At 44.6% G+C, this 71,192-nt stretch overlaps 2 protein-coding genes across 3 annotated transcripts; one reads left to right on the top strand and one right to left on the bottom strand.

The window, feature by feature from the left end:
• The first annotated feature begins 11,356 nt into the window (after positions 1–11,356).
• Positions 11,357–23,329, top strand: Cnih1 (cornichon family member 1). Its single transcript, XM_006987515.3, has 5 exons — positions 11,357–11,698; positions 15,513–15,581; positions 19,309–19,421; positions 20,792–20,935; positions 22,467–23,329. The coding sequence occupies exons 1-5, from the start codon at positions 11,618–11,620 to the stop codon at positions 22,492–22,494; spliced, it is 435 nt and encodes a 144-aa protein (XP_006987577.1). The 5' UTR covers positions 11,357–11,617; the 3' UTR covers positions 22,495–23,329.
• Positions 23,330–27,748: 4,419 nt separating this feature from the next.
• On the bottom strand, positions 27,749–39,962 carry Cdkn3 (cyclin dependent kinase inhibitor 3). 2 transcript variants are annotated; one of them, XM_006987517.4, is made up of 8 exons: positions 39,813–39,962; positions 37,671–37,753; positions 36,660–36,715; positions 36,192–36,236; positions 32,491–32,713; positions 30,913–30,944; positions 29,433–29,533; positions 27,749–27,956 (listed from the first exon to the last, which is right to left on the bottom strand). In XM_006987517.4, exons 1-8 carry the CDS (start codon positions 39,915–39,917, stop codon positions 27,870–27,872), a joined length of 732 nt encoding a protein of 243 aa, XP_006987579.2. In that variant the 5' UTR covers positions 39,918–39,962; the 3' UTR covers positions 27,749–27,869. The 2 variants fall into 2 exon arrangements, with proteins under 2 accessions (XP_006987579.2, XP_006987578.2); XM_006987516.4 differs by having other exon boundaries at positions 29,433–29,536; positions 39,813–39,960.
• Positions 39,963–71,192: the final 31,230 nt, after the last annotated feature.

Here is a 71,192-nt window from a genome sequence, read left to right as displayed (position 1 = left end):
CTTCCCTCCTTCCTTCCTTCCTTCCTTCCTTCCTTCCTTTCTCTCTCTCTCTCTCTCTCTCTCTCTCTCTCTCTCTCTCTCTCTTTCTTTTTGACAGTCTTTCTAAGTTGTCCAGGCTAACTTCAAACTTGAATCTTCTTCATCATCTTTCTGAGAAACTGGAATTAGTGGATATAGCACCATGCCCAGGTCTCTTTTTTTAGAATTATAAATTTAAGCTCACAGTGATTTTTAAATATAAACAGTGAAGTAAAGGACAAGAAAATTAGTAATTATTTTAAAGTGTGTGTGTGTGTGTGTGTGTGTGTGTGTGTGTGTGTGTGTGTGTGTGTTTCTGCATTTGGGTATGTGCACATGAGTGCACTTGTCTCTGGAGGCCAGAAGAGGGCACTGGTTCCTCCTGGAACGGAGTTTCAAGTGATTGTGAGCTGCACGATGTTGGTGCTGGGAAGTGAACTAGGGTCCTCTGGAAAAGTAGATACACTGAACCACTGAGTCAGCTCTCCAACCCCTCAAAATATTTTTTAATAATAAAAGTATATAAAAAATTTAATTTTAAAAGTGTACAGCTTACACATTAACCACACCAAACTATAAAATTTAAAGATTAACAAGTAATAAACACAGATACTTTTGCACTCATTTTCTAATCTGATTACCATATTCGGAGGCACAGAGAACGGTTTTTAAATAAATTAACTAAAAAAAAAGATTTGTGACCTAGGAGCATGTGAGACCTCATCAGTGCCACAGCTTTGACAGCAGCAGAGTCCAAGGTCACCTCTTAAGGGCCTGTCAGAACTCCTAATCCCAACAGGCATCTTGACACATATTGGGAGACTCGTGGCCATAAACTGTGCAGTATTTCCTATATTTACCTAATTTACTGGCAGCCAGCCCCATACATAGGATCGATGTAAAGATTTCTAAAGCATTGACTCAAAATAGTGGATATGGCACCATATCCACTCTGTCTTCAAAAAGACTCTGAATTTTTTAACTAAGCAAAACCTTAAAAATGCCAACTAATGAATAAGAGAGATTCCTAACACTTAAGAAAATTGCAGCCCGGTAAGGGACAAGCTTACGTAAGACTTTCTGGCAGGTACTTTCCACTGTATCCTTTGGTAAACAATGAGTTGGTGGCACCTGGTCAGGACTCTGCTTCTTACAACCCTAGTGAGCCTGACTAACCCACTCTTAGATCAGACTGGTTGTGGTCAAGTAGACATAAAACTACCCAGCACACTCTGGCTCTGGCCCTTGACTGGCCCTTGCCAAGTGTGCTCCTAGACAAGGACACAGAACTAACGTTCCCTTTGTCCTTTCATTATCAGGGCCTCTGAGAAGTCTTGGTTCAGTCTGGCTCCCAAACACTTGCCCAAGTTGCTTTTGGCCAGTGGTGTTTTATCATCACAGCAATAGAAACTCGAACTAAGACATTGGTAAAAGAGCAGAATGTTCCCTAACCGCTGTCCAGTCTCCTTCCTAGATTTAGTTCAATAAAGAGGACATTGAATGTATAACTTAAGAATCAAACCTATAAAATAATCATAAAGAGAATTAAGCAAATTAACCATGTTCTTATGGGTAGGTAATTCTCAAACCAGTTATTGATGCTGTCTTTCTAATCCCACCCCCCTTATAACCAGCAAGGAAGCCGGCCCTTTAGACCACCTAGTCTTGGGACGTTTTTGAGGTAGGCTTGAAAGAAGTGGCTACCTGAAGGCCACAAACTTTCTTTCCTTTTTCAAAATCCTTCTTTGCACAAGAGACACTTCCAGGGATCCTGCCGGGAAAGGAATAGGAGTTGGAAGCAGGGAGTGAAAACGTGTGGGGAGTACAGAGGGTCCAGAAGGACATACAGAGGGATGCACAGGAGTGGGTACGGAGGGACTTGGAGATTTGTGGTCTTTCTGGTTTGAGGTGAGTGGAGAGATTTTCTTACTGGTTCCTCAGCCAAAAGGAAGGTCAGCTGGTTGCTTCTCGGCCCCTCTGAGCTAGCAGGTTTTCACCCCAACATCTGACTCCCAAGTCCTTATTGGCAGATAGAACTAGAACGATAGACACTCAGTTAAAAACTTTATTTGGTTGAAGAGATATCTCAGAGGTTAAGAGCACTGGCTCTTCTTCCAGAGGTCCTGAGTTCAATTCCCAACAACCACAGCCAGGCGGGGGTGGCGCATGTCTTTAATCCCAGCACGTGGGAGGCAGAGGCAGGTGGATCTCTGTGAGTTCAAGGCCAGCTTAGTCTACAGAGTGAGTTTCAGGACAGCCGAGGCTATACAGAGAAACCCTGTCTTGAAAAACCAGAAAAACAAAAGCAAAAAACAAAAACAAAAACAAAAAACAAACAAACAAAAAAAAAAAAACCCCTTCATTTGGCAGCAGTGACAGAGCCAGTGCCAGCAGGACCAGCAATCCCACCAGGAGCGCTGACTGCAGGGCAGTGGGGCAGCAGGGCCGCAGACAGTAGTTAAAATACAAGTAGATTCAGGTGCAGCTGCTAAGCCAAAGGAAAAACAGCAGAGAAGCAACCAATAGTCCTACCCAGCCATGATGCACGTGAACCACAATGACCAGTACGGCACAGTAACCCTAAGGGTGCAATATAGTGCCACATATACCTTGGTAGTAACCAATAACTCTGTAATTGGACTTGGGACCTGCTGAACAAGAGAGAAATCATACCTGGTACTGGAAACCTAGCCAGCTACGTAAGGCTAGTGAGGGCATGAATCTTGGAGAACCTACAACTATCACTTTGCTAATCCCAGTATAATCCCTAGCTATCCTCTAAATGTGTGTCCTTACACTCATAGATAAGTGTAATTCTCACCCCTCATCCAGGAAACCTCCCTTTGGAACAGACAGAAACCATCACAGAATAATGGAAGCATCTACAATACAACTCCCACCCCTAAGGCTCAGGGATCATTGAAGAGGGGATAAAAAGGTGTAAGAACCAGAGGATCAGGGAATTTGCTGTGAAATTGTGTTTCCTTTGAATGTGAGAAGCTACATCTATAAAGTCTCAGTGACATGTTATAGAATACTATTTTAAGGTGTGTTACTTTTGTTTATGTTGCATTTGTTTAACTCTGTGAAGCTGTGCTACTTTGCCTATCTAAAACACCTGATGGTCTAATAAAGAACTGAATGGACAATAGCAAGGCAGGAGAAAGGATAGGCAAGGCCAGCAGGCAGAGAGAATATATAGAAGGAGAAATCTGGAAGAAGAGAAGTAGCCAGAGAAGGAGGAGGACTCCAGGGGCCAGCCACCCAACTGTGCAGCCAGTTGCAGAGTAAGAGTAAGATTTACTGAAGTAAGAGAATGGGAAAACCCCAGAAGCAAAAAGCAGACAGGATAATTTAAGATAAGGAAAGCTGGCAAGAAACAAGCCAAGCTAAAACCGGTCGTTTATAAGTAAGAATAAGCCTCTGTGATTTATTTGGGAGTTGGTTGGAGGGCCCCCCAAAAGAGCCAAAAAGCAACTAACAACAGAAATGATTTCCTAAACACGAGCTGAACAACATTATATCACTATAGCCTCAGCCCTACAGACCAGAGCACATCTCTACTACCTGGAAAACTCATGGGTCTTTCTGAGCATGGGAGATGGAGGCAGAGGCAGTCTGACCTCTGTGAGTTTGAGGTCAGCCTGGTCTACATAGTAAGTTGCAGACTAACCATAGCTATATGTTTTGACCCTTTGTCAAAACAAACAAACAAACAAATAAAATAAAAATCCCACAGGTCTTTTTGATTCCTTTCTGGTTCAAGATTCTGGATTGATTGGGAAAGAGCTCAGCCCATTGTGGGTGGGGGGGGGCACCTCTGGGCTCATGGTTCTGTTAAAAGAGCTGGCTGAGAAAACCAGTAAGCAGCACTTCTCCATGGCTTCTGCATCAGCTTCTACCTCCAGGTTCCAGTCTTGACTTCCTTCAGTGATGAACAGCAATGTGGAAGTGTAAACCAAATCAACCCTTTCCCCCCCAACATGCCTTTTGGTCATGGAGTTTCATTGCAGCAATAGAAACCCTAATTAAGACAAGGAAAAAAGAGATACGGTTTTGCACATATGAGATTGTTGGCTGAGTCATGTTTGTAAGTTTGTACACTTATTGCTTTCATAATGGTTGTGTAATAGGCAGGCACTCCTCGAGCAAAGGCCAGAATGTATGACACGGCTATCTGATATTGAGAAATCACATCCTGCTGGGTAGTTCAATGCTTTCTCTTTGAACACAGCCTTGGCCTTATGTTTTAGTGAGGTATATTGTACTGGCTGGTTTTGTGTGTCTACTGGGCACAAGCTAGAGTCATCAGAGAGAAATGAGCCTCAGCTGAGGAAATGCCTCTATGAGATCCAGCTGTAAGGCATTTTTCTCAATTAATGATCAACTGGGGAGGGCCCAGCCCACTGTGGGTGGTGCCATCTCTGGGCTGGTGGTCCTGGGTTTTATAAGAAAGAAGGCTGAGCAAGCCATGGGGAACAAGCCAGTAAGCAGCACCCCTCCATGGTCTCTGCATCAGCTCCTGCCTCCAGGGTCCTGCCCTGTTTGAGTTCCTGTCCTTGAGTTCCTTCAGAGAGGAACAGCAATATGGAAGTGTAAGCCAAATAAACTCTTTCCTCCTCAACTTGCTTTCTGGCCATGCTGTTTTGTTGTAGTAATAGAAACCCTAACTAAGATCTATATGAACAAAAATGTATTGGGTTTCTATTGTGATAAAACCAAAAGCAAGCTGAGAATATATTTGGTTTACATGGTTTAATCCCAGTCCATCACTGAGGGAAGTCAGGACAGGAACTCAAGCAGGACAGGAGCCTGGAGTCAGGAACTGACTCCTTTTTAATATACCCTGGGACCGACCATGTGTTCAGGTGTGGCCCTTTCACATCCATCATCAATCATGAAAGTGCCCCCCGTACCCCAGGATTGCCTACAGGCCAGTGTGATGTGGATATGTTCTATATATTCTCACCTGAGGTTCCTCTTCCCAGGTAACTCTAGCTTGTGTCTAGTTGACAGTAAATAAAATAAAATAAAAAATAGCATGAACAACCAGTTGTGAGCTCTTGCTCAGTGGGTGAGGCCATGGCCCTCATGGCAGGCAGCAGAGCAGCAGCAGGCAGGCAATGGCACCAGAGCAGTTGCTGAATGCTTACATCCCTATCAGCAAGTGGGAGGCAGAGGGAGCTACCTGGGAGTGGCTTGACTGTTGAAACCTCAAAGCCCACCCCAAGTGACACACCTCCTCCAAGAAGGCCACACCTTCTAATCCCTTATAAACAGTTCTACCAATGAAGACCAAGCATTCCAAATATCTAACATCCTCATTCAAACCACCACAGAGTGCAATTGAAAGTCATTCATCACTCTCAAGAAATGAAAGCTACCTTTTCCCAAGACTTTGGGCTGGGAAAGGTTCCTCCTCTGAGCAACAGCAAAAGGGCCATAAACCCTTGAGCAAACTCTGAGGTCTGCCAATGAGAAAGAAGTGGGCATATTTGTTACACTTATGATGCTGTGACAATCTGTGACAAACACCTGAGCCCAGCAACTTTAAGGAGGGGAGACTTATCTGGGTTCCTAATTTCAGAAGTTACAGTCTGCATTTTGCTGTGCTAGTGCCATTGTTTCTAGAAGAACATCATGACAGAACAAGGATGTAGACTAGACTTGTTCACCACTGGCAGCAGAGAGGAACAGGCTAGGGGCATGGTTATCTTTCCAAGATGCATCCTGTCCTAGCCATTGTTCTCTTGCTGTGAGGGGATATCATAAACAAGGCAGCTTATAAAAGAAACCATTTAGTTGGGGGCTTACTTACAGTTTCAGAGGGTTAGTCGGTTATCATCATGGCTTGGGGTGGAGTGTGGCAGCAGGCAGGCACGGCACTGGAATGTAGCTGAGAGCTCACATCTGATCTGCAAGCAGGCAAAGAGAGACTGGGCTTGGCCTGGGCTTTTGAAACTTCAAAACCCACCCTCAGTGACAGACCTCCTGCAACAAGGCCGTGCCTTCTAATCCTTCCCAAACAGTTTCATTCTAGGGACCAATCATTCAAATATATGAGTTATGGGAGCCATTCTCGTTCAAACCACTATATACCATTTGTGATCTACATCTAATCAAGTACCACTTCCTGCTTACTGCTACCTCCCAACAATGTCATCTCACTACGAATCCATCAAGGAATCCATTGATGTATCATTTCCCCAAAGTCCTACTGTAGGTGAAAGTTTTCATTCACCAGTTCCCAAATAACCAACACAGAGGCTTAAGATTAAGTATAAATGCTCTGCCAATAGCCAACTAGCTCTTACATTTTAAATTAACCCATATTCCTTATTTATACTCTGCCATGTGATGGTACCTTTATTAGCATGATGCATTCCTCTCCTTCTCCCTCTGCAGTGATATATATTCATACAGTGTAAAGGAATATTTCACTGCAGATAGATATCACCTGTCAAGATTCAGGAGGTCACCCTTGATCAAACCTGATCCATATTAACCTGGAACAAACCCACAGCCTCTTGTTTCCTGTGGAAACAAAAGCAAAACCTCTTCCCCAAAGCATTTTTGACTTCCATTTGACAAATGCATTTTTTTGTTTAACTTCTATTTTAAAGTTAAGATAGCTCTAAAGTATCTAAGTTACTTCAATTTTGCAGTCCTGTTCACAATTCCATGTCTCCTAGAAGCTGTCTTTTACTCACCAATATTCAAAGAATTCAAAATCAACACAATAATATATAGGATCCAGACTCCTGTGTATTTCCTATATCTATGTGGCTTATTTTTTATAATTTTATTTCTCTCTTTAAAAACTTTATTATTTTTAAACTATTTTTTTCTGTGACTGTCTATGCCCCTTTTCTCTCTTTCTTATGCCTACATACATTGTAAAACACACTGGAACCTGTTTAGAGGTGTTTTGTTTTTGTTTTTGTTTTTTTCTAAATCTGGACCTCTTTTACTGTGTGTGTGTTTTTTTTTTTTTTTTTTTTTTTTTTTTTTTTTTTTTTTTATAGTGTGAGCAAACTTTAAACTGCTAAGCTACACCTGAGTCCTCCTCACGGTTCTCAGCTGTCTTGGCTCATTTCTCAGGTCGTGTGAGCCAAGCCTAAAGCTCATGGCCTGGTCGGAGGTCGGTGAGCAAGAACTGCATTCAGCTTTCCTAGATCTTTAGAATGCTGGTGCTTGCACTGCAGCAGGCATTTTTATTTAGGTTTTTGTTTCTATTTAGTGTGAAAGGGGCTGTTTAAGCATTCTGCTGTCGGCAGAGCTTCTTAAAGAAGCCGTGTCTTCTTTTTTCCCCCCAGCTTCCTCAGGCTCTAGATGGATATTCAGGACTCACATTGGTACACCAAAATGTAATTATTGTTGTTTTCTTACTCTTTTGGCCCTTTGGGGGGCCTGCCACCCAGCTCCCAAATAAATCACACAGGGAGGCTTATTCTTTCTTATGAATGCTTAACCTTAGCTTGGCATATTTCTAGCCAGCTTTTCTTAACTTAAATTATCCCATCTACCCTTTGCCTCTGGGCTTTTTCCTTTTCTTACTTCTGTATATCTTACTTTCACTCTTAACTCCATGGCTGGCTGTGTGGCTGGGTGGCTGGCCCCTAGTATCATCCTCTCCTCCTTTTCTTATTCTTTCTTCTCCTTCTCCCAGATTTCTCCTATTTGTTCTCTCTGCCTGCCAGCCCTGCCTATCCTTTCTCTTGCCTCGCTATTGGCCGTTCAGCTCTTTATTAGACCAATCAGATGTTTTAGACAGGCACAGTAACACAGCTTCACAGAATTAAACAAATGCAACATAAAAGAATGCAACTCATCTTTGCATCATTAAAACAAACATTTCATAGCATAAACAAATATAATACATCTTAAAATAATATTCTGCAACATCCCACCTCTGAACATTGCTAGGTCAGGAATCAAACCTTTAACACAGAAATCTTTTCAGGGGACACCTAATGTCTAAACCATGACATTAGATTAGGGGCAACCCATACTTCCTGTTACCCTTCTTGTTTTCCCCAATTTCATAGCTATTCTCTCCAAGGTTTATGTCTTGGGCACATGTGTAGATTCCTGTGTTACCCACAGCCACTTGTAATTTTCAGATAAGATTACTATTTCTCCAAATGCACAAACCTCTTATGGCAGATTGGGAACTGTTGTCCTACAATATTCTTTGTGCTTGGTGAATCCTTACTCAAGGAGCGGTTCTCTATCCTCCTGTGGTGGTTTGAAAGAAAATGAACACCATAGACCCATAGGGAGTGGCACTATAAGGAGGTGTGGCCTTGGAGTAGGTGTGGCTTTGTTGGAGGTGGTGCATGACTAAGGGGGTGGGCTTTGAGGTCTCAAAAACTCAAGCCAGTTCACAATCTGCTGCCTGCTGATCCAGATGTAGACGTCTCAGCTCCTTCTCCAGCACCCAATCTGCCTGCACACTGCCATGCTTTCCGCCATGATGATAATGGACCAAACCTGAAACTATAAGCCAGATCCAATTAAATGTTTTCCTTTCTAAGAGTTGTGGTCATGGCGTCTCTTCACAGCAATGGAAACCCTAACTGAGACACCTCCCAAAGCACTATGTAACTTGAGATGACATGCCCACCCCCATTGCTCTACCTTTATGAGAGTCCTGGAGTTGAAGGAAGGTAGATTCAGATCAGTTCAAGATTTTCCCTTTTCTGTTACCACCCAATTCTGTCTCTCCCGGCAGTGGCCAAGGGACTTCAGAGCCTCCTGAGCCAAAGAAGGATTGTCTCCTTGGTGTGGACTGGACTTGGTGCTGACCAGAAGGCTAAGCTGGTCTCCCACCTGGAAGAACAATGGGCAAAGTGTATCCTGTTGTCAATTGGAAGCATCCACCATGAACAGGTGATAAGGGAAAAACAAATGAAAGAAAAACCAAGTTGGGCTGCTAAGAGACTCCCTAGATTTTGGCAAGATGGTGCTGGTTCCTGCTGAGATCTTGTACAGCCCTTTAAGATGGCTTAGTGCCTCCCCTTCCTCCTATAACACCAGCATTACCTAGTCTGGGGCACAGACATTTCTCAGGTGTGCATCTGAACTGCTCCCGGTCTTTTTCTGAGACTAGATGCTTTGTAGGATTTATCTTCTAGGTCATCAATGCCTGACTGGCAGTGTCTAGTTATATGAGTTCGAGGGCCTGATCAATAGGGGATTTGGAGGCAAACTAATGGAAAGAAAATTTGAGCCAGGGAGGAAGAGAGACCGGAAAGACAGATGGAAAGAAAATGCATAGATCAGTAAGCATTCAGCTCCATCTCTATATACACTAGAAGCAGGAACTTAATGTATACTACAAACACTCCTGTGTTTTGAGAGTTAATGTAAATCCCGGGTAATACTAAGAGCTGTTTGGACGAGGGGCACAGATTGTTCACTGTTTGTAATGGCCCTTCAAAACGTCAGGTAGACTGATTAGTTCCCTTACCTACTGACTTGTATGGTTGGTTGATTTAATTAGCTCTTTGCCCTCATTAAAGTGGGTGTTTTCTCCAGCAATTAACAGCTGCGAGATATTCTACAGTTTATGCAGTATAATTTTTGTGTGTGTGTGTGTGTGACGGTAGACGTATCCTGTATGCACAGTAACAGCCTTACGAGTCACATGAGGACACTGAGTGCTAGCGATATGACTAGAGTGGCTGAGGAACTACTTCTAAAGGTTTGTTTTTATGTGTATGGGTGTTTTGCCTCCATGTACTATGTGTGTGCAGTGCCTGTGGAGGCCAGAAGAGGGCATCAGATTCCCCAGAACTGGAGTGGGCCTCTCTGTCTATCGGAAAACTGCATTTTTCACATGCCATACAGACCTTCACTGTCCAGTACCTTAGCTACATGTAGCTATTTGAAGTTCAGCTGAGGGCTGGTGAGTTGGTGAGTGGGTAAAGGCATTTGGCTAAGCTTGACTACCCGAGTTCCGTCCCTGGGAGCCACATGGTAGAACTGATTCCTGACCTATGCCTTGTCGTTGCATGGTCTCCAGGAATGGACCTGATTGGGGTGTTGAGTGAATGACTAAAAGCCAGATACACAGAGAGGAACAGCTGGGGTCAGGAGGACTGGGCTCTTGGATGGAGAAAGCACAGTATCCTTGAAGCTTACTACGTAGTATTTACTACGTAGTGAACAGCAAGAAGGGATTAGTGCATACAGCTGAACAAGGAGGCAGGGTTAGTAAATCTCAGTAGGAGCACATCCACACACAGACCACAGAAAGGTTTTGCCATTTCCCTGAGCCTGGGGGTAAAGGGGGATTTGCCATTTTCCTGTGGATCTGAGGCTTTGGGGTTCATATCAATAGCACACATTCACCCAGGGCTTCCTCCACTCACCACAAACCAGTGGGTGTGCACTCACACAATAAATAAATAAATAACTTTAAAATAAATTTTAATTGATTAAAGTGATGCAAAAGTTCAATGCCTTATCCCTCTTAGCCACTTTGTATCCACAAGTAGCCAGTGGCTGATGTATTGGATGGATTCCAGTAGAGCAAATGTCTGCCACTGCAGAAAGTCTCTCAGGCAGACTGGATATACCTTCTAAACCATTCTATACAATTTGCTAGTGTCAGCAAGTTTCAATGCAAATATAGCACATCTTTCTTGCTTAAAAGCCTTGAATAATGTTCACTTCCATCAGCAGCAGCTAGTAGGTGGTGAATCGCTTTTGTGGGTTGCAGCCACCATTAAACAGTGAAACAAGTGCTGTTCTGTAGAAATTTTATTTAGGTTTTGTTTCTTTTTCTCCACCACTGGCTTTCTAATCTGTGGTCTTTATGATGTCACAGGGTTGCAATGAGAAAAACAAAATCTTTGAAATTCTATGATAGGCAAAAAAGTTGAAAAAAAAAAAAAAAAACCTCAAAAAATCTGGGGGGGGGGGGTGTCTGGGTGTAAACCTGAGCTCCTGAACTGAACACAGTGTGCTGTCTATGAATTGACCTCTCAGTGCTATTTCACGTAAGTTCCACTAACAGATCCATTGCTAGTTGCACCCAAGCTTTTCTTTTCTTTTCCCATCTCTGCCTTTGCTCATTCGAACTATTTCCCCGTATTACCAGTGCTCCCTTCTCTGTGCCCGGATTTATCGTCATGTAAGCCTCAGATTAGCTCCGAGGAGGGCTAGGTGCTCAGAGGAGGGTATGGATACCCTTCTTCGACCTTTCATAGCACGCACCGGGTACCTGTTTACAGGTTATAACACTATTATTGAGTCGCTCGTTTCTGGCAGGAGATTAAATCCTTTCGATACAGGCCCTCTTTAAGTTTTATGTTTGCATCTCAAGCAGAGGAACAGTCTGTGGAACAAACTAGGCATTCATTCAACAAGGACGATTCAAATAAACCAGATCAACTGTGCTGACAACCGACGTGCTACGCAGACTCCGGCCATCAGGGGGCGCTCCCGCGGGAGACCCTGTGCGCAGGCGCGCCGGGAGGTGGCCGCGGTGGCGGTGGAGGCTGAGGCCCGGGGAAGTGAATGGTTTTACCCAGAGGGCCGTGCGCCGCCTTTCTCCGCTGGCCCCGGCGCGCCCGGCAGCTCCTCCCCGGCCATGGCGTTCACGTTCGCGGCCTTCTGCTATATGCTGGCGCTGCTGCTCACCGCCGCGCTCATCTTCTTCGCCATCTGGCACGTGAGTAGCCGGGCAGGCGGGGGAAGGAGGGCGAGCGGCGGCGCAGCCTCTTGCACTCCGGGCCCGCGGCTGAGCGGGGAGGGGGGGGCCCGGCGGCCGGCGCGCGCCAGGACGTGGCCGGGCTGCAGGGGCCGTGGACGCGGGGCTGCGCGCTCCCGGGCCAGGGGTCCGTCCGGAGGGCCGGGCGTGCGGGGATCCCGGTGTCCGCGCCGCCGCGCGCGGGCCCAGGCCGCTCTCCGCTATCCGCCAGCAGGGCTGGGCGGGGCGGACGGGCGGCGCCGTGTGTGCGCCGGGCTGCCCGCGTCCTCCATCGGGGAGGATGCCCAGTGCGCACCGAGCGGCCACTCGTCGGCGTGAAGTTTTCCGAATTTTTATCCTCCAATTACAGTTTGCCTTTTAAGGCTTCCTCGGAACCCGGCCAAAATCAGACAGTTAGGAGCTACTTGAGCTGCATTTCCAACTCTGCTTTGCAGCACGACTTGGTGGGCGCTTTTCTGGTAGAACGCCGTGGTTCGGATACTGGTTCCTGGTGAACTTTGACGCAGCCTGGATTGATTACTAAGTTGGCCACATCACCGAGTTTTTCCCTTAAGTCATACTTGGATCGCGGGAGCTTTTCAGGAGACAGCCTTCTAAGCCACCTCTGTGGTCAGGGCTGCTTGATTTAGTAGAGGGTGTTTTAATTTTATTTTGAAAAATCTTCTGAAACCTTCACCTCCTCATATCGTTGTAGGGTGGACGTACGTTCTTACCGTGCCCGGCCCTGGTGACAGTTCTCTTTGAGATTGAAAATTATGAGTTTCTCTGCCTTAGTACTGAGAGCTCTCTGGAGATCAGCAATCCTCAAAAGTTGATCTCATTTGTTTCTACCCTTCCAATACCTTCTGGAATAATGGTTGAGTGAAGGAGCGGGTTCAGCCTCATGTAAATTTTAAGTCAGGTTTCATCACCATCGTGTGCATGACTAAATGGCCAGCAGTAACATGTTACAGAAGTCTCAGAAGTCGAGGGAAACCGCAGGTCCCTTTCCTTTTGCTAAGCCTGTGTAGAGCCTGTTTGCTTGTGGAGCAGGGAATGCTGGTGTAGGCTGTTTACCGAGTCAGAAATAACTACTACTTCAAAACTCTCCTTAAAGGATCTAAAAACTGTTGGAGCATCTTCTGCCCTTTGGTGGAAGAACAGTAGGATAACTTAGGAATGTGAGCTGACCCCACCGTGGCTTCCGATGAAGCTAAGTCTGGTTCCTTCCCATCTGTAGATGTGGCTTTAAGTCATTTGCTTTTTTTTTTTTAAACAAAAACAAAAACAAATGTCCTCTGGGATGGTGGCGATTCATAGAAGAGAGTTGTGCTGGGTACTTTCCCCACATTTCCCACATTCTATGCTTTAGTTTAAGAAACTCCTGAACTGCACTTGTAAAAAATGGGTAATTTCATTAAAAAGGGTGGTGTCTTAAGTCAAGTGGATAATTTTAAGTACTGTTACAGACTTAAGAAAAAAAAATTGTGCCACAAATCAGTGGAGAGCTAACTTTTAGGCTCAGGGATTCCTTAGTGCAGGTTAATTACTGTACTTTTTTGGAAATAATTTCAAGTTTATGTCTGGTGTACGTTACTCTGTTAGAGACCCATTCAGCAATTTACCAAAAGATCCCTAGAAAACAACTGAAAGAAACTGTCTGATCAAAAAAAAAGTTAGTTTTGACAGGGATGACAGGGATGTCAAAACTCAGTAGCTCAGTTGACCAAGTCCTTGCCTAATATACATCGAACCCCGCACATCTCAGTTCTGCATACATCCCACATGACCTGGGCAGGGGGCCGTGTACCTGGGATCCCAGCGCTGGGAGGTGGTAGCAGCATGACCAGAAGCCCCCAGTTCCTTCTTGGCTGCATTGGATGCTGAATTACATGAAGTCCTGCCTCCAGAAATGGTTTACGTTAATTTGCTATTACCTTGAGTCTTGGTAAATGCAAGTAATCCTATTATTGCGGTTGCGGTCCTTGTCTTAAATTTCTGTTACTAAAGTAGATTGGGAATGTATCCCCAGATAATGTGATGTAGCTGACTGTTAATATTCATAACTGATCAAGCTTATTTCCTTCAAACTGCACATTTATGCTTTTAACATTTATTGTGTTAGAAATCATTGACAAAGGAAATCCCTTTTGTTGAGTTCTCTACATTTAAAATTTTTAGTCTAGTAGGTTTTTTTCCCCCTACTTTTTATGGCTCCCTTCCATTCAGTAATGTGTTGCACATTAATTAATATTTTAGACCCTGGGCCATAGTAATGCACACAATGAAAACTTTGCTGCCCTGAATATTACATTTTTTAAAAAAAATTTTTTTGAACTTGAGATGATTTTATTTTTGTAATCCTAGGACTTTAGAAGGGTGTTCTTTGAAAGTTACATGAAAACCAGGAGTTTTATTGTGGCTTGGTATCATTCTCTGCTTCTCTCTCCACTCTGTGTGAGCTGTAAACGTCTGTAAGGTTCATTTTCAGGCTAGTGAAAAGGTGACATGTAGATTCTCTTGCTGACTCCACACCTGGTTTGAGGCCCCATTTCTGCTGTTGATAAAATCTCCGGGGTTTTCCTGCAGGTCCCCAGCTGGCCCCAGATGCTGGAGTTCTGGAGGCCCGTGTAGCCTCTGCTTGAGCAGGAGGTCTCCACCCAACAGTCATCTATTTTCTTAATTTTAGTTTTTTAAGTAATTATTTTTTCACATTTTAAAATGAAAATGGAATTATATCATTTCCCTCCATTTCTTTTTCTTCCTCCAGCTCCTCCCACGCCCCTCCTCCTCTAAAACTTCTGGCTTCCTTGGATATTACATTTTAATATTTCAGTGATTTTTTTCCCCTCCTGTTCCTGTTTAGTTAGGGTTTTGATTACGGAAGGTTAGGGTGTTTTATACACGTCTAGAGATTAAGAAAAACCTGTGCGCTTTTGAAACTAAGACCTCTAACTGAAAAGTGAGCACAGTGGAAGCTAGAAATATGTAGCCATTGATCACGGGTGATAGCGAGTGGTCCCGTGCACAGCTAAAGACCAGAGAGGCAGCTAGGACCCGTGGCTCCAACAAAACAGCTCCGTCCGACACCCGAGTTAATGCCACAAAGTGGTACGTACGTATCCCCAGCTTTGAGTCTTGGCGTAAGAATATTAAGACACTTAGGTTTAAAGCTGCGTTCTTTTAGAAGCGTGGGCAAAAATAACCTTAGCAGTGTGTGTGATTGGGAATAAATTGAATTGCTTGAGTCCATCCTGGAGTCCCAGCGCACTGTGCCGAGGGAGAGAGTTGCACAGATAATTAAAAATGGTCTTCCTCCCCGAGGCCCACACGGTCCACTGGGGCAGACACACCTGCATGCAAACACAGGAGTCCAGAGTGAGAGACGCTGCTGCCCGGGCAAGGTTACAAAGGGAGAGGGGCTGACAAGGATGCAGGAACTCCTCCCCAGATAAGTCGGGGCACAGCTACGGGAGGAGGGGTCTTCAGCCTGAGGGAGACTTTGCGTAAGTAGCCGTATAGGTAGGGAAAGCTCATTGCATAGAGAAAACAACCTGACTGGAAGCGTCGTCGGGGGAACTGAAATTTAAGGTCACAGTGGGCTCAGATCATTGTCGTCATAGTGACATGTTTTCAGGTCTTTAATTCCTGTGCTTTTTCCTACACTCAGTTTTGTGTAAATTGGTGCTGAAATGTTACACTTCTGTTTTATTCCTTGATGTTCTGATGGTTGGGGCAGGCTTGTTGTTATTTTATATTAAAGTGAGTGGTCCTAACTGTTCTAATTTTATTTTAGATCATAGCATTTGATGAGCTGAAGACTGACTACAAGAATCCTATAGACCAGTGTAATACCCTGAATCCTGTAAGTTATGACCTGACACTTATCTTTAGACTTTAAAAACTGACTTGCTTTTAACGTGCTGTAACTGGGAGTTGGCCAGTGTTCTCGGTAGCATGCTATCTCCGAATGTCTCCGAAGTAGGCAGAATAAAAGTATTCTTTCTGTCACACTCAACTGTTGTTATTAATCTGCTGGTGAACTTGTCGGCTGCCATACTAACATTCTTCCAATCTGCTTTTTACATTGTCGGCCAAAGACAGTTGACAAGGTCAAAAAGATAAAAAGAGTCAAAATTGCACTAAAGGTGTGTACTGCTTTTTATAAAAGTTGAATGTTTTGATGCCACATCATCTCGTGGGGAGGGCTAGGGCGTTTGTACCTGTATTGTTCCGCTCAGTGTGCTTGTTCATACGCCTGTCGAGGGTTATGATTTCACGAAACTCCATATTTTATGCAAATGTTTGCTTGCTGGCCCAGTCAAGTAGGGAAAGCTGTTAAATGCGTATGCATTTTTTATCTTATAGCCATAGGCACATCTATATTAAATTATTTAGCGCAGTGTTTGGAAGGTGGCCAATATAAATGACATTAGTCGTGGGGAAGTTATTCTCAGGCTGTGACTTGGACACATGGACTCCAGTGTGGGCTTAGCTGTGGGATCTAGTTTCATCTCTGGTTCTGTGTCTGGTAGAATAAATGGGTTCATGCAGTGGCTGTTTCAGCTCTGTGCTTGGATCACAGAATCTTGTTTGTGGCCTCAAGATGCCAGAATTTTGTAGCTGGTAGTTTGTATACAGATGTCTATGTGGTTATTCCTAATCTGTTGTATCAGCCTCAGATTTCTAAAACAGTCTCCTGGTACATAGATTTATTGATAATGTGGCGCTGTGGTGTTTTGGGTTGAGTCTAGATGCATACTGGGCATCTGCAGGAAGATTCTTCTCTAGACTGTAGGTTGGATTTGGCCTCATTGGTCAGAAACTAAAGAGTTGCTGTGTTAAGGCCACAGACGAACAGTAGAAAGCTGGGCTACCCCTCAAAGCTCCTTCAGGATAGTGAGGAGACCAATGCAGTTGCGTTCCCAGGCTCTTACCTGGAATTTTGAGTGAGTGGCGTAGGTCTCTAGTTTGTCCATAGAGAACCTTTACAGTAAGGCTCCGGGTAGGTACAATCCCAAGTTTTAATTCACTGTCTCCTTTGCTTGTAGGAAGTAAAATGTGAGAGGATGCCTTTTTTGGTCGGAAAGTAACAGGTGTTGCTTTCTAAGTAACGTAGAACATCTTTGCCTTGGTCGTTAAAACCAGCTGTCAGGAAGCTGGAATCTTTTGTTAGCATTTTGTGTTCTTCGGCAGTTTATTATTTCAGATACTCAAATGAAGAGGGTACTAGCTAGAATCCAGTGACCACTTCCTGGGTGTCAGGCTCTGCACAGAAGTATTTTCCCTGGAGTTTTTCCTTCAGGTAGGTGAGTAGTTTCTCTCAGGAGTAGGACAGTTGGTTGAGTTGCTTTATGAGGTCTGGGTGCGCTGACCAAGGCTAAGGTCAGAGGTTAAGGCAGAGACCACAGTTACAAGCTAGACAGCCTGATTTTTGAAGCTCAAACTGTGTTTTCTTAATTTATTGTAGCTTTAAGAGGGACAGATTTCATCATCGAATATAGGTGTGGTTTCTGGCTTTTCTCAATGGAAAGAAATTCATACTGAGAAAAGACAACGTGCTTGGATGCCCGCAGCTCCAGGAGGGCAAGGCCATTGTCCTAGTCCCGAGCTGCGTTTTGGATAGGGTGCCGAGAATTGGCTGAACAGCAGTGCATCTGACAGTTTTCCCTATTGAAATTTGTTTTGACAGTTCTGCCAAAGTATGGGGGAAGACAAGTATTACATTAAAAATGTAAACTTAACAAGAGCATATATAGTTCCACATGTTTCAGTCCTATTCATTTCAGCCATGTTTGCATGAGGTGTTGTTTTCTGGATACTAGTCTTAATATGAGCTTTGGGTGGAACATAGAATGAGTTTAGTGGTAATGGAATGATTGGAAAGCTCTGATTTTGGTGAGAAGTACATAATTCACGTTTCTGGACATTTTTGAGGCTCGACAGTACAGGCTGCGAGCACAGTGCTAGCACTCTCTCTGAGGATGCCTGAGAGCGACGGGCATGCGATGCCGGCCCCTCTCTGCTCGCCTCAGTCTCAGTGTAGTTGACAGTAAATAACTTTGTTAGGTCACAGTGGCTTCAGGCTGAAGTAGGCTTGTCAGAGTTTAAAGCAGCATCCTGTCTTTTAAACTGGTGTTGGGAAAGCAGTTCCAGGGGCGCTGGTAGTGCATGCTTTCTTGGTCTGTTCTGGGTGTGGTTAGTGAGTTTCAGAGATGTCCTCCGGACATTAGCTTGTTTATAGTAATTTGACCTTAAATCAAGATATATAAAATATTTGCATATGCATGCATGTGTGGAGCATATATTAGTTACTTATCATATTGCTTAAATATGCAGAAAACATCTGGTTAGTGACTTAGATTAGTTGGCTCTACTAGGATTTTATTTAAAATAATGTTCATTAAAAATCTGATGCTGGGTCTGGGTATCTAGCTCAGTGGAGTAGTGTCACTCAGTATGTGGCCCTGGATTTGAGTTCCAGCACTGGGGAAAGTTAGTTCACCATCTGGCTTTGAGCTGGAAAAAGTAATGTGGGAGTACTAAAGATGGGCTTGAGTACACAGGGTGGTTTACTATGACAGCCATGGCTTACACAGGAAGACCTGACTCGAACACAGTCTTTACCTGGTGGAAAACTAGTTGGTAACTTAGGCTTTGCGGCTGTGACCTAGGGGTTTGGGCTAGAATTGGCCTCAGATAGTTTTGATAGTTTATTTAATAATTCATTAGATTAGACTGAACCATTTAGAATAAAAAAGGATTTAAAACATATCATTAAGTCTTGGTCATTTTATAAATTCATGTTGTTTGAATTAATTTTTCCTCATTACTACTTATCAGAAGTCTTATTTTCTTTTTGAGGGCTGAGGTTCTACGGGTCTTCTGCCATGTAGCATTTTGTTGATAGGTAGGCACAAGGGAACACAAAGGCTAATGGGAGCTCTGGAACCTGGCAATTTCTTTGATGGTTAAGAATCGCGTCTTTTCCCTCCTACATTGCAGAAAGTGTGTCTCTTGCATTGTGTGCCTCAGTGTTCTCCCCAGCTGTGCTGAGATGTTGGCTGGTTGGCTTTCCATTGAACAACTTGTGGGAAAGTGATGTGACCTGCTAAATATTGTACCTGTAACATTCTTGGTTTTGTTAAACGCTTAAAAACACTAACATAAACTTACAAATAGGAGTTTGTTTTATAGATTTTTTTAAATCATGTTGCATGTGCTCATGTGAAAATTATTTCATTTTTTTGTATTTTTATTGCTGAATGATGGAAATAAAAGCATTCTACTTGATTCACAAGTAATCGAACAATTTGGGTGGTAATTGCAATTTAACTTGCTGCTCTAAGAATTTGAGTTTTAAATTTCTCGTCTTACTGTTGAAGTGAAAGCTTTGTAGCCTTTGGCCAGTTTGCTTATAATCATACTTTTGGTAAAAAGTCAAATATGGAGATAGTACTCAGTAGCATCTTTGATTTCCAATTCTAAGAAAACAGTGGTTTTTAAGTGGAAACTTGGTTGCCACTTGCTTTCCAGATAAGCAGCGACAAGGCCCGCCCTGTGCTAGCTAACGGCTTCTGTTTTTCTTCCAGCTTGTCCTTCCAGAGTACCTCATCCACGCTTTCTTCTGTGTCATGTTTCTTTGTGCAGCAGAGTGGCTCACGCTGGGTCTCAATATGCCCCTTTTGGCATATCATATTTGGAGGTAATGCTTAAATACACTTCAAATGTTTCCGTAATTAAAGTTGAAATTTGCTGTGGTTGATCAGTCATCATTGATACTGTATGTCTGCATGAAGATTTGGTTAGCACTGACTCAGCTCAGGACAGGTCATCTCTGATACTGTCTGTCTACATGACCATACAGTTAGCTGGCATTTGCTCAGCTCAGGACAGGTCATCTCTGATACTGTATGTCTACATGACCATATAGTTAGCTGGCATTGGCTCAGCTCAGGACACTGCACTCACAGTACTTGCATCTCTAGCCCTCAGAGGAGCTTCGACACAGCACACACAAGTCTGACGTGGACAATAAGTGAATTGTCATGCACATATGTACATGTGAACTCACATAGATGAGGATACAGCACTTCTGGCCCTCAGAAGACTTTCTGAGCCGAATCAAGTTGTCTCTCCCAGACCTTCAACCTTTATCAGCTGAGATTAGTTTTGCCCATTTTAAATGTCATATGAACCAAAATGTACAACATTTGTCTGTTTTATACTATAATTTTTCATTTCTTATTTTATAATTTTTAAAATATGAACAGCAGATTGCATAAGCTTATATAGTTAATGCCTGACCTGAATAGTGTTTTTTCCCCCTCCCTCCCTGCAAGTTGAAAGCTTTGTTTTAAATGGGCATGTCAGAATCTCTTATCTCTCGCTTTTAGCAAACATGTTTAGGAATGTTGGTGTAAAGTGCTTTTATGGCTATAACTGAGTGAAATTTTTCAGAAAAACTACTCATGGTTCCAGGTAGAAAGAGAAGGGATGCAGAGCAAGGGTGGACAGTGTAACACTCGGAGACTCGGGGAAAAGGGCCCTGCTCCTTCTGGGAGTGTAAAATTGTGTTGAGATAAAAAGTTAAAAGGAACACAACACTGGGAGCCTAAAGAGGTGGTTCAGTATTAAGAACACCAGCTGTTCTTCCAGAAGACCTGGGTTCGGTTCCCATCACTACGTGGTGGCTCATAACTGTCATAACTCTAGTTCCAGAGGATCTGACGCCCTCTTCTGGCCTCTGTGGGCACTGCACACACATGCACATGCTGCACATACAAACGTGCAGGCAAATCACTCATATCCATAAAATAAAAAGAAATCTTAGAAGAAGAAAGCAAACACTTAACTTTCTCTTTTACAATCACTCCTGTTTTTCTTGGGTTTCTGAAATCCAAGAGACCAGATGTAGCTGTCCATTCTTGTTATTTGGGGTCTATAGTTTTAAGATTTAGATGGTAAAAGTAAGGAATGGGGCCTACAAGCAAAGGTGTCTGGAGCGCCACTCCGTGTAGCCAGTGCTGGAAAGAAAAAAGCCCTCCCCACCTGTAATGACTGTGTTTATTTCAGGTATATGAGTAGACCAGTGATGAGTGGCCCTGGACTCTACGACCCGACGACCATCATGAACGCAGACATTCTGGCCTACTGTCAGAAGGAAGGATGGTGCAAACTAGCTTTTTACCTTCTAGCCTTTTTTTACTACCTATACGGGTAAGTTTGAAACCACACAAAGTTAGTTCATAATTGTAACTCAAGTTTCAGGGGGTTCAACACCTTCATCTGGCCTCTGAGGGTACTGCACACATGTGATGCACAAACAGACACGCAGGCGAAACTCCCACATATATAAAATAATGAAAATATTAAAACTGAGCTGTTGTAGGTTGAAATAATTAAGCATCTGTTAATTTACATTTATTTTCTGTAAGCTTCTATTCACATTTCTTTCTATGGCCTGTGAGTTTCCATTATAGACAAGGGCGAGCGAAGTGTTAGGTTGTGTTGCGAGGCTGTCGTGCATGCACCTGGAGACGTGGCCCAGATGAAGTACAGTGAGTGGTTCAGTCTCTGGTTGTGACCCTCGCTTTACTGCTGCACCATCTCCAGCTATGACTGGGTCCTGAATGGTGAAATTCCATCTGTTTTCCAGTTTCTTGCTGATTTTCACCTTTTTTTTTTTTTTTTTTTTTTGAGATAAGATTGCTCTGTGTATCCCTGGCTGTCCTGGAACTCACTCTGTAGACAGGCTGGTCTCAAACTCAGAGATTCCCCTGTCTCTGCCTCCCGAGTGCTGGGATAAAGGCGTGCGCCACCACATTGTGTTCTTAGAGTTTTTTAATTGATGTCTGGATATTGCTGGACTGTAGTAGGCATTTAAAATACACTTGATGAAAGAGGAAACATGAGTAAATAGTTGCATTGGAGATGCACAGTTGTAGGGAATACTCACCAGGACATGTTTTGTTTTAAAATTATCCATGTGTGCTCAGCTCCTAGCTTTGTTTGGGGATAAGAATGTGCATTCTGCACCATCCCCGTGCCTGCCTCCCTCCCTCCCTCCCTCCCTTCCTCCCTCCCTCCCTCCCTCCCTTCCTCCCTTCCTCCCTCCCTCCCTCCCTCCCTTCTTTTCTCTTTCTCTTTCTTTTTCTAACGTTTTTATTTATTTCCTAAGACTTACATGCACTGTGTTTTCCCCTGTCCCCTGGCTCCTCCCAGTGCCGTTCTGTTGTCACTGTTGATGTAGGGTTGCCCTTGGCACTTTGTGAGCCTGGATCACACATTTACTGCTCCTTGCCCCCGGTTGTATGCCTTTTTACTGTCCCCACCGTTCCCTTGCGGGAAATGGGACCAGTCACAGCACCAGCCTCCCGAGCGTGCTTGGAGGGCTGACGAGGTCACGCCTGCGGAGGAGTAAGAGCTGCAGCCCTGAGCCAGCCCTCCAGAGATGCTCCTCCTGTGATGCTGCTCCAGACAGTGCTGTTTGGACTGCTTCTCTCAGCTCTGGTCCTCGTTGAGTGTTCAATCGCACTGTTCTGCTTGCTAAAATTGGAAAGGAAATAGGGGACAATAGGCAAAAGTCCATAAATGCAACTTAAAATCACACTCTGAACTTGGCAGTGGTCTTTTCCATGATATATGATGCCTTGTATGAGCAGGCTGTATAAAGCAGGCTCAGCTCTGTTGTGCTCTTGGTTTTTGTGATTAGGAGTGCTTGAATTAACAGCTTCTCTCTTCCTTTCAGCATGATCTATGTTTTGGTGAGCTCATAGAACAACACAGAAGAATCGGTCCAGTTAAGTGCATGCAAAACGCCACTAATGAAGGGATTCTATCAGCAAGGTCCTGTTTCCAAGAGTAGCCTATGGAATCTGATCAGTTACTTTAAAAAAATGACTCCTTATTTTTTAAATGTTCCACATTTTTTGCTTGTGGAAAGACTGTTTTCATATGTTATACTTGGATAAAGACTTTAAATGGAATTACGTATAAATTAATATAAAATGATTACCTCTGGTGTTGACAGGTTGAACTTGCACTCTTAAGGAACAGCCATAACCCTCCGAGTGATTGCATTAATTACTGACTGCCCTGAGTCCATTGGGAGCTTTGTTTAGAGGGCTTGATGGGCTCGAATATAAATTAGTTGTAGATACGAGGTGCTTCTGGTGAACTGAAAATGTATATCTGACTTGTGGGAAACATGGTAGGTTTCCTCAGTTATCACTGTAGATGATTATGTATGGACCCGACAGTAAGAAGAGTGGGATTTCTTTCCCTGTCGACTTGAATATTATCCCTATATACTGCATGAGAGAGGGAGTTCCCTCATTTCCATCAGAGTAATACACTTGCTTTAATTCTTAAGCATAAGTGATATGAACATATGCTGAATTACCTGTAAAGAATGCATTTAAAGCTATTTTAAATGTGTTTTTATTTGTAAGACATTATTTACTAAGAAATTGGTTATATTATGCTTACTGTTCTAATCCAGTGGTCAAGGTATTAAGAATTTGCAAGTACTTTAGATTTCCAAAAGTGAACGGGAGAACTGTAACTACCCTGCTGTTCCTTCAGTGCAACACAATAAAACTCTGAAATGAAGATGCTGTTCGGTGCCTTGTTTTCAAGATTACAAACGGCCATTCCTCATCCTCACTCAGCCCATCATAATAAAAGACATAATGTGTCATTTTAAAAAGTAAGTCATTATATTGTGTCTTTTCTTATCGCACTTCTGGATCCAAAGACTGAAGAGTTTTGAAGGGACAGCCATCACCGTTACTATTTAGGAAGAGTCTTACCTGCTGCAGGCACACACAGCACCATCGTTCTCACTGATTCTCAAGTTAGTGGGGTGTGGGAAGTCTTGAATGTCTGACTTTCCATAAGCATTCTTAGAATGAGGGGGAAGTAGTTTAGAAGTTTCTTCAGCAGTTGATCAGAGACTTTGTAGGGATTCCCTAATGATCAGGGCAGTGTGTGGATGTGTGCTGCGGTTTACTCCAAGGAGTTCTTGTAGTGTTCTGTGCTTTAGTGCAGTAACTCTTCCCAAGCCTGGGGAGGACGCTGCCGCGGGGGTGGAGTGGGGTGGGGGGTGGTGTGGGGTGATAGGGTGGAGATGTGGAAGAAGGGCAGTATGTGAAGAACCAGGATGGGGAGGGCCAGGCCGTTTACAAAGAAAGCCTTGCAGACTAACCAGTCTGCCGGGCACCTGCTGGGGACTCCCTCCTCTCCAGTTGGTGCGGGAATTACTGAGGACTCCTGGACCCCGAGGACTTAGAGGATGGCACCGTCAGTCATTTTGTCTCTAAAACTCGCCAATTACGTCACAGCTGCTCCGCATTTTCCTTTCTTGTTCACAAGGACTATTGGCCATGCGAGACCTGGCTGAGGTTAAAATGCTGACAGACGTGGCTTTATAATGTTTAAGAAACTTCCTCTTCTTTCCCATCTTCTTTAGGATTCGTTGAGATTTTATTGGTTTTCTTCCAAAATCAGATACAGTTTCCAGCTGATTCTTCAGAGAGCAGTGAGGTTCACTGTGTCACTCATGGACTTGAGCGTCCAGACGTGGTTGTGACCAGAAGGGTCAGTGCTCGGGTCCAGACTCACTTGCCTTTTCAGTGTTTTCCTTTTCAGTCGATTCTCCCAGGGAGAAAGCAGAAGACAGATCCCACGGGCCGTTTTCTTTGTTCTGATTTGTTCTGAAGGTTTATCCGTTGGGAGTGGTGCTGGCCTCGCCTCTGCCATCCTGGGCTCAGCCGAGGCAGTTAGCGTGACTGGTAATCTGCGGTTGATGGCGAGTGCTCACATGGTGCTTTCTTGTGGTGCACCCGTTTCATCCCTGACCTGCCGAAGCCATTTCCCCCAGGTGTGCCTGTTTTAGTGCATCTCGTAGAGCCCTTAGACACATCTGCAGCAGCAGCTGTTGGTCGCTGTAGATTGCTCTGAGCTAGAACTTAGCAGTGACTGTTGACCAGTGCTGCAGCATGCCAGCAGGCCTCGGGAGGTTGATTTTTAAAGGGAGAGTGATAGGAAATGGCCTGAAAAGCCACTTTTAATGTGTGTTTGAGCGCTAGTAACTGAAGTTTCACTTACGAGACGAATTGTCTGGCCTTTCCTTCAGGTTTCTGTGTTGAGTAACAATCTCACCCGGAACCAGATGGGTCATTGGCAAGATGTGCCGCCTCCTCAGACTAGGAGCTGGCACGGAGCTCACCTCTGCCCCCCATATTGTGAAGATATATCTAATGCATAGAAAGGACATAAAGTTGTGTCTGCTTTTTTTTTTTTTTTTTTTAAATTATAGTTTCTAGATAGTATTACTGGAGAGTAACTAGTGATTTCTGTGTATCTCTCTCCCTGCAGGGTAAGCTCTCATTGTGTGACTATAAAACTTGATCCAGCCTGTTCAAATGGTCTATATTAAAAAGTATTTATGTCCAACCATTTGTCACTTAATATCCATAGGTGTGCAGCTCAGTAATCACTTGCAAGTCAGAAATTTGCACAAGAAAAACTATTTTAGAGGGGGAAGAAAACTTGCTGCGTCGCCCAGCCTTGTTGACGAGTTCGTCCTTGCTGGAAGGGACTGATAACGGTAGTTCCTAGCGACTCGACACTCTTTTACCCAGACCGATTGATTTGTGACCAGAGAGCAGTTAAAAAGTATCTGATATTGGCAGTGTAACCTAGGAGATGGTTCTGAACGAATCTTCCAAAGCGAAGCCTAGAGAAAAAGGTCTTCTGTTACTGGGTTTGTTGACTGGACTTCTTAGAGCCTTTCACTGAGACTGAAATTCAGAAATCTCCAGCTAGTGTCTGAAAGGAGTGTGTAACAGCTGCTTGTTCGTTTACTTTGGAAAGTAATATTAGCCACAAGGCACTGAGTCTGAGGTGGAGCGAGGGTTTTGCTCTGTGTTCATTTTCTTGATACACACTGTGGACGACATGAGCATCTGGACATGCACAGTGCTATCTCCCAGATGTCAGTGTTACCATACAGTGCTTTTTCTAAATACTTGGTTTGGTTATGCTTATGCATCCTGGGGAATGAGAGTTTCTTAAATGGATTGATGGCTGAGTAGATCCTAAAACTAAGAAAACCATGAAGTCATGAAATGTGGTTAGCCATGTAGTTCATGGTTTGTTAAAACCTAAGCTGGATGGTGGTGTGCCCCTGTCCAAAGAAAACTCTGCACGCAGCCCTCCCTTACTCCTTAGAGCTTGCTCACTTTGCTTCTGTATATTTAATACAAAACTGCTCAGATACTCCTTATGTAGTTGGGGGGCAGTGGTTGAGTTCCTGTAATCTGTGGGCTGGTTTCAGATGCAGCTAGCTTTGGTATGCACAAGGCCAGGACCCTAGATTGTCTGCTCTTGTGCCCCCAGTGCTTTTAGATAGATCATATACTTTGGGCAGAGAAAATACTCTCCTGAGAATGTTGGCATTGTACTTTTTTGTTTGTTTTTCAAAACAGGGGTTCTCTGTGTAACAGCCTTGGCTGTCCTGGAACTCACTTTGTAGACCAGGCTGGCCTCAAACTCACAAAGATCTGCCTACCTTTGCTTTCTGAGTGCTGGAATTAAAGACTTGTACCACCACTACTTAGCTAGCATTACACGTTTTAAAACTTCACTACATAAGTATATTTCAAGACCAATACCCATGTTTCCCTGTTGTGAATACTTAAAAGTTTTCTTGGTGTTAAAATAGTCTAGTCAAGCATTTTGAATGTAGAAGTTTGACAGACACTTACAATGGGAACCGAGAGGTTCCTCCAGTTTCCCCAGGTTTCCTCCACTGAGTACTCAGGAACAAGCTTTTTGTTGGAAAGGAGTGACTGTGGGAATTGCCAGTGTCGGGCTGGGGAGCTGGTCCTGTCGATAGAGTGCTGCCCTGCGAGCCTGGGAACCTGTGTTTGGTCCTCGATACCCACCGAAGAATCCCGTGTCTACTTGTAATCCCAGTGCTGGGAAGATGGAGACCGGAAGAGTCCAGGGCTCACTAACAGTCTAGCCTACTTGGCAAGGTCTAGAAAATAGAGACCCTGTCTCAAAAAGCACAGTCTCCACACATACCTACACAAAGAGATTTGCTAATGTCAATTTCAGCGACTGTCTAAAACTTTCTGGTGCTGTGATTTATTGGGTGTAATAACAGAGTTAGTTGTAATTGCAGCCTGTACTAAAAAAAAAAAAAAAAGTCCCTGGATTAAACATTTGATACTAGTGGTGTATGATTCTCCCATCTTTCTCAGTATTTTTATAAGAATCTTAAATTCTAGAAGCTGGTTAGTTGTGGTGGCGCACGCCGTTAATCCTAGCACTTGGGAGGCAGAGGCAGGTAGATCTCTGAGTTCGAGACCAGCCTGGTCTACATAGTAAGAGCCTGTCTCAAAAAATTAAAAGAAAAATCTTAGTTGTGTATAGAAGCACTAGGTTGTCCCCTTGTTGGTGGGGTGCGCTTGTGCTCTGGGAGGGAGTTGACAGAGTCCCTTATAATTCTATAAGCAGTGAGGTAGAAAAAAAAGGGGGGGCAGTAAAAAGTTTGGGGTGTGCTTGTGCTCTGGGAGGGAGTTGACAGAGTCCCTTATAATTCTATAAGCAGTGAGGGTGGGGGGCAGTAAAAAGTTTTTTTAAAGTATATTGTATGAGAGATGGCTCAGCGAATAAAAGCACTGGCCACCAATCCTGATGGTTGAGTTTGATCCTGGCACCCATGTGAAGGCAGAGAACTGACCCCTGCACACTGTCCTCTGACCTCCACATGCACACTGTCATGATTGTGCCCCACACATACACACGTTAAAGTTAAGTATAGGTGTGCATACAAACACTTCATTCTCAGTGACGGTCAGATGAGGCCCAAGTGTGTTAAGCAGCGATCCCCAGTGTCTCTCCCTTCCCTGGCGTCCTCTCTAGGTAAGCTAGGACAGCCAGTGCGTTTCTAGAAAGACAACTGTATGCCAACTCTGCTGCCCTCTGCTGTGCTGAAACGGCGAATTCACGACTCGGAGCTTTCGGAGTATCCGCACATAACATTTGTATTCAGGATGGTAGCACTAGTAGTTTGGTTTCAGTACAAATTATGCTGGAGAACTTGGAAACGTCACACGTAGTCATGTATTCGAAATCTTCATTATCTTGACACAGATCTTGATAGTGAATCTCTTGATGATAGATATGCAGCTAATTTGTCCCGGAACTCATGAAGATAATTATATTGCTGAAAAAAAGGGGAGAGATGTTGAAATACACTGTAGAAAACTAGGACCGGAGTAGACCCCGTACTTGCTAAGAACGGGAGGAGGAGGTGCTGGCGAGGCCTGGTGGGAGGGGCAGGGTCAGAGGTGAGGCTAAGGCAGCTGCCCTTGACAGAAGGCAGCGTGGAATTCACAAGAGGGTTCTTTAAGTCTGTAGACTGTTTCCTTTGCCGCTGGGACTAATATTCAAAGACTCTGGCCAGTGTGGAAGGGCCTGCTTTTTGCTCGTGTTTTTTTCCCTACTGAATATGGAAGAAGGCTTTGTAGCAGTAGTGACGTAGTATAACAGATGTACCTGTTAGTAGAAGCCCAGGCTCCTGGTGCTTTTGATGACAGTCTATTTGGAATAATTTTCATAAATAAATTTAAAAACCAAACATCATACAGATAAGCAAGTGCTTTGGGCGACTTACTAAGGTTTAAATGTCTTCCCAAAAGACAGCTCTGCGGCCACCATTCCCAATAGTGGAACCCTGATCGTGTTGGCTTTCCTCAGGAGAGGTGGGAGGGCCCATTAGCTACAGAACGTCCAGGTGATGAGCTGACAGCCACCTTAGTGTGGGCTTCATTCTCGGTGACACAGAAGACACAACACACGTATAATGCATACATATCAGACCATGGCTTTGTTTGAAAGAGGAGAGGTGAACTGCCTAAATTTGAAGTGTTTGATGCTAACAGAATAAAGGGAGTTCTATTTTCAGCACTTGTATAGAAAAGTAGATCCAGTAAGGTTTATTTTATGAATGGCTGTATTTAAACCTTGAGAAGCAGGTTGCTTGATCTGATGAGTTAGTATAGTAAGTCACGGTACTTGATGCTGAGTCTGGGAAGGCAGACTGAGACCACAGGCAGCCTAAGGGTGAGGATTCATAAGTACCCACACTGCTGACAGCCTAACGCTGAGACAGAGTACCACAGGAAGGCAAGTGAACTTCAGAGATGTGCACAAACAGCGCCATCTGTGATCTGTCACACCTGAGTGTGGCTGCTGCCTTGTTTTGAAGTGTTCGGGAGAATGGAAGGCATCTGGTCTCCATGGCAACAGGCAATAATATAAGCACCGCTGCACAGTTTTGATACCATTCATCAACATTTCACTGGCACAGTAGGATCTCAGGATTGCTTGGGCTGCAAGTCTACCCAAGAAAATGAATGTTTACAGTAGCCATTTCCTGACCGAGTGTGAGCATCAGCCCCAGAGCTGACTGGGACAGAGCTCACAGAGAGTGAAACACAAACTTTAACATCATTATTTTGTTCAAAATTCAGTGGCTTGTGCAGATACCTGGGCTGCATTTAAATGTAAATATAAAAGAGAAACCCATATATGTGCATCACGGCTTTGGCATTTCAGCTTCAAGGCCCTCTTGCACTCATTTTTATTACATTGTATTTGAAGAGACCACTGCAGCAGAATAGAACAGTCCCATTCTTACCTTGATGGTCTGTATCGCCCCGGATCCCCTGAGATCTCGAAGGCTGTCTATGGCTTGCTGTGGTGATACTGAGTTGGACAAGTATAGGAGAAGGCAAGCAGCTACTGAGAACATAACAGAAAAATAATGGATTATTAAGAAACTGGTTTGGGTTTGTGGAAAAGAGACTGGCTAGCCAATCAGATGTCTGCTGTCACAGCAAACTGGTCAGTGTGATTGCTGCACGGGACTAAAAGACCCTTTATCCTGCACTCCTGAGAGTCAGCCTGATCTTAAGTTTAACATGGTTCATACTAACTGCTTTGCTGCTACAAACATTGGCTTACACGTTTCTGTGTGAACGTGGGTTCCATGTCTCACATACAGGGCTAGGAGTAGAGTTTTGAGTCATGGTAACGCTGAGAAAGAGAATAATTTCAAAGAGCAGCTGCACTGTCTACATCCCCAACAGTAGTGCAGAGTTCCTGATTCTCACCAGTTCTTTCCATTTTTTCACATCACAGCATGGCTGGCTGACACTGCTGGGCAGCGTTCTCATGTGCTTTTCGGGGAGACATTCACTCAGATCCTTTGCTCACTGGTTGCCATGGTGGTCTGTCCATATGGAGTACTCTATATATTCTAGATGTACTCCCTTACCAAATACGTGCCGTGCCGTCGCCCCCTCCCCTTTCTATGGACAGTCTTTTCATTTGACACTATCCTTTCATCTACAAAGGCTGTTAATTTCGATCTTGTTTATCCTGTTTTACAATAAAAATAACCTACTACAGTGAGGCATTTCTAGAATTTTTCTTTTGGTAGCACACTTTAAAATTAATACACAGGGGCTGGAGAGATGGCTCAGGGGTGAAGAGCACCGGCTTCTCTTCCAGAGGACCGGAGTTCAATTCCCAGCAACCACATGGTGGCTCACAACCATCTGTAATGAGATCTGATGCCCTCTTCTGGCATAAAGGCGTACATGCAGATAGAGCACTCATACACAAAATAAGTCAATTAAAAAAATTAATACACAGTAAGTAACTATATTTTGTTGCTGTTGTTTCATATTTGTTTGGAGTTTGAGCAAGGGTCTCACTGTACACCAGCTTGACCTTGAACTTGCCATATAGCCAAGGATGGCCTTGAACTCCTGATCCTCTTACCTCTACGGAGTGCTATGATTTTTATACTTAGGTCACTCAGATATTATTTAGCATTTTCTGTCAGTATCATAACACTTCCATGGAAAGAACATTAGAAAAAAACAAGACACCAGTGCTAAGACTTGCAAGTGACCCTCCCGAGCCAGCCGAGGAAGGCCGGCAAGCCCACCCAGGCTTCCCAGGAAAAACCAAGTTGAAGGCTTTGCTCCATCCCCGAGTCTTGGTAAACTTAGATCGTGCTTTCTTTCCTTTAAACATAAAGTGAGATAAGGTCTCCAAAAAGGAGTTTGCCTACTTTGAAGTTAAACAGTCAATGAAAATAGATTTCTTACCAAGACAAGATCTTCCAAGTCCTCCGTAACAGCTGAAAGGGAAAGAGAGTTTTAAAGTGTGTCCATTTTCACTCTATCCCAAGTTACAGCTAAGACCTACCCTCCCTCTGCCTACTGTTACCTCCCCGACACCCAGCACAGCACCTTGCACACACAGAGTAGCATTGCTGAGTTAATCACCCCAAAGCAGTGTGTGCTCACTCAGGTGGGGAGGTATTCTGAATACCTGTAAGGGCCAAAGAAGGCTGCAGTAGTGACTCTGAACCCCATGACCTACGTCTGAGTAATGGAGCACTAAACAAACACGAATCAAGGCTTTGTTTTTTTGTTTTGTTTTTCGAGACAGGGTTTCTCTGTGTAGTTTTGGTGCCTGTCCTGGCTCTCTGCCCGGCCGGAATCAAGGCTTTTATCTTTTAGGTAAAATCTGAGTGGTCCTGGACCAGGTGCCAACCACACAATGATCCTTCATCTATTTCAAGCACAGAGGTCTCAGATCACAGAGGGTTAGAGAGGGGCTGGAATCCTGAGTCTGGCCAAGGTCTTTGGGCTTGTTTTTTTTTTTTTAATCTTTTACCTGTGAAATGTATTAATAATAGAACCTGTATCAGACTGAGGGCTGCATGAGGCAGTGTTTATGACGCAGGCTGGCAGAGAGTAAGAAGCCAGTGAATGCTAGTGGAAATGACCTGGCACTGGGAAAATGCCAACAGTTCTAAAAAACTACACTTTCCAGGAAAACAACGGTCAACCATCAAAGCTGGACACCATTGGCTTTCATCAACTTCAGAGATTCTAAAAATTGTATTGCAGGGAAATAGGGAAAAGCCCAGCCACCGGATACTTTTATCTTATGGGAGCCTGAAGCATTCTCCCAATGCAGGACCATCCACCCACCCATCTACTTTGATCTCCACAAAATAGAGGTTGCTTTAAAACTTGAGAAAAAGATTTAGGATCTGTTGGAAAAATGGGCCTAAACATCACGTTTTAGTAGCTGCACAGATGCTATTTTGCATATACTTACAAAGAAATTAGACACAGTTGTGTACTCTGAAATTTTGCCTTTGCATTACCCCGAGATGGTCTGCTGTTTTATAGGAGATTCCGCCATGCCAGGCTTTTTACTCGGGTGCTGGGGATCAAACTCAGGCCCTCCCACCTGAGTGGCAAGTACTTTATCAACTGGTCTACCTCCTTAGCTCAAATCATATTTTAAAAGATGGCTTACTGTAGGGATTTTTTTTTCTGTGAATTTTGAAAGACAAGTGATGTCATTGCTATGAAAACAACTGATAGGCTGAGGTGATAAATAAGTGAGATGGGACAGTGCAATAATGGCCCACGTTTTTGGTGGCGGCGGAAGGGAAATGCTTCTGCTCTTCCTCCACAAACGCTCAGATCCACTCACTGAGGCAATGGAAGTATGCCAGGGCTTCCCTCCCCCAGGGCCTGTGCTGGCACTCTTCAGGGATTAGCTCTCTAGTCCTGACAGCAGGAGGGCGGCCGTGGCTGGCCAGTGGGAGGGGTCATTTTGACTGGCATGTTGCGGGTGTGGTGTCCAGGGGAAGAAGCACATACTGTATCAGGGTTTTCCGGTTGCTCTTCAGGCAGGTGGCCAGCTCCTCCATGATTTCCCAGCAGCTGCCTATGTCAGGAGTCCCTCCATCTGGGATTGGGTGGTGATGGGTGACAATTCCAGACTGTTGGTACAGGTCCAGAAGGTTTGGGACTCTATATTTTGACAGCTCCCCTCTGGTGCAGAAAACAAATACATCTTGGATCCCGTAGCTCTTTAGTTCCTCTGCCAACAGACCAAGGCACACACAGACGCACACAGAAAACAGGGCGTGTTTAAATACCGTCAAGAGAGAACATGGAGTAACGTTCTTCAACCAAAGTAATTAACATGTGAGGATTTGTAAATCTTAAATATCGGATGGAAATACCCGAACCAAAAGCCGATTAGAATTAGACCAGATGGACTTATAAATAAAATGCTTCTGAATGAATTTCAAGACAGGCTGATGGTATCGATATAGCACAAAACTTGTTCTTTTCTTTGCAACAAATACTGCCTTTAATAATTAGTACTTAAACTCTTGAGAAGGAATGATGACACTGTTTTTAGGTTGTTGTTTCCATGAAATCAGCCGTGTTCACTCTCACGCTGCCCTTCACTTTGGGGGCAAGCATTGTCAATTATCTCCAGCGGGATCTCCTGTGTTCTTTCCCTGGATCTGCACTGTACCACACCAATGTGCGGTTCCTTTATAGACCAGGTCTTGAGAAAATAAGGTCATTAACTGCACTAACCTTACATGGTTTAGCTCTTTTAATAGTGTCAACCAAGAAATATTTCTCTAGGATTTTTTTTACACTGGAACTTAAAAAAAAAAAAAAATTTCCTTTTTAAACTCTGTGTATGTCTCCGTGGGGTCTGTGCACATGCGTATAGACGCCTGTGGAGGCCAGAAGAGGGCACTGGGGTTACAGGTGGGTAAAGCCCCCCATGTGGGCTGTGGGAACTGAACTCTGGTCCCCTGCAAGGGCAGCACCCACTCTTGACTACTGAGCCGTCTCACCAGCTCCTGGACCTTCTTTATGGCAACATTCATTCTGGATCACTTAGTTCACAATAAATAGTTCCGAGCCCCCACCTGCGGATATTTATCTATCCAAGTACGAAGCCTTTGCAGTTAAGATGTAAAACATAGACCTTATTTTAAAGACAAAGAGAATAAAGATAGAATGATCATCTTACTAATAATATGCTTGATGGCATATTTCCTTTCATGTGGAGATAATAAATGTGTATATATTTATTAATATATAAATTATATAAAAAGAGTATATATGCTCTTCCTAGTATATATAACATAGGGATATGTAAAATAGGAAAGTAGGACAGAGATTATGTGGAGAAGGAAGGATCTAAAGGGAGACTGAGGAGGGAAGAAAAAGATGACATGTTTTGTCTCACATGAGCAACGTATATTTTAAACATACACATACTTAATCAGACATGACATCAGAGGGGGACTGCCTGGGGGGAGGAAGGAGGAAGGTAGATGGTGAGGAGAACATGAGCAAATATAATAAAGTTGTAATAAATCCCATTATTTTGTATACTAAAAAAGCAAGATAAAAATGATAATTTGCTTTCTGCTTAAAGGCTGATTCTTTAATAATGATGATGCTTAGGATCTATTAGATAAATTATTAAAATTGATTTTGCATGTTTTAACTTTTTTGTTTTGTTTTTAGAGATAGGGTTTCTCTGTCTAGCAGCCCTGGCTGTCCTGAAACTCCCTTTGTAGCCCAGGCTAGCCTTGAACTCGGCGATCTGCCTACCTCTGCATTCCCCCTCCCAGTGCTGGGACTAAAGGCGTGCCCCGCCACGGCCGGTGGTTATGTTTTCACTTTTTAGTGTGGCAGCTAGAAGGTGTCATCACATACACCGCTTCCATTTGTGGCTGTGATAACACTCCTCTCAGACAGCAGTTGTTTTTGTTCTTTAAGCCAGGGTCTTGTTGTATAATCGAAGGGGGCCTGGAACTTGATATCCTCCTGCCTCAGTTCCCCAAGTGCTAGGATCATAGACATGTACCATCAAGGCCCGCTGAGTCTGATCTTCATAAAACTATTATATTTTTACAACTGTAAAATAATCTTAATATACTTAACAAAGCCTTCAAAAGGGGATAATTTTCTATTTGTCTTCCATACACACTGGACAGAGTCTAAAATACGGTGACTTTCAGATTTTCCCAGAGGAAGTTCTAGGTCTCCTAACAAGAGTTTCGATCTGTTCTATATAATGAATTCTATGTGTGATTTCATTGTTAATAATAATATAAAAAAACAAAAAAACAAAAAAACAAAACTAGGATCTTGGGGGCTGGAGAGATGGCTCAGAGGTTAAGAGCACTGACTGCTCTTCCAGAAGTTCTGAGTTCAATTCCCAGCACCCACATGGTAGCTCACAACCATCTGTAATGAGATTTGGTGCCCTCTTCTGGCCTGCAGGCATACATGCTGTATACAAAATAAATAAATAAATCTTAAAAACAACAACAAAAACTAGGATCTTCCTGTTATAAAATCCACTAAATAAATAGGAAACCCCAAAGTGTTTAAGATTAGCTTTGAACCAGTGATTTAAATAGTATTTGCTTATGTCCTCCAAACGGAACACACAAGTTATTTCCTACCATCGTACGTATACCTAAAGCATAACATGTTTATAGATACCACAAGGGTCAATTCAACTATTAGTCTCTTTTTTGTCCTTTTTGTTTTTGAGACAGGGTCTCACTGTGTCTCTCTGGCTGGCCTGGAGCTTGCTATGTAGACTAGGGTGGCCTTGAACACACAGAGATCTGCCTGCCTCTGCTGGGATTAAAGGTGTGTGCCACCACTGCTGACTTGCTTCTCATCCTTTTTTTTTTTTTTTTTTTGGTTTTTCCAGGCTGGCCTCGAACTCACAGAGATCCGCCTGGCTCTGCCTCCTGAGTGCTGGGATTAAAGGCGTGCGCCACCACCGACCGGCTGCTTCTCATCTTTTTGATAGGTAAGAAATAAAGTACATTAACCAACTACCAGAACATTAACCTACCACAACAAGTAGGAGAAAGTAATGTGACCTAAAAAATTCTGTACTGGTCAGAATCAAACTGAGTGTAGATACTTGTGTGATAAGGCTCTTGGTGTTAATAGTAGGTTATAATATTCCAGCCCAATCAGAGTAAAATACTATGCAATTTCATAGCTGTCACCTTCATATAATGTGCAGGTAGAATGTTGGGATTATGATTAGAGGGTGCAGACTGCAGTAGCATGAGCATCCATGAGCAAAGAACATGGCTTACACTGCCAGGCCCACCTGCATGCTGGCTTCAGACGTCTGACCAGGAGTGGACAACTTTACTGATATCCCAGGGCTCCCAGCTCAGGCTTGGTTCATGCCACCACGGTCAAGTCTGCTAGGGACAGTGTGTTCAAAGACATGGGCACCGCAGTGTGCCAATTTTCTGATTACATACTTTGCTCCCTTGAACAGACACATTCTAACATCAGACACGGTTTATATGTATAGCCAGAATCGTGAACAACAAAGTTATGTTCAGATAAATGATGAGGCCTTGGGTCCATCACAAATGCCTCTTCACATGCAACAAGTTCACAGTTATAAAAATTTATTTTATATATTGAGAGGAGAAGAGTTTGACAGAGATTTTCAGACTTAAACTAGTAGTAGGCTTTTCTCATAGTGAACCTACCTGTATCTTTTTGAATATTTCTTCTAACATCTTTAAATTTACAACCTACAGAGAAGGCAAGTAAAAAAAATTACTTGGGGTTGTATAAGAAAGCATATTTGAATACATACAAGCTACTGTAGAAAGTCATTTCACATGGCTATTCATGTTTCAATTCCATTTTAAATGTACATATTAATTTCTTAGAATCTTAGAGCTGTAGAAATTCACAAATTCCACCGACGGGAGTTCAGAGGCAGGAGCTCCTGGCCATGGTCTTAACCTCATTTGTACCTGGGCTTTAAGTCTTACTGAACTAGGTCAGTCAGAAATGTAGCCCTGGGTGTGGAGGGTGTTCCTGAAGGCTTTCAAAGACAAGCTGACCAACACTGGTCTATGAGACGTATTGTGGACCACACGGAGCAACCTGCCGGCTCATAAAAATCTGCCCTGATATTAATAGGAAGCTAACTCAGTGTTCTTACCTACCTGGAAGGGCACATAAGCCAAGAAACTGAGAACAATTCACTCGTGACAGAGGTAGCCTGTGGAGAAAAATTTACCAAGCTTAGTTTTAAAAAAGCTAGAAATGGGCTGGGCAGTGGTGGCGCACGCCTTTAATCCCAGCACTTGGGAGGCAGAGGCAGGCGGATCTCTGTGAGTTCGAGGCTATCCTGGGCTACAAAGTGAGTTCCAGGAAAGGTGCAAAGCTACACAGAGAAACCCTGTCTCAAAAAACAAAAAACAAAAACCAAAAAAAAAAAAAAAAAAAACCAAAAAAAAAAAAAGCTTGAAATGGAAATTTAGCCTACTCAACAAGAGTGTCTGCCACAGAGGAAGGGTATGTTAACATTTTACAGAGGTCGCAAAACACCAGTTATTAGTTAATCAGGTGGGGAGCAAGAAAGGCCTCGAATGGCTGAAGGTTTGGAAAGGGGGACTTACATACTTCAATGCCATTTGTGTCTTCAAAGAGCAAGCTCATTTAAGTTCATCGAAAAGGTAATGACTCCTAGATCTCCCACAGGTAGCACCAGTGACCCCGTGGTATGCAACCCAAATACCTGGGGCCAGGTGTTTTTCAGAACTTAGAGTCTAGGGTTCTGGAATGATTGCATAGACCTGACCAACTGAGCATCCCAATCCGAGTATCTAAAATTCAAAATGCTCAGAATAAAAAAATCTTTTCAAGTGCCAGTGTGATTCTCAAAAAGTTGTGGATTGGGGGCCGGGCGGTGGTGGCGCACACCTTTCATCCAGGCACTCGAGAAGCAGAGCCAGGTGGATCTCTGTGAGTTAGAGGCCAGCCTGGGCTGCAGAGCGAGATCCAGGACAGGCACCAAAACTACATGGAAAAACCTTGTCTTGAAAAACAAACAAACAAAAAAAATTGTAGAGTTGGCATAAGAGAATACTTGTTATTTTCAATTACATGCATTATCTTGCCCAACTATGATATAAAATCACATATTGTAGCTTACCCCTGAAATGCCAACATACCATGAAATTTGAATTGGAGTCTGTTCATCTTCACTAGGCTCTTCGTCTGAAGAATCAAACTCACTTGCTTGTATTGAAATGGGCTTCAAAAGAGATATTATATGAAATCACTGCAAGGAACATTTGCATATGATTCTCACACAGTCTATCCGTGATTAAACACCCACTGAATTAATATCTATGATTTTTTTTTTTTTGGTCATTGATCTGGACTATCAGAGAGACCAGCAATATCAATAACAGATGAAGACTGTTGACCATTTGATTAATCACAGCACTGTATGGTGGGCAGAATTGGACTTGGACCAAGAGAAGGAATATCTGGCTCCTGGAACTGGTCCTTGGATAATCTCCGACAAGGCACTTGAGTTCACCCTGGTTCAGTTGTCAACCCTGAAGTGCGATTTGCCCGTTCCTTTCCAAACATTTCTTGGACCTTCTGCTGAAGACCCTGTGATACACTGTCTACCTTCAGGATAGCTAAAGTGACAGCAGTGTGCACCATTACAGAATGGCCGAAGTGCTAAAACAGCAGAAACCACGTGCTGGAGAGCGGAGGGAATGACTAGCCATGTAGGGAGCAGCAAAGGGTTTCACAGAGACCATCGAGCCAAGCTTTGAAGAAACTGCAGGTTTCTAAGTAGACAGGGAAGTTAAAGCAATCAGCGTGAAAATTCAAGAGCTGAGCTAGGTATGATGGTGCAGGCCTTTGATGTCGGGGGACGCTAAGGCACAGGTTCTAGGACAGTGGGATACATGGCCAGGCTGGCTCAAAAGAAAACACAAGAGAGCAGGTGGTGGAGGATTGTGATTCCAGTAGAGAGGGCTCAGAAGAGCCAGAGCCAGTGGAAACTTGGCTCACCTCCTTCTAAAAAATAATCCCATACAGCCTAGCAAATGGGTGGACATACATGAACCAGCTTCCCCTCATCTTTATGAATCACTGGATTAGAAGAATCCAGGTGGACCTTACGTGCTGATCTCAGCAGGTGTAACTCAATTCTGGATGCAGCACTTCTACATGGAAGAGAAACATACCACACCATCCCCACTCTCTAGCTGGAACCATTGGAGGTCAGACATTTGAAGAGCAAGTGGATATAAAAAACGTCAGTTTTATTGCGTGGCCAAAGGAGAACGCTGTGGCTGAGTGACTCCCACATCGCTCCAGAATGTGACTGACCCACCATTTCCCAGGCTGTGCTGGACAACCCAGGACTCCTGTATGCCAGAGAGTGGACCAGAAAGCAGGCAGACCCCAAGAGAGGAGGGAAGAGAGGACTCGCTCCTTGTACTCAGTTCCTCTATACTCAGAGATCAGCATATTCCTCTTCCCTGGGGACAGTGGAGTCAGAGGCAGGAAGGAGTGAAGGACAGCTGACATCTCATGGACACAGGACTCTCAAGAGTAACTAACAGGCTGCTTGACTTTCGAGCTCTTCTATAAAGGTCTTGGCCAGAGGAGCTCATGACAACTGACTTAGGCTATGGATTGGGGTTTCTTTGGACTGCTCTTTGGTATGAAAACCAACGGAACCCAAATGAAGCCTCTAAGGAGCGTGTTAGCTGTGAGGTAGGAACTATGGGTCAGGTGGGGCTTCCACTCGTGGCTAGAACCCCCCAGCCCTCCCCCCCAAAAAAAACACAAAAACAAAAACCCAAAAAACAAGACTTTAAGTATGTGCGGCCCATTCACTACATCCCTCCTAGCCAAGCGTGGATAAATCTTAACAGGCTAGACGTCCCTGCTTTCCCATGCCCAGGGATTCTGACTGCAGGCAACAGGATGCAGTGCCAAGAGGACCCCGAGGGAAGGTGGCGGTCGTGATGTCACCCACACACCGGGCCGTGACAACAAACACCTTTGCACTTGCGGCATCAAGCCACCCACAAACCAGGTTGTGACAGCCTTTGCATCTGAGGTATCAAGCCTACTGGCTTGGCCCTGTCTGGCAGGGATGTCGTGAGCCCCCGCAGGCCGTCAGCCAACCGCAGTGCCCCTGCTCCGCCACTCTCCACCTCCCCCGCGTGCAGAGCGGTTACTGTGAGAGTCGCCCCGCTGCTCGCCCAGCCACGCAGCCGAGGCCGGCCAGCGCCTGTCCCTGCGGCGCGGCTCCTTCGGGTCCCGCCGGCCCCACTCACCGGCTTCATCCCGGGCCGCCGCACGCCGTAACCAGTGCGGCCCCCCTCGCAGCATCCGCGTCGCAGCCCGCGCCGAGTCCGTCCCCCGCCAGCCCATTGGTCCATCCGCGTGGGAGGCGGCGCGGCGCCTTCTAGCAACCAATCACATCCTCGCTCTGTTTCTTACTCCGGGCCCTGGCTCAGCCTCTAACTGCTCATTGGTTCGGAGCAAGTCTTTGAAAGACGCGCGGGAGGAGGGCCCGGGAGAAAGGGGATTGGCTGGAGGGCTCCGCCCCTCAGCCAGTTGGGGGCGTGGACGTAGCAAGGGGCGGGGCGTGGGTCTGAAGAGGCTGGTGACTGAAAAGACTATAGTTCAAGTTCAAGGGCTGACTCCAGTGGGACCAGAAAAAGTCTGTGTTTTAAATGAACTGTGAAAACTATAAGCCAAAGAATCCTCCTTGTGCAAGCAGGGCAAGTCTTTCTTTTGTAATAGTCAGGCTTTCAATTGAATACTATGGAAGACAATCTGCTTTGCCCAAAGTCTAGTAACTTAAATGTAAATTACATCCCCAAACATCCACAATAATGTTTATCCAAATATCTGAGCCCCTGGCTCAGCTAGGTTGATGTAAAAAATTATCAACATAGAGACCTGCTGGGATTTTCTATAGTTAGGGAACACTTTTAGATTTGTGCTGTCTGTATTGATTGCTTATCTCCAAAATTAAAAATTAAGCTAGAACAACAAAGCAATAAATGCTACTTTACAGCTATTCTCTTTTAATGTAAACCTGCTTCCTTAGATGATGTTTCAGTAGACACAGGGAACTAGGTACCACTCACCACAACTTTACTACTGGTCATGGTACAATAAACAAGAGCCTCCATGAGGGTGTATAGTTCAAAGAACCATCCAGCATGTAAGCGCCTATATTCTGATATGTGACTGGATAACAGGCTCTTTAAGTACAGTGGCTTCGCAAAATTTTAAATACATTTTCATTCATTTCACAGTATTACCAGAATGACCTGTGTGAAATTGTGAAAGGGGTAAAGCGTGGCTGTTAGTGCCTGCTTCCTCATAGCTTTTCTCTGATCGCACTCTCTCAGAGGTCAGTCAGGCTGAGACATCTGCCACACTCTGTGAACTCCCACGACACCGAGGGGTGAGCAGGACCAGGAAGTGGGTGGGATGTGGGGCATATGGGAGAGTAAGATGAGGACGAGGTGCGTTGATTAACAGTACCCTGTGTGTGGAGGAAGGCGAGGAGCTGACCTAGAGGAGTTGCTAAAGCACTCAGAGCCCACAAAACCACATCCCACATCCAGCCTCACTTGCTTACCTATAAGCCTGGGTTATGGTTTGAATCTGAAATGACCCTCACAGGGTCCTGTCTCGGATGCTTCATCCCAGCGTGGGGGGACTACTTTGGGAAGTTCTAGAAACTTAGGGGATGTTGTATAAGGAATTGTCTCCTTTCATTACGGAATGTGGTGAGTTCAAAGTCCTCATTTGAGGGAGTAGGCCCCCAGAAGTGGGCATTGTGGGCATATTATTCCTACCTACTTCCAGAGGCCTCCTGCCGAACACGGGTCTGTAAAAGCGGCACGTGCTCTCGACCCCCAGCATCTCTCCAGCACCCTCAGCTTGTTTCTATGCCCATCTCTTCCTGAGCTGAAGCTTTATACTCATCTGATCGTCTCCTTCGGCTTAGGGAAGACACTAGATGTTTGTTTAGCGATCTGTTACATGGCACAAGTGAGCTGAAAAATTTAACGCACTGTTTTCCGACAGCGGATCAAAGAAGACTGACGGCCTTAAGCTCTCGCCACCGTCAGGACCTCCTGTCATGACAGATCGCTTTCTCAAGCTGTGAACCAAAATAAATAAACTCTTTGTCCTTGAGGTTGATTTTGTAGATATGTTATTACAGCAATAGGAGAAGTAACTAGTAAAAATGGTCTTTAGCCCAGTGTCTGGTAGAGTTCTTGTTCCCCAAAACCTCGTAAGCCAGGCCTCCACTGTCTGCGTTTTTCTTGGGATTCTAACCTTCCACATGTCTACCAGAATGACTTTTTAAGCTCCAGTCACACCATTCTAGGGATTTTCTAGCCCACAGCTGCAAACTCTTCTACATTCTTCCCACAAACCATTTCTGAACACCGAAGACCCACATGGTCAGGTTTATCACAGTAACAGCCCCACCTCTTGGTTCCAGTTTTCTGTTTAGTTTCTCTTCTCATTGTTAGGACCAGACTCCCGACAAGAAGCAAGGAAGGGAGGGAGGGCTTATTCTAGCTTACGTTTCCTGGGACTCAAGACAGCTCGGCAGGGAAGAAATGAAGCAGGTAAGGAGGGCGTGGCAGCAAGAGCAGGAGTCCAGCTGATCCCAGAGAGTGACCAGGAAGCAGGAATAGGCAATAAAGCCTCCAGGCCTCCTTCCAGTGGCCCATTTCCACTGGGGAGGCTCCATCTCCTAATTGTTCCATAACCTTCTACAACAGTGCAACTGGCTTAGGACCAAGTGTTCAAATACATGTGCATAAGTGGGGTGGTGGGTGGAGACAAATGGCGTTTCCCATTCAAACTATAACATACCACTTAACCTGAAAGGCATATCATGTCCAACCATCAGTCAGGACAGAATCCTGAATTTTCAGAAAGTTTGAAATTGAGTTGACATCATTCCCCACTGCTTTGTTCTAATCATGGATCCAGTGAGCAGCCTAGAAAAGATCAGTTCTTTTTTCTGGTAACTTCTGCATTTGATTATCAAACTGCCATCAAAGCTATGTGTCCTGAAGAAAAGGATAAGAGAGGGAGGCCATCGATCCATGCAACAAACTAATGTTTACACAAGCTATGAAAGTCACACGTTCCCGGAGTTGGTTAGATTCCAGTTTACCAGGGGAGCTGTGGAGGGCAAAGTCACTGGGAGGTGGAGCTTCTGGTAGAGGTCACTTGCTAGGAGACAACTGGTCTCTACCTCAGAAGCGTAGAGGCAGGCAGTAGCTCAATTTCAGGTGGTCCCATTTGAAACTAAAGCCTCCATGGCCGTCTGCATGAGTCTAACCAGTGTCTACAGCTGTTCCACAGCTTATGTCTCCCCGAGGGCTGTCCCCATCTGAACTGGCTCTCCCAAGTTAAAGTCTTATTCATTACATCTAAGCCTGCTTACTCTAGAGAGTTCATTATAACTAGTCCTGGAGCCAAAACTCACCAGCAGGGCCACTCTCAGATTTTAACTTAAAGTCCAAAGAATTAGAATTCGTGGATTCAAGAGTAAACAAACAGTCACAACCTAAAGGCTTTTTTCTTTTTTCTTTTTTTTTGAGCAAAAATAATGTGTTCCCTTGCCCATCTCTCCCTCCAACACAATTGCTGTTCTATCTGGGCCTTTTGGGGTCACCACTGGTGACATCATTAACTGAATGATTCAAATTCACCTTAAAACTGAGATTGAGAGAGAAGCTTCGATTCCTTCTGCCTACAGCCAAATACCAAAAAAACTGGTCATTTACAAAGAAAGGAAATGTCTTAGGCTCACTGTTGTGGGGGCTATGAAGCATAAGATGAAGGGGCAGACTCTGGCGAGGTCTTCTTTCTGGGTCACGTGAAGATTTCACATGGTGAGGGAGCCCAGGCATGTGAGCAACGGAGGCAACCATGCCCATCCTTTACCAGGAGCTCAAAGGCCCTCAGCCGAGCGTCTGAGGGTTGGATGTCTGAATCTGGGAGAATTTATTAGCAAAGCAAAAACTATTCATTAGACTTCTAAAAGTAGGGCTGGAGAGATGGTCAGTTGTTAAGAGCACTGGCTGCTCTTGTAGAGGACCTGAGTTCAGTTCCCAGAACCCACATCAAGGCAGTTTATAACTGCCTATCACTCCAGTTCTAGGGGATCCAGTGCCCTCTTTCTGCCCTCTGGGGGCACCCATATATGGCATACACTCATGCAGATGCACATACATACATAAAAATTCTTTTAAAAAGATTTAAAGAATCTAAGCATGTCTCTAGCGACTGTTCATATTTCTATGTTCTCTCCTTTTCCCTGAAGCTTCCATGGGTAAAAATCACAGTAAATCTCAGCAGCTCTGGAGACTGGTTTTGTTTTCCACACTCAAGATTCACACTCAATTCACCAATTGGTGCAAAAAGAACACAGTGCTCTTTCTCCTTTGCCACTCTCTTTGATTCAGGTGACGTTACAAACATATAACATTTTACATCAATTGTTAGCATATACTAGATAACATAAGGCTATTTTTTCTATTTTTTTTTTTTTCGAGACAGGGTTTCTCTGTGTAGCTTTTAGCCTTTCCTGGATCTCACTCTGTAGACCAGGCTGGCCTTGAACTCACAGAGATCCGCCTGGCTCTGCCTCATGAGTGCTGGGATTAAAGGCATGTGCCACCACTGCCCAACTTTCTATGTATCTTTTAAGAGAATGATTTCCCATGTTTAGCAGTGACTTCAGCCTTTAAGGGTGAATATTACTGTTTCCAAGCCAGATTCTGACCGGAGGACGAGGGGTGACATGATAGTCACTGCGGCAGGGCACAGTCGGGTTGAAGAAGGAAAAATGGCAGACAGTTTGAATACAGCCCTCCCACCCCGTTTATCTAAATCTTTGGTCTTACACCACAAACAGATGTAACTTGGAGGCAAAACCAGTATGCAAACTTTTCACATTTTCAATTTATTCCGAAATCCATCTTTGTAATTTGGGGGCTCAACTGAAGAAGTGAATAAAACAGAAAGACGTCATCTGAGTTGTAGACCTCTCCCCATCCCTGTTGGCTGAAATGGCCCAAGGCAGCCAGATGAGCCTCGTCTCCTGGGTTTTGAGATAATAGGTCATCTCAAAATTCCACAGAGAACGCACAGTTCACAACACACACAGAACAGCTGCCGTTCGGTATCCTGGGGAACGCCCCAGCATCCAGGCATCAAACATCAATCTGCCTCTCCAGACTTCCTTTCCTTTCCAATGCTTTTTGCCATATTGCAGCGAGTCAGGACTGTCCTAGCACATCCCACTTCTGGTGCCAACTGGGTCAGGGGGATTCCCTGTGCTCACCTCCGGATTTGCTGATTTGCTGGGGTCATCAGGGTTCAGTAGCAGAGCTGCCCTGGTAGCTGTGCTCTGTTAGAGCAAAGGCCCACAAGCAAAGGCAGAGGACTTATATAAAGGTGCATGAGGCAAACTCTGGGGGAAGGTAGGCCCAAGCTTCCAAGAAAGTTCTCCCAGGGAAGGTACACAGGATTTATTTATTTAGATTTATTTTTATGTACACAGTGTTCTACCTGCATGTGTCCCTTCAGGCCAGAAGAGGGCACCAGATCTCATTACAGATGGTTGTGAGCCATTATGTGGTTGCTGGGAATTGAACTCAGGACCTCCGGAAGAGCAGCCAATGCTCTTAACCTCTGAGCCATCTCTCCAGCTCCAACACAGGATATATTTAATTTCCCCAGTGATAGGTTTGACACTAATGCGAAAAGTTATTAACTGAAAAAGTCCACTAGTCGGTGACCAGAGTTTCTATTGGGTACTGTGCACATAGATGGAGAGGGGAGGTAATGAGCTGGGCTTTGTGGGAAGCTTCCGAGCTATAGCGTGTCAACGCGTAGACAACAAACAAATAAACAAACAATCAATGCCCCCAAACAAAGCAACAAACAAACAAACAAAACCAAAAAACCCACCACCACCACCACCACCACCACCACCAACAACAACAACAACAACAAACCCCACCAAACAGTACAATCTCCTAGCTTCCTCCTGTTGAAGAATCAAGGGAGGCTCCAGGTCAGCTGATTCAAATCTCTGTCTGACTATGGGGAACAATTTCTCTCCGTGCTTTTTTAGGGCATCTAATATTCCCTCACTCCAGAACAGTGGTTCTCAACCTTCCTAATGCTGCAACCCTTTATCTAATCCAGCTCTTCATGCTATGGTGACCCCCAACCACAAAATTACTTTGTTACTGCTTCCTAACTGTAATTTTGCTACTGTTATGAATCATAATGTAAATATCGGATATGCAGGATATCTGATATGTAACCCCTGTGAAAGGGTCATTTGACCCCCCCAAGGGGTTGTGACCCACAGGTTGAGAACCACTGCTGTAGAGCATTGACCTCTATTTCTCTCAGTGTTGCCTCAGATTTCTTTCTTGTTTTCCATCGTCAAGTATCTTACCCATCTTCCCAGAGCACGTCGGCCCACTTCTGCCCAGGGAGTGGCTTTGAATGGTATGCAGATTCTCCATCCAACTTCAACAGGCGTGAGTGTGAGCACGGCCCCAATCTGGCCTGGCTCTTGCCAACTCTGCAGAGAGAGGAACTCAAGCTTTGGTCCTAGGGTGGGGAGGATTAGAGGGTTAGGATACAGGAAATGCTGGCTGTGTTCAGCTTCCATTATTCTCTTCACAGGCAAGACTTCCTCTACTCCCCACCTTCCGAAGTTGGCCCATTTTGTGAACTGTTACTGGAACACAGTATACCCAATCATTTAGGGATTGTCCATGGACACCTTTGAGTCTAACGGGACAGTTGAGTACTTACAGCAGAGGGAGTGTGCCTGTCTTATAGTTTGGACCTTGACTATCCCACAAAAGCCCATCTGCTGACGGCCTGGTTTCCTAGCCCATAGCCCTACTGTTTTTTTTGAGACAAGGTTTCTCTGTGTAGCTTTGCGCCTGTCCTGAAACTCACTCTGTAGTTCAGGCTGGCCTCGAACTCACAGAGATCCACCTGGCTTGCTGGGATTTAAGGGCGTGCGCCACCACCGCCTGGCCCATAGCCCTACTGGAAGGCAGTGAACCTTAGTAGGAGGACATTAGGTCATTGCAAGTGTGCCCTCAAACTTGGTATTCTCACTTTGGCCCCTCCTCCTCTCTTCTCTGTGCTTCCTGGCTGCCATGGGAAGAACTATTTATTTTTCTGCATACCCCCACCATGATGTACTGCCCCAGTACCCACATTCCGCCCCCCACACACATACACACAAAACAAGGACCAAGTGACTATGAAACAGTGAGCCAAAATGACTCTCTTCTCCTTTCAAGTGCACTATCACAGATGTTTTGGGCAGTAACAGAAAGCTGATTAACACAGAGCCCAGGATTTACAAGCAATGTTTTAAAGAAAAGTTTGCCCGTGCCCACACTAGTCCAGAAAAGAAACGTGTAGCTCTTCATATAACATCACTGTGGGACTCCATCCAAAAAACTGGTTAGCTTGGACTTATCAGGCTAAAGTATTCTTTCTTGCTGGGTGTTTCATTATGGAAATTCCTACATAAAGAGATGCAGTGCTGGGCGGTGGTAGCACACACCTTTAATCCCAGCACTCGGGAGGCAGAGGCAGAGGCAGAGGCAGGCAGATCTCTGTGAGTTCGAGGCCAGCCTGGTCTACAGAGTGAGTTCCAGGACAGGCACCAAAGCTACACAGAGAAACCGTGTCTCGAAAAACCGAAAAAAAAAAAAAAAAAAAAGAGATGCAGTCTCTGGCTGAGCTGCCGGATTCAATGGCATCACAGTCACCAGGTGTCTTTCCGGTCCCTGATAACTTCCTTAAAGAGGAGAAGATGCTTGTTAGCAGCTCAGGGTTCTCTCTCTTTCTTTCTCTCCCTTCCTCCCCACACTCCCCAAAGACCAGCGTTGTCTGTGTAGCTCTGGCTTTCCTGCATCTTACTCTGTAGATCAGGCTGGCCTCAAACTCACAGAGATCCAATTGCTTCTGCCTCCCGAGTGCTGGAATTAAAGCGTGCACCACCATGCCTGGCCCAGCTCAGGGTTTCCAAAGTGTGACTCACAGCTGTTATCAGAAGTGTGCGTGGCCAAACAATGTGGAAGATCTTTAAAATCACCAGACAGAATGGTGCTAGCACATGTTCCTAGCTTGATGAATATTTTGAGAAAGGCCACAGATAAATTAAACCTGATTGTTCTCAGGCCTTGTGCTTGGAGATGTGTTTTACAACTTGGTCCATGTCTTAAAAATATTTTAATATTGTTATTAATGGATTTGGCCTGTGGGCTATGGAGAGGACACTGGAATCTTACAGCTGAGTGCAGAGGACAAAACATACTTCCTCATGACTGACATATAACAAGCTTTCTCAAATGTAGTTGGATTTTCTTTTGTGGGACCATCAGCTCCCCAATAATGACACAGAGACTTAACATTAATTATGAAAGCTTGGCCTTAGCTTAGGTTTTTTTTCCCAACTAGCTCTTATGACTTAAATGAACCTGTCACTATTAATCTACATTCTGCTACATGGCTCAGTTACCTCTGTTCTGTACTAATTTGTTCAACTTCTTCAGAGTCTCTGGAGAAAATCTGCGTGCCTAGATTCCTCCTTCTCTTCCTCTCTCTCCCCAGAAATTTCACCTATCCTCTCCTGCCTAGCTGTTGGTGATTCAGCTCTTTATTAAAGCAATCAGGAGGAGCCTTAGGCAGAGACTCATCTTTACAGTGTACTGTAAATTAAATACTCAAATACTCCGTAACACTGACAAGCCAGGGTTAGGACATGTCCCGTCCCGTGTCCGCCCCTCCCCCCCCTCCCCCCCCCCCCCCCCCCCGTGATGACAGCCAATGCAGTAAGTGATGTCTGCAGTAGACATCTGTTGTTTCTCCCTTGCTTTAACTGTGGCAAACTGTCTCACTCCCATGTCCTAACAGTATTATTTGGTTCACAATGATATAGAAAATATAGAACCTACAATACAGGTTCTCAACCTTCCCAATACTGTGACCCTTTGATACAGTTCCTCATGTTGCAGTGAAACCCGACCATAAAATCATTTCGTGACTGCTTCATCCCTGTAATTCTGCTACTGTTATGAATCGTGGTGTAAATACCTGATATGCAACTTCCAAAGGGGTCTTGACCCACAGGTTGAGAACCACTGATACAAGACCAATCCACAAATGCACCCCGTTCCTCTTGCTTCAGTCTGTGATCCAGGGAAGACATGTGCTTCATTTTGTTTGCTCTCATTTCCCTCTTGACAACCTAAAGGTTTTGATTTACTGCAGGATGACGCCTAGTTCTAATTTGCATTGGATGGTTGCAGTAGATTGCAAGATTTATTTACCAAACTACTTAAAAATTTAAGTGGTATTATGGTTTATAATCGTAATGGGTTGTATTTGCTATTCTAACATTGTTGATCTTACATGCTTTTGTGAAACATGACTTTGATATTGTCCACCAAGAGGTGGAGTATGAAAAAAAAAAAAAGTAAGGTATCCCTGATTTTCTACCATGGTTTGGAAGATTCTACAATGTTCCAAAAAAGCACCACCAGTTGGTGGCCAAGTGTTCATATACATGATTGTGAGGGAGACATTTTATGTTTAAACCATCACTAACCTTATAAGCAACACACTAATCAAAACACGGAATAGTCACAGAATCGTCTGTGCCTCTGTTCACTGTCTTGTGCCCATGATAATCTTCATTTTTACTCAGGAGACATTTGCCTGTTCGTGCATCGTACACTCATTTGTGGAAGGTGAATCTTTTACATCTGGCCTCTCTTTCTCGACTGGATGTTTGTGAGATGCATTCATGCTGTTGTTTGTAGCTGTACTTGCTTGTGTTCTCATGAAGCATTCTACTGTATGTATATATATAGTGTAAATTTTCCTTTCCATCTACTATTGGGTGTGAGGTGGTTAATCTTCATTAGATTAAGAAGTACCTAGGAGGACATTGGTGGGATACACCTTTGGATGTGTTTGTGAGGGTGTTTTCAGAGGTCAACCCAGAAAGGAAGACTGATCCTAATGTGTGTGAAACCACCTGATGGGCTGTAGTCTTGGACTAAATGAAAAGGGGAGAAGGAGAAAGCTGCTGTTCCCCACCCTTTACTTCCAAACTATGAAGATGTGAGAGGTCCCAGCCCCCTCCCCCACTGCCATGGGCTCTGCCCTGCTTTCCCTTTATAATTAATTATATCCTCTCAAACTTAGAGTTGAAACAAATGTTTCTTTCCTTAAGTTGCGTCTGTCCTATATTTGTAATAGCAATGAGACAAATAAGTAATACTAAAACTACCGAAGAGTGAGGCTGTCTGTGGCTGTGATAAAGCTGACCAGGTCTTTGGAACTGATTTGTGGGAGGAATGTGAACAGACCTAGAGCTGCAGGTCAGAGGAGCCCTGGGATGCTGGAAGTGGAGCTTAATGGGCTATTTGGGTGGGTTCATGGAAGAGCAGAATGCTGAGAGAAATGTGCACAGTGGAGGCTCTTGGGGTTTCTGCTGTGGGATGGTCTGTATGTCAAATCTGTTGCTCTGATTGGTCAATAAATAAAACACTGATTGGCCAGTGGACAGGCAGGAAGTATAGGCGGGACTAACAGAGAGGAGAATTGAGAGAACAGGAAGGTGGGAGGAGACACTACCAGCCGCCACCATGACAAGCAGCATGTGAAGATGCCAGTAAGCCATGAGCCACGTGGCAAGGTATAGATTCATAGAAATGAATTAATTAAAGATATAAGAACTAGATAGCTAGAAGCCTGAGCCATTAGGCCAAACAGTTTAAATAATATAAGCGTCTGTGTGTTTATTTTATAAGTGGGCTGTTGGACTGCCGGGGCTTGGTGGGGCCTGGAGAGAAGCTCTCAAGCTACAAATGGCACCCAATGTGTTGGTAAGAGTTTCCACCTAAAACCTGAGTAAAAAGATACTAAAACAGAACTAAAATCAGTTCCTAGTTGTCTCTTTCAAGTTAGTGGCAGCCTGCGTGTTTGAGCTACTATCTGCTCTGGCGGGTTCCTGGCTTGTGTGCTCGACCTGCAGTATGGCGGGAATGAGGCCTCTGTAAGTGGTACATTAAGCTGTGTGGTGGATTTAGCCTTTGCTAGTACAAAACAAAAAGAGGTTTCTGGGCTACATGCTGCTTTGATAGAAGCATAGACCCACTATTTCTGAGAGTTGATGGCTCCCAGAGCTGGCGGAAAATGTACCACCGCCATGTTGGGAAGCTGAAGTGGGCGGAGCTAGCAGCCACAGTACCGTTTCAGTCTTAGAATGCTGCAGTTTAAAGCAATAGGTTTAAGGTAATATAAAAAATAAGCCACGTAAAGATGGCTATCACACAGAGAATCTAGATTATGTTCTCTTTGATATTCGTAACTGAAGAAAAACATTTGATCGCAAAAGCTGTTGAGTTAAACCAAAATGTGTATTTTAAAAGTACCTTGACTTCAAAATTTGGATGTAAGGATATGTTGCTTTGGAAAGGAGGCTCTGCTTTTGTTTCCACAGAAAGCCAGAGGCTATGGATTTGTTCCAGATTAAGATACATCAGGTTTGATCAGCCAAGACCCCCTGAAAGGTCTCCGATGACACCATGGCCCAGATAATCCAACATTCAGATTGGATTCAGGACAACTGGCTCAGACAATACACCCACACAGACTACTCCATAATCCTAAAATTTTCTTTGTGTCCCCATAATATGCAGTGCCCCCCATTCAGCAGGAAGTAGTAAGAGAAGCTACACCCAAATTCCCAAATATACCAAGCTGGCTTTGGAGATGTATAAAAGTTAAAACCTTCCTCTTAAAAAAAAAAAAAGAAAGAAAGAAAAAGGGAAGTGCTGTGGGATGGTCTGTATGTCAAATCTGTTGCTCTGATTGGTCAATAAATAAAACACTGATTGACCAGTGGCCAGGCAGGAAGTATAGGTGGGACTAACAGAGAGGAGAATTGAGAAAACAGGAAGGTGGGAGGAGACACTGCCAGCCGCCACAATGACAAGCAGCATGTGAAGATGCTGGTAAGCCACAAGCCACGTGGCAAGGTATAGATTTATAAAAATGGATTAATTTAAGATGTAAGAACTAGATAGATAGAAGCCTGAGCCATTAGGCCAAACAATTTAAATAATATAAGCGTCTGTGTGTTTATTTTATAAGTAGGCTCCAGGACTGGCAGGACTTGGCAGGAGCTGGAGAGAATTCTGCAGCTACAGGTTTCTGAGGGCATTCCATAGGGCTCTGCAGCACAGATGAATCAGGTTATATTTGGGCAAAGGATCTGGATTTGTTCTTCCCATGCCTTGAGAACTTGTTTGAGGCTGAATTGTAATGGACCAAGTTGTTTGATGGAGGAAACTCAAGACAGCATCACAACCAGGCTGTGTGCAATGGCTGCTGCTGACTGCATTGAGTGACAATTATAGTGACAGTTCAAAAGCAAAATGTGTCAGGAGAGCAGGGACTGGAGAGAATGGCCTAGGGGTTAGCGTATAGAGGATGGCAGTTGGCAGAGGACTGGATATCTTTTCTCACCTGGCTATGGGCAATGAAAAGAACTCATGGGAAAAGCCAAATATACACATGTGAGAGAGACAGGCACCATGTAAATGACCTGTAAAGGGTCATGAGACCCATGACCAAGCACTTTTGAATGTATGCGCTTCCCCAGCTAACCAGCCGCCCACCCCCATTCTCAAGTGGAGTGCTTTTCTCTTTCTTAAGAAACTCTCTCTTTTGATTGTCTTACAGTGTGTCTCTGGTGCAGTTCTTTGTCCAGGAACATGGGAATCTGAAAATTTCAGCCCACGTGCCCTGGACTCTTATTCATGCCTAAAACAAGGAGATGGAATACATGAATTAGCAAAGAAAGGAGTATGAGGTTGTTTTTTTTTTAATTGAAAATAGAGCTGAGTGGTGGTGGTACACACCTTTAATCCCAGCACTCAGGAGGAAGAGGCAGGTGGATCTCTGTGAGTTTGAGTCCAGCCTGGTCTACAGAGCGAGTTCCAAGTTCCAGGACAGGCTCCAAAGCTACACAGAGAAACCCTGTCTTGAAAAACCAAATATAAATATTCTTTTCTCATACAATACATCTCACCCACACCACAGTCTCCCCTCCCTCCACTCCTAGATCCCTACCACACCTCCTCTCTCCCCTAGATCCACTCATCATTTTTTCCCCTTCAGAAAAGAGCAGGACTCCAAGAGACAATAGCCAAACAGGACAAAATAAGATACAACAAGATGGGGCTGGAGAGATGGCTCAGAGGTTAAGAGCACCGACTGTTCTTCCAGAGGTTCTGAGTTCAATTCCCAGCACCCACGTGGTGGCTCACAACCATCTGTAATGAGATCTGGAACCCTCTTTTATGTACATAATAAATAAATCTTTAAAAAAAGATACAAGAAGACAAGGCAAAAGCCCCCTATGGAGGCTGGACAAGGCAACCTAAGAGGAGGAAAAGAGTCTCGGGAGCAGGCAAAAGAGTCAGAGACACACCCGCTCCCATTGTTAGGAGTCCCACAAGAACAGCAAGCTAACAGCTGTAACAGATACACAGAGGACCTGGTGCAGACCTGTTCAGGCCCTGTGCTTTCCATTTCAGTCTCTGTGAGCCTCTGATAATTCTGTGAGCCTTAGTTGATTCTGTGGGCCATGTACTCCTAGTGTCCTCCATCCCCTCTGACTCCTACAGTCTTTCCTCCCGTCTTCTGCTTGGTTCCCTGATCTCTGAGGGGAGGAACCTGATGGAGACATCCAATTTAGTTTCTGCATCATGTCTGGTTGTGGGTCTCTGCATCTGATACCATCTGCTGCAAAAGGAAGCCTCTCTGATGACATTGGACAAGGCACCAATCTATGAGTGTAGCAGAATATCATTAAGAATCATTTCTTCTCTCTCTCTCTCTCTCTCTCTCTCTCTCTCTCTCTCTCTCTCTCTCTCTCTCTCTCTCTCTCTCTCTCTCTGCCAGTTGGGTTTGGTTCTACCCTAGGTCTCTGGGCCATCCTGTCTCTGATTCCTGGCTATCCAGGCAGTGCAGGGCATGGGCTCCCTCTTGTGGTGTAGGCCTCAAGTTAAACCAAACACAAGTTCTGCACCACCCTTGTCCCAGCACATCTTTCAGGCGGGACAGATGTAGGTGGAGGGCTTTTGGCTGGATTGGTGTCTTCTTTTTCTGTAACCTGCAGAGTACCTTCTCACACCAAAGGGACTAGAATGCAGGGGTCAAGGCTCCAAGCCCTTACCCGCTCAACCTCTCTACAGTCAATGAGCTGTATGGACGTTGTCCTTGGCAACAAGGACCACTGTCAATTTTCAGAGAGTAATATTCTGTCTTAGCATTACCCTGGGTTGTTTAGGGATCTCAATGGGAACCTATTGGCCAGCAACTCAACTGAATGTAACCTGGTCCCATACTGGAATCCTTGCCTAGCTACAAAAGATGGCCAGTGCCAGAGCTATGGTAATAAAAACTGTATAGTGTTGGCATAAAAACTGACATGTAGATCAAATGGAATCAACCTAGACATAAATTCATACACCTGTACTCACCCGATTTTTGATAAAGAAGCCAGAAATGCACACTGGAAAAAAAAAAAAAAAAGACAGCATCTTCAACAGATGGTGCTGTTCCAACTGGATGTCTGCATGTAGAAGAATGAAAATAGATCCATATTTCACCCCGCATAAAACTTAAGTCCAAATGGATCAAAGACATCAACCTAAAACCAGACACACCGAACCTGATAGAAGAGAAGGTGGGGAGCATCCTTAAACACATTGGCACAGGAGACAACTTCCTGAACAGAACGCCGAGAGCGCAGGCACTAAGATCAACAATTAACAAAAGGAGTGTGAATTTCAAGATGCAGACAAGGATGTAAAGCATCTGTAAGTCTTGAAGAGATTAGTGCCACTAAAGAGACACCAGGAACTTGGCACTGGGACAACAGGGAAGATGCCTTTCACTCCATATTCTGATCTTTGTTAATACTTGATAATGCCCGTGTTTTCATGGTAACCATTGGGCAAGTGAGTCATTTTATTACAAAGCATTAATTTCAAATTGTAGGAAAACTAACATTCATGAGCTAAGTATTAAAGAGAGCCAGCAGATGTCGTTCTTTCCAGGGTACCAAGCCTTGATAGTTTTCAGGATGTCTTTAAATCTCTCTCTCTCTCTCTCTCTCTCTCTCTCTCTCTCTCTCTCTCTCTCTCTCTCTCTCTCTCTCCCCCTTCCCCCTTGCCTTTTTCCTCTTTTTCCTCTCCCTTCTTCTCCCCCCCCCCTCAATCACTTTTCCACATTAATTTTTGAGACTTGATCTGTAATGAGCCTGGAGCCCTCTGCTGGTTGGCCAGCGATCCTCCTTTCTCTTCCCTGCTTCCCTAGCTCTGGGATTACAGGGGTACACTGCTGCCTTGGGACGGACATGGGGCCTGGGGACCCGAACTCGTGTCTTCATGCTTTGTTGATGGAGCCATAGTCCCAACTCTTAGAATATGTTTCCAGGGGCTGGAGAGATTCAGCACCCACAAAGAAAGGGTAGAGTGCTTACTGTTCTCCAAGAGGGACCTGGTTTGGTCCTAACTTCCACATTGGGTAGCTCACAACTGTCTGAAATTCCGATTCCAGGGACTTTTCTGGTTTCATGATGCAGATAAACTTATGCAAGCACACATACATACACATAAATACAAATAAATGCATCTTCAAAAAGAAAGTTTCTATATGCTGAGAACTATCATGGAATATCACTGTAGTAGTTTGAATGTAATTGGTACAGGGTAAAAGGGCCAGCCAAATTACATCCAAACTACCTGAATGGGATTACAATACCCCAGGGGTACTCTAGCTAGGAACTGATTTATAACTTGCTTCCTAGACGGTATCTACAAGGCCGCCCTTAAGGTAGTAAATTATGAAAAAGTCCAAGGAGTCATCTAGGAAAAGCATGAAAACCCATCTCAATTCCCAGACCTCCTCACAAGGGCTCTCTTACAATATACCATTCTGGATCCTGAGACCACAAATGGGAAGCAACTCCTTAAGACCTACTTCTTCTCCCAGAGTTTTCCTGATATTGGGGCCAAACTTAAATGTCTAGGGAGAGGACCCCTGACTCCACAGGCAGAAGTCTTCACTGTGGCCTTCAAGGTAAACCATGGGAGATATGAAAAAGCCCCCAAATAAAAATAACTAATGATGGATAAGGCCACTCAGCTGGCTGAAACAAAAGCCCAGCCTCCCTGGTCTCCTAAAGCCCAAGAGCCACTGTGCCCTTGTTTCAAATGTGGTCAGGAGAGTCACTGGACAGGGGCCTGTCTAAACCTGTGTAAACCACCCAGACCATGTCCAAGGTGCCATCAAGAAGGCCACTGGAGTGTTGATTGTCCCCATGTCCCTTGAGACATGAGGATATCAAGTCCAGATCACCCTTCATTCCGCCCCCTTGGTTGTGAGCAACTGAGGGGGCCCTGGGCTCCCTTGGCCTGACCACCACCATCTCCACCAGGGAGCCTCAGGTAGTCATCATAGTATCAGGGCGATCCGTCTCCTTCTTTCTGGACACCAGGTTTACTTTTTTTTGGTCCTGATGAAGCTCTGGGGACCCACCTCTCCTTCTCTTTCTTCTGTTGTTGGAGTAAGGAGACAGCCTGACCAGGCTCACCAAATCCCAGCACTTAGCTGTATCTTTAGGGGTATCCTCCTTTCCTAGTGGTACCACCCTGCCCCACCCCCTTTCTGGGAAAGGACCTCCTAGCCAAAGTGGGAGCCTCTATTTCTTTTGCTACCCTATGCGCTTGACCCCAGGCTCACCAGCCATGCCCCCTCCTCCTTCTCCTCCAAACCACATGATCTGAGACACCTTTTCCCTTACTGACCTCTCAGGTAGATCCCTGGGTATGGGACACTCAAGACCCCTCTACAGCCAAATCTCACCCCCCTTATTCAACTACAAAACCCCACCAAATATGTAATCCACGCTCAATACCCATTTTCTTTCCAAAGCCTCGGGGGAATTAAGCCTCTCATCCCTGACCTAAGAAAGAATCTTCTGCTTCCCACTTCGCCCTTTTATACCCCCATCCTGGCAGTTATGAAAACCAATGGAACCTACCGCTCGCTTCAGGATCTCCGACTTATCAACTCAGCAGCAGTTCCCCTTCAGCCCATAGTGCCCATGTCTTAACACTTCAAAATGACTCAAGTCGCTGATTTGACTCTTAAGATGTGTGCAGACCACTTGTTTCTGCTGGCGTCTGCTGTCCATCATATTTGGTTCTAAATTCTTCAGCTGCTTCTTCCTCCACCTGCTCTCGGCATCCATCTCTCCTCTCCTGCTTGGTAAATGTCCTCTCTCTGGCTCCTGGAGCTTGCTACACCCCCGGGGCCTCACCATGTGGGCACTCTATATTAAGATACTTGCTCCTCTTCCTTTATTGGAGTGCTCCCTGTTTTCTGGCCTCCTTCCTCTAGGAGCTGCCTCCTAAGCCCCCCACCCCCACCCCCTGCAGTGTAGCGGTAACGCCCACATTACCGATACCCATTCACCATGTCTGAGTGAAGGGCTGCGGATTAAAAATAGAGACAAGAGACAGCGAGTCATTCGCCACGACTGAATGCCGAATGCCGTTTATTGAAAGAGGGAAGAAACCTTAAATACAGGCTTACAACACAAATGGAGGATCCCCGGAGGGCAGAAGTTCACTACCAATGGTCTACATTCTAGACCCAATGTTCTACATTCTTGCATCTAAGTTGTTTACACCAAATACAGGATGCACCTAAGTTGTTTACACCACATGCAGGATGTAGGAACAAAGAACCTCCGGTAAGCTCTCCGGTGATCCTTAGGTGAGAAGGAGACCGGCAGGGAATCTGAATAGGGAGGACATCTGGTAAAGGTCAGCAAGCAAGGCAGCAGCCACTCACAGTCGGGGACCAGGGCCCATGGCGCCCACACTGCAGCTTCCTTAAGTCCATCTGGACCTCTGCAACCTTGTCGTCCCTGTCTCTCAGCTCCTGCTTGGAGCTTACAGAAACTCCCTCCAGCAGAGTTCATTTTCAGACCCCTCCCCTCTTCCTCCATGGACTCTGATTTTATTCTAGCCTCACTCCGGCTTCAGCACGGTTCAAATGATCAAAACTGGCATGCTCTATCTGCAATGATGGCAGCTTCTGCTGCTGCACAAACATAGGGTCCACATTCTCTTGTATAAACTTGCTTTCTCCTCTATTTCTTCTCATCTGCACCTACCTGGGGCAGCTCTTACATACGGATGTTTATCGTCCAGGAGACCCCCACCTCTGAGCAACAGCTTGTCCTAATAGGGTCAGGAAGTTGCTCTACAACAGGCTGTTAAAGGCTGATTCAGCTCCCTATAACTTCCTCCTCCATCTCTCCTCCACTGGGGCTTTATCCCCATGCCTGTCTTCTCTGTATTTGTATGATAATTCCTGTCCTGAAAACAAAAATCATAAAAACAGGGTTTATGATAGAATTTAAAAACAATGCTTCTTTAATAAGGTATCAAAGCTGCACCTCCATGAACTCATACAGGGACTTGCCTCATGCTGGTAGCCGAACTCTCTAATGTAAGAGTCACTTAGGTGGTATTAGTTTAAAAAGGACATGAAGGGATCATGGAGAGCAGCTGAGACTTGGCACTGTGTGGAAGGACTGAATTCCCAAAGAGAGCCCAGGAGAGGCTGTTGGTGAAAATTCAGCCCAGTTTTAGTAAGAGTCCAAGAAAGTGTTATAAAGGTCCGAGAATGTGAAAGCTTAAGTTAGCTCTGAGGATAACTTAAGTTCCGAGGGTCTAAGTGTTATATAAATGGAAGTTCTGAAGGTATAAGAATCAGATGCTCTCACCTCCCTGCTTGTTAATTTCTCTGAGCTAAATATCTCTATCACCCCTTTCTTTCCCACATCCCTCTCTTCAGGTTCACAGACCACTTTAACTCCTCAGGATCACACCTTGTGGACACCCTGGATTCTGCAGACTGCAATAACACCACAACCCTTAGTACCACCACCCAGCCCTATGTCCAAACATTCACAATGCTTCAATTCTCTGTGGTAACACAAGTTTATCACTGCTTACCCACTAGAGGTCTGGGACTTGTGTTCTGGTGTTCCTTTTTCCAAAGCTAGGGGTGGTACCTGGTGAAGAACCCTTGCCAGTTCCCGTCACTGAGTTTATAGAGGCACGGCATGAGAAACGAGTAGTTCAGGCTATGCCCCTTCTAGCAGCCTTGGGCATAATCGCCAGTGCCAGCACCAGAGTGGCAGGACTGAATACCTCACTAGCTAGTTACCATTGGCTTTCCTGGATCTCCATCCAGGATCTCCAATGGGTGGCTCAGACCATCCTAACCCTCCAGGGTCAATAGACTCTCTGGCTGCCATAGTGCTACAAAATTGGTGAGGATCAGATTTACTAACAGCAGAGAGAGGTGATCTTTGTCACCTTTGGGAAGGAATGTTGCTTCTAATGTTAATCAATCAGGTGTAGAAAAGATAAGATCCAACAACTTCAGATGGATCTTCAAAAATGTAAGAAACAACTTGGTGCCTCTGGCCAATGGATCACTGATAGTCCAATATGGAACCAGATGCTACCCTTCTTAACCCCTATTCTCCTTTTCTTTCTTTTTCTTTCCTTTTTTCTTTTTCTTTTCTTTTCTTTTTTTTTTTCAAGACAGAGTTTCTCTGTGTTGTTTTGGTGCCTGTCCTCGATCTTGCTCTGTAGACCAGGCTGGCCTTGAACTCATAGAAATCTGCCTGGCTCTGCCTCCCAAATGCTGGGATTAAAGGCATGTGCCACCACTGCCCAGCTCTTTTCCTTTTCTTAATCCTACTAGTTGTGTGGTGCCTTGTAAACTTGTCTAGATTCCTTCAATAACAGAGTCAAAAGATTTCTAACCAGACTTTTAAACAGTTACTATTACAGGATTACCAGCCCGTAGCTATGGAGCCAGAGACCTGTAGCACTCAGTTATATCCTTATGATAAAGATCAAGATTGACTCAAGAACCTCGATGCCCCAATTCAGCAGGAAGTAGTCTAATGAAAATGCTGCCTCCTTTCTCAGCCCCATTTGTTTATTAATAAACAAAAGGGGGAATGTTGTGTAAAAGGGCCAGCCAAAGAAACACATCCTGACCTTGAAACCAGAACCAAAGAAACGGACTTTGGCCCTGAAACCATAGCCAAAAAACCACACTCTGCCCCTGAACAACTCAGCACAAAAACCAACTAATCCCTGATCAGGAAAACCAACCAATTCCTGAGCACAAAATCCAGCCAATCTCTGAGCTTGTCCAAGCTCAGGGATTGAAATCTGACCAATCCCCACCCTGAAAACCTCACCCTGGAAAAACTCCGCCTCTAAGAAGCCCTATAGAAGCCCTGTACCTGTTCAGTTGGGAGCTGCCTTTTCCTATCCTGGCAGAGGCAGCCACCCTCCTGGATTCTTCCCTGTCAATAAATCTCTTGAACAAGGTTTGGGTGAGACCTTCTTTCACCAGCGTGGAGCAGAGGGAGCAGAGGGGTAACACTTTCACTAGGGAAACCCTTCCCTGCCAGGGCAGAGTTGTTACACTGGGGAAACCTTTCCCTGGAGCAGGGCTGTAAGCTGCTACACTTACAGTGACTTCGTGGCATTCCTTGGCTCCCGACTGCCAGGATACTTTTCCATCAGAGTTGCTTACAATTGGCCCCCATAAGCTCACAGGAGGTGGCACTATTGGGAGGTGTGGCCTTGTTGAAGGAAGTGTGTCACTGTGGGGGCGGGCTTTGAGCTCCCTTTTGCTTAAGCTTCACTCAGTGTCACTGGCCACTTCTTGTTGCCTGCAAGATGTAGGACCCTCTACAGCTCCCGCCCCATGTCTGCCTGCGCTCGGCCATGTCTCACGATGATGATAATGGACTGGACCTCTGAACTGTAAACAAGTCACACCAATGAAATGTTTTCCTCTATAAGAGTTGCTGTGGTCATGGTGTCCCTTCACAGCCATAGAAACTCTAAGACAACATGTATAGATATTTTCTTGCATGATCTTATCATTGTACTGTATATCTCTGCCTACTTTATAGACTAGAAAACTACTGGTATGAAGTGAGTGGCTGGGGAAGTACCCCTCTACTCAAGAAGGCTCTTTGTTTAGATCCCCCCCCACCCCCACCACTGGACAAAAATGACTCAAGTTCCTGACTATTACCAGCTTGGGGTGAAATCAAGCAGAATAAATCATCTTTGGTGTATTCTCTCTCTCTCTCTCTCTCTCTCTCTCTCTCTCTCTCTCTCTCTCTCTCTCTTCTGTGTCACAGGTGTCCCATCTTCTGACATCGTGACATATTGTCACATCTGTGGGGCCACACTTGTACTATCCTGAGATGCCTGTGGCCTGTAGGCTGTCGCTTGGATGTGTCTGAGCTATGTGGTACTGCAGCTCCCTAGTCCTCAAACCAGTCCAATGAATACTCATGGTGAGGCTCCCGTGCGTGGTGAGGCACAAAAGCAAGCCCCGCCCTTCTTCTGGACCTCCTGCTCTCCCTTGCTTGGGTATTGTCTAGGATGGCTGCCCAGTCCTACCGCTGACTGTCACCTGCATTCTAGACCACCCCTTCCTTCATAGGCTACTACTACACGGTATTCGGTGCCAACCGTTCTCCTCTGTCTCTGGGGAAACGGCTAGCACACGATTTACCCAACCCCACCTCTTCAAGAGCTTTGAAAACGATGACAGCTCTCTTAAATTTCACTGACTTCTAAAATCTGTAGATCATGGGACAGAGGATGTTGGGTGTGGCCAACCCTGGATGGTACTAATCCGGTCCCTATAGCATGTCTTGCTGTCACTGAACTCAGTTTACCTGCTCAGGCTTTCCTTTCCCTCAGGGTGGGGTACTTCCCAGGAGTCTCTCTCCTGTCCTGTAAACAGTCCTAAATTAGATCACACCCCAGCTGTGCCAGAGTTCTCAGCCTTGGTCTCAAGCACAGGCGTTCAGTACATCTGTGCGGGTCCAGGTCAGTCCTGGCTTATGGCTGCTGTGCAGTAGTAATCGTTAACCCTTCTGTTCACTCTCAGAAGAATCCTTGTTGGGATAGCAAAATGTGGATGCCATTCTCTCTCTAGCCATCTTTTCCATGGCCTAGCTGGAAAGAGAAGGGAAGCAGAGCTCGGAAACCAGGTCAGTAGTAATTGTGGAATTACCCAGCATGCACTTCTGCTTAGTTTTCCTTGCCTGACCTGTGCTGCCGGGACAGTTACGACCCTGGCTGAAGCCCTGATGGTTTCTAATCATTTCTCCAAAACCTGGCCTTCTCTGTGCCCCGAGTCTCGGTCACTTGGCCTCTGTCACCAGCTGTGACCTTCCCCTGGAGGCCCGCCCAACACGCTGTCTTCCCAGTGTGCTTGCTTTGTGCTTTGCAAGGCATGCTGTGCTTAGACGTCATGGTTACACCAGGAAAGAGGGTGCTCTACCAGAAAGGTCAAGGGCTTTGAAGCCAAAAGATCCAAATTCAAATTCTACCTTGGAAGTTAGCTGTGTGATATTGGACACATCACTTTAACACCCAGCATGTGTGGGATGGAATTATTACTTGGAACAGATGGATTAACTTATGCACTGGAGGATTTCCTAGTGTGTTCAGGCTGAGTCAGTTACCTGAGGCTAGGTCAGTCTTTTTGGAAAATCAGACTTCTGAATTAGTTAATATTAACTGTCAACTTGACATGGCCTAGAATCACCTGGAAAGAGAGTCTTAATGAGCAATTATCTAGATCAGTTCAGCCTGTAGGCATGTCTGGGTTGGGGGTGGGGGTGGGGGTGGGGGTGGGGGCTTTTTCTTTTATTTGAAGATTTACTTATTTATTACATACACAGTGTTCTGTCTGCATGTATGCCTGCATGCCAGCTCTCATTATAGATGGTTGTGAGCCACCAAGTGGTTGCTGGGAATTGAACTCAGGACCTCTGGAAGAGCAGCCAGAGTGGTCTTAACCTCTGAGCCATCTCTCCAGTCCATGGGGGACAGGGGTGGCTTTCTTAAATGTGAATTGATAAGAAAGCCCAGACAACTGTGGGAAGCACCATTCCCTAGGCATGGGGTCCTGAACAGAACAGGAGAAAGCTAGCTGAGACCAAATAAGCCAGGACGTGTTTATTCTCTCTCTGCTCTTGACTGTGGATGTGACATGATTAGTTGCCAGAGCTCTCCCAAACATGGTTTGTTTGTTTGTTTTTGTCAGTACATTTTGTCACACCATCAGATGTGAAACTAGAACATGGGGCTATATGTAAAAGAAGCTGGGAAAGTCAGCCAGGACCAATCAAGCTGATTGCCCACCTTCATTTTAGGGGGACGACCAGCTAGTTCCTTCTGTCCACCCTTTTCAGCACTCCAAGCCTAGACTGTTCTCATGGAGGAGTGCAGCTGACAGCGTTCTCCATCTCTTCAGCTCGTAAGAAAGATCCAAGGGTGTGTGCCAGGAGCAGGGGAAGAATCTCTCTCCCAGCAATCCTTTCCTCACTTTGTATTCAAGACACCGGGAAAAGCATTATTTCAGCACTTCACACTGAGGTGAAATCAGAAGGAATTGGGAACATGTGTGTTATAAGCATCCATATTAATGACCTGAAATATAAAGCATACTGGCAAGGCCACATAGATAATAGTTCTGTTCTTCCTTGGATGGGAGACGGTGCAGAAATTTAAGATTTCAGTAAACATCTCCCTTCCGTGTAGAAATCCCCAGCCTGGGACTCAAATCTGATTAAGTGAGTCAGGTTTACATTTATTACGGTATATTACTAACATTTTTCAGCATTCAGAAGTGACTGGGGTCTCTGTGGATCTGGTCGGTTCCTGGCAATTATGCACTTGGCTGCTAGTGTAATCCAGTCTGCCAAATGCTGGAACGATGCTCCACGTCTGCGGCTTTCAATCTGGGGAGGAGGACGCTGTCCCACACGACACTCCTTCCCAAGGTGGCCAAATCCTGCCTACAGTTTATTTATATCTGTTTGTCCTGAAACTGGACCAGAAGGGATACAGCCACATCCCTTTGCCCTGTTCAGCTTCTGCAGAAAACATCTGGGAGACTGTGCACTGATTTCACAACCTGTCTGCTACCTTTTTTTTTTTTTTTTTTTAAGAAGTCAGTTCATGCATAGTGCCTTAATCAGAAAATCACATTCAAACATAACCCGTTGGATGGGTTATTCAAAAACACTAATTCCTCAGAGACCATCAAGTCTACATCCCTGTTCAAATCCTAGACTGAATAATGACATTCTTTGACTGGAAGGTTCGTGTGAATGCTCTTGTCTCAAGGGTAGCTGTTTCACACTTGCTTGTTCACCGGTCTTTACTGAGTTGCGGCGGAAGAAGCCGGGGAGTCTGTCATTTAGCATGAGGGCGCTGGTTAAAAAAAAATAACTTTAAGGAATGTTTGCAAGGACTGCCTTGGTATACATGAAGATGATGGAGGCATGTGCTCTTCAAGGCAGGGGTTGATTTTTTTTTTTTTTTGGACACCAGAAGCCATTATGTAAGTGAATGTGTGTAAGCACAGGTGTACCACACAGTGACTAGCATTTTGTCCACTTTCCCCCCTTTTTCCCTTTCCTTCTTTTATTTGATTTAGACAGAGCACTTACCTAGCATGAGTGAAACCCTGGGTTTGATCTTTTTCACTGCCAAACAAACAGCAAGCAAAAACTCCAAACATTTAGATGCATAGTTGTGGTGGTTTGACTAGGAATGTCTCCCATAGACTCATGTGTTTGAATGCTTGGCCCATAGGGAGTGGCACCATTAGGAGGTGTGGCCTTTGTTGGAGTGGGTGTGGCCTTGCTGGAGGAAGTGTGTCACTGTGCAGGCAGGCTTTGAGGTCTTGTGAAGCTATGCCCAGTGTGACACACAGTCTCCCACTGCTGCCTGCGGATGAAGATACAGAACTCTCAGCTCCTTCTCCAGTACCATGTCTGCCTGCATGCTGTCATGCCTCTGACCATGATGATAATGGACTAAGCCTCTGAAACTGTTAAGCCACCTCAGTTATATGTTTTCTTTTATAAGAAGTGCCATGGTCATGGTGCCTCTTCACAGCAATACAACCCTAACTAAGACAAGAGTCAAACACATTTCTCTCAATAGAGCAAGAGGAAAGTACCAGTGTCTACACATTGGTTAGTCTTTTCTTTTGCCCCTCCTATTATTTTCCCCACCATTGTCTCCCTCCTTCCTCTGCTTTTGGGGGGGATAGCTTGGCCTTCCGACTGATTCTGCGTTAGGGTGTAGCCCTTGCAATGTTCACCTCTTTTTCTTTAGTTCATAGGTGGTGTTTCTTCTACATGACCAATGTTTTTTTCTTCTGTGAAATCTTCCAACATCAGCAATTCTTTCTTTTTCTCCATTAAGCTTTTTTTTTAAGTGTCCATGGAAGAAATGAAGTGTCGCAATAGTCAGATAGTCAGATGGACAGATTAAGAAAGACCAAACACCAGCCTCCTCATCCCCAGCACCATGACCTATCATTGTTATCCCCATAGCCAAGTTTTTCAATAGAAAAAGCTACACTCTGCTTGCTTTCTTCTTTGTGAAATTCAACAAGAAAAATAAGTTCTTCTAGAAGAAAAGACAAAAGCAGAGGATAAGAAATATGTCCGTTTATGAAATAAGAACCCGATCTTTTTTCTTTCTTACAGCTAGATTTTCTTAAGATAAGAACGCAAAAACAACGTAAGGAAGAAGGGTTCATTGTGGTTCCCATGTCCAGTGGTGTACAGGCCATCATGATGGGAAGGCAGGGCATCAGGGGCCTGAGGCTGGTCTGGCAATCAGGAAGCAGAGACATCACATTTCAACTACACACAGGAAGCAAAAGGAAGGAACAGGAAGTAGGGAGGGGGTGTAGACTTTCAGATCCACCCATCGTGATGTACTTCCATCAGCAAGGCTCTAGTTCCTAAAGGTTCTGTAACACCCCCAAATAGCACCACCAACTGGGGATGAAGTGTTCAAATGTGGGAGCCCATTGAGGGGGGGGGGAGGTGTGTAGATGTAACCAACCATCTTATTAAAATAAGAAACACAGAACCAATGTAAAAGAGAAAGCCGAGAGGTCAGAGCTCAGAGCTAAAATCTTACCTCCTGCAGTGCTCCTAGCTTCCCCAAAAGAGAGCTACTTCCTGTGTGTCTGTCTTTAAATAGTCTTTCTGTTCTGCCTTCTCATTGGTCGTAAACCCAAACACTGCCTCGTCACTGCCTGTAAGTACCGCCCTCCAGGTCTTAAAGGCATATGTCTCCAATGCTGGCTGTATCCCTGAACACACAGAGATCTATCTAGCTCTTCTACCATGTGCTATGGTTCTAATAGCTCTGACCCCTGGGCAACTTTATTTATTAACATACAATGAAAATCACATTTCAGTACAAATAAAATACCACCATATTTCTCCTTTTTTATTTTAATAAAAAGAAAAAAGGCAAAAGGTTATAACTAACAAAAGAATAACTATATACAAAAGTACAATAACTATATACAATATATACAAGTAACAAATACCTAAACGATGTCTAGTCCATTTGTATTTGACAAATCAGAGAAAATAATTCCCTTATCTATCCTATTTTAGTAAGTCTAAAATGTATCTAATTCACTTTCTATCCTAATTAATCTTCAACTATAACTAACTAACTTTCAACTATAACTAACTACTTTTGCATGCTGCATTCACATTCTCAAAGGCCAAAGATTCAATTATTGCCTTACTAGCTTCTGAATCTGAGACCATTCTCTTTACTGCTGAAGCCAGTCTTTGTAAAAAATCTGTGAAAGATTCTTTTGGGCCTTGCATAACCTTTGTAAATGACTCAGGTTTTTTTCCTGGTTCCTTAACTCTGTCCCATGCATTCAAGACTGCCATTTGATATAAAATTAAGGTTTGGACATCATATAAACATTGTGCTTGTACTGAAGCATATTGGCCTTCTCCAATAAGCTGATCCTGGCAAACTTGTATTCTTTTATCCCTCCATTGTTTTTCTATGTTTTAAGCTTCATCCTTAAACCAAGTTAAAAATTGCAGCCTCTGGCTGGGTTCAAGAACAGCTTGTGCCAGCTCCTGACAGTCCTGTGGTACAATCCTATTATATGTTGACCAAGAGTTTAACATTTGCTTTACATATGGGGAATGCATGCCATAAGATACTATTGCCTCCTTAAACCTTTTTAAATCCAACATTTCAATTGGAGCCCAATTATTTTGTGTAATCATTTGATCAGGCACCTGCTGTACGGTTACAGGATAAATTAAGGGTGACTGTGTGAAAACAGGCTTTCTTTCTGTAACCTTATGATCCAAACTTGAAACAACTTCACTGTTAATTTCTTCTGTCTGATTTTTTATAGGTTTAACAAGTTTTTCTAAAGCTGTCATTCTGGCACTTAAATAGACTATCTTTTTAAATTGTAAAATGAGGGTAAGCATGGTGATAAACTGCATAATTCCAATAATACTAATCTTCTCATATAGTTGTTCCATTGTCAGACTGCCTAAAATTTCAAGCAAAACCCAATTTTCTTCCAATGTACACATGAAACCCATTTTTTTTTAATGTGGAAAAAATTGTCTTTTAAATAGTTTCCTTTAAAATATCTGATATGTTGTGACTTACCAAATCTGCATAGAACAGTAGAAATCTGAGCGAATTTCAAAACAGCCACCTAGTGTCCTAGGTGTGAATCCAGAGAGAGAGAGAGAGAGAGAGAGAGAGAGAGAGAGAGAGAGAGAGAGAGAGAAGAGAAAGCGAAAGCGTAGCCAGCTAAAGCTTAAATCCAGCCACTTGTTCCCTCTTGAGCCGAGTCATGGCTTGGCTTTACAGGCAGGGGCCCTGTTTGGCAGGGCAGGCCTGAGTTGGGATTAAAGGTGTGGGCCACCACCTCGCAGCTGCTGAGTTTTTTTTCTTAAGGTGCATTATTGACATAAGGAGGAAAAGTGCATGAAAACTCCTGCTCACTAGGGGCTGGTGAGTGTGAGACCAAAATGAGCCATCTTAGAAATAAGACCAAAATGCTTTCACCCTAAAACTGAGGCCTGAGATTTCTCCTTTTAGATACAGGCCATGAGTTACTAAAACCAGTCAGTTCAGATTCCAGAAACCAGGAAGTGCCAGACTATGGAATGTCCTCTCCTTGGTTTCCAGGATAACTGACCACAGAAATGTCCCCACCTGAAAGCAGCCAATGAGAAATGGTGGCGGGTAACTACTTTCTTAGAAGTAAGATTAAGCCATGATTTCTAGAAAGCCCCTAGAAGTGAGTCAATCAGAATTGTACCCGTACTAGCACCCCTAAATGACGTAACCTTGTGGTTTTTGCCTTTAAAAACTGAGCTTGCAGAGAGGTGGGCACTTCCTCCAGCCTCTCCTGCGTTGGATCTGTTGGATGAAGTCCCTGCCTAGGCTTGGATATCCCAAATTAAACCTTGCTTTTGCATTCTGGCATGCTCTTCTTTGGTGGTCTCTCTGGGGGTCGCCATCTGGGCACAACAGGGAGACAGCCCCGTCAATAAAGATCTTGCTCTGTCTTTGGTGGTGTTTGTCACTTGATACAAGCTAGAGTCATATAGGAAGAGGAAACTCAATTGGGAGAGCACTCGTTAGGTAGCCCATGGGCAAGTCTGTGGGGACATTTTCTTGACTGATGATTGACATGGGAGGGCCCAGCCCACCAGCTCTGAGCAGGTGGCCCTGGGTTCTATGGTAGGGTAGGCTGAGCAAACCAGTGAGCAGCCTTCCTTCATGGTTTTCCTGCCCTGAGTTCCTGCTCTGATTTCTCTCTGGGATGGACTATAAACTACGAGCTGAAATAAACCCTTTCCCTCCCGAGTTGCTTTTTGCCATGGTGCTTTATCACAGCAATGAACACGCAAACACACTGTGCAAGCACACGGACTTGAGTTTGATCCCCATGGTGACAGGCATTTGTGATCTCAGTGCTGAGGAGGGGACAGCTGGACAGGCGGATCCCTGGAGCTCACTGGAGTCACCAGCCTACTTCCAGGCCAGTGAGAGACCCTGTCTCAAAAACCAAACCAAACCAAACAAGCAAAGCAAGGGGAATGATACCGGAGGTTGGGTTGTCCTTGGCGTGCTCTCTCTGTTTCTGTCTCTGTCTCTGTCTCTCTCTTTCTCTCTCTGTGTCTCTGTCTCTATCTCTGTCTCTCTTTCTCTCTGCTCTCCCCACAGGAAGAGAATGATTTAAATATTCTCCTCCTCTGGCAGTTACTGATCCCCATAATCCCAAAAGCTTAAACAGAGAATGTGGTGTTCGGCTGTTGCCTCCCACAGTCACACAGAATGTCAGCCTCTACTCCAGCGTTCCTCCAACACCCTCAGGGAAGGTCACCCTGATAGTACCTTCACTCACCACATGTCATGTGACCTCTCTGTGATGTGTTATTCTGACGAGCAACTTTGTCTTAAATTTACATTTTTTTTCCCTCAGTTCTCGAGAAGCAATACGGTCAAGCATGGTATTGCCCCAAACCTGTAATTCCAGATGTTGGGGAGGCTGAGGTGGGAGGATCCAAAGTTCAAACCCTGCCTGGGCTAGAGTTCAAAACCAGCTCTGTTGATTTAGGCCCTTTCCTAAATATATATGTGTATATACATATATAAATATATGAGACACATATATTTAGCTACATCCCCAGCCCATGTATGTACACATACACATATACATATACACATACACACATATGTTATATATACACACATATAACACACAGTCATATACACACATACTATACATATATACCACACACATATACATACAACACACACACACACACACACACACACACACACACACACACACACACACACACACATTTTGGTAGTTTGCCAAGCAAGAGCAAGGTCCTGGGTTCCATCATAAATAAAATTGATTTAAAAACAGAGAGAGAAAGAAAAGCTAAGAGCCATCTGGCTTTGCCTCATTTGTTCTGTTTTAGTGTTCTTGTGGTTTCAGTGGCTAGTCAGTTGGTGATTCCCCTCTCTGCCTCTGGCTCTCCCTGTCTTCTGAGTTCCCAGACTGTGTTTCTAACTGTTTCCCATCGTTGCGGTTGTTGGGTGGTAAGAATCAGCATGTTCAAGACAGGAACTCTGTCTCCTCCTCAGACTGACTCTCCTTCCAGGTCACTGTCGCTCTGCCCCTGGGTCATCCCTGCCTTCGCTGGTGTGTGTAGTTTGGCATCCGACTGTGTGTTGTCTCTTTTAACTCATTCCTTTCACATGCCTAGCTTCCCCTTCTCTCCATCTCCATGGCAACCTTTGTTCTGTTTGGAAAGCCTCTGCTCCTCCAGATAGCCCTTTTAGTCCACTTTAACTAACCATCTCCTAAACATATGCCGTGCACTTTGTAATACTCGTGAAGACCCTCTCCCATGAGTCTCTTGGCATCTCTTGACATCCCTTCATGCCATTTTAATGTGAATATTTCCCTCACACTCCAAAACAATCTATGGGACTTTCTGAATATTATTTCTTTCCATGCTGCGGTCTCTAGACTCTAAGCTTTAAGAAGACAGATTCCATGTATTTTTTTGTATCCATAGTGTGACAACGGGAACAGTAGGAACGCATTATCTGTCACATAAATAAACTAGACACTCTAAAATTACAACTTTAATTTTTTTTTTTTTATAAATGTTGCCAGGATGGCTGATGTTTTAGAGTTGAAAATATAATATTAAGCCAGGTGAGGTGGTGCACATCTTTAATTCCAGTACTCAGGAGGCAGAGGCAGGTGGATCTCTCAGTTTGAGGCCAGCCTGGGCTACAAAAGCAAGTTCCAGGGCTGTCAGGGTTACACAGAGAAACCCTGTTTCAAAAAACAAGACAAAACAAAAAAAACAAACAAACAAAAAAAGCAGTATTATTTCAAGAGTGTCATGAATATTAATGCCTCTTTTGGAAATTATCCAAAGCTGGTCTGTAATAATATATGCTCCAAGCATTCTTGATTCCATATAGTTCCCTCTCTGTAATCTGGGATGGCCCAATGAGTTGTGTGTTTTTTTTTTTTCAAAGAAAATTGAAATATTTGTTTTATTTTTATATGTGTGCATATTTCCATGTTAGCACATGTCATGTGTGCCAATGTTCCCAGAGGCCAGCTGGAGTGACAGGCAGCTGTGAACCACCAGATGTGGGTGTTGGGAACTGAACCCTGGTCCTCTGGAAGAGCATCAAGCACTCTTAACTGCTCAGCCAGCTCTTCCACGCCATTTGCTTTTTCACCAACAGCATGAGGTGGAAATGTCAACGGATGATTTCCAAGCAGGGCTGCTCAGAGGTCACAGAGTGTCTGCTTGAGTGTCTTGGAATGCTTGCTCTTGGGACACTTCCTCTGGGAATTCAGCAATGTGCTGTGCTCCACGGGTCTTAGGAAGAGGCCAGGTGTAGGCCACATACAGACCCCTGCAGGGTTGGCTCTCAGCCAACAGCTAACATTAACTGCCATGGCAGGAGTGAGGTGTGAGACTGAACAGCCAGCCCACCCCATGACATCCCTGCTGTGGGAAC

Source organism: Peromyscus maniculatus, chromosome 9, assembly GCF_049852395.1.
Source record: "Peromyscus maniculatus bairdii isolate BWxNUB_F1_BW_parent chromosome 9, HU_Pman_BW_mat_3.1, whole genome shotgun sequence".
Lineage (NCBI taxonomy): Eukaryota > Metazoa > Chordata > Mammalia > Rodentia > Cricetidae > Peromyscus > Peromyscus maniculatus.
This window is presented reverse-complemented; position numbering and strand designations above follow the sequence as displayed.

Excerpts from the sequence above, each read along its gene's own strand:
- Cnih1 (XM_006987515.3), top strand. The coding sequence starts at position 11,618 with ATGGCGTTCACGTTCGCGGCCTTCTGCTATATGCTGGCGCTGCTGCTC. Across the intron at positions 11,699-15,512 it reads TCTTCTTCGCCATCTGGCAC|ATCATAGCATTTGATGAGCT; the intron begins GTGAGTAGCCGG and ends ATTTTATTTTAG. Across the intron at positions 19,422-20,791 it reads TTGGCATATCATATTTGGAG|GTATATGAGTAGACCAGTGA; the intron begins GTAATGCTTAAA and ends TGTTTATTTCAG.
- Cdkn3 (XM_006987516.4), bottom strand. The coding sequence starts at position 39,917 with ATGGACCAATGGGCTGGCGGGGGACGGACTCGGCGCGGGCTGCGACGC. Across the intron at positions 37,754-39,812 it reads GGCGGCCCGGGATGAAGCCG|CCCATTTCAATACAAGCAAG; the intron begins GTGAGTGGGGCC and ends TCTCTTTTGAAG. Across the intron at positions 36,237-36,659 it reads TGGCTTATGTGCCCTTCCAG|GTTGTAAATTTAAAGATGTT; the intron begins GTAGGTAAGAAC and ends CCTTCTCTGTAG.